The sequence below is a fragment of the Canis lupus genome, chromosome 9, assembly GCF_048164855.1.
Source record: "Canis lupus baileyi chromosome 9, mCanLup2.hap1, whole genome shotgun sequence".
In the NCBI taxonomy this organism is placed as follows: domain Eukaryota; kingdom Metazoa; phylum Chordata; class Mammalia; order Carnivora; family Canidae; genus Canis; species Canis lupus.
The window spans coordinates 71083302-71147614 of NC_132846.1; the positions used below are offsets into that span (position 1 = coordinate 71083302).

The following is a 64313-nucleotide window of genomic DNA, read 5'->3' on the forward strand; positions in this document are numbered from 1 at the left end:
GCATTTGCCCACGTCCACCTCGCCCCCTGGACCACGAGCCGCCGGCGGCCAAAGCTCTCCCCACTCACCTCTAGGGCCCTCGCCTTGGCCCAGAGCAGGTATTAAACACCAACGTGGCATGGACCAGAGGAGCCTGTGCTATGGAGACAAGACTACCACATACAGTGCATCGGTGGGATAACTGGGGAAATCTAGATCAAGTCTGGGGTCAAATTAATAACAGACCAACGTCACCTTCTTGGTACTGGCACATGTACCATGGTGACGCAGGGGAACTGGCTGAGGGGTGTATGGGAACTCTGTACTCTCTTTGCAACTTCTCTATAAATCCGAAATTACTCTAAAACCACGTGTTTATTGGGGCACCTGGGTGGCTCAGTCGGTTGAGCATCCGACTCTTGATCATGGTCATGATCTCAGGGTCCTGGGATCGAGCTCCGTGTTGGGCTCCGTGCTCAGAGGAGTCAGCTTGAGGATTCTCTCTCTCTCTCTGCCCCTCCCCTCCACTCCTGTGCTCAAGCATACACATTATCTCTCTCTCTCTTTCTCTCTCAAATAAAATAAATAATTCATTTTTTAAAGAGCTTTTAAAATTCAACATTTATTAAAATAACAAAGGCGATAGTGTGACTGAATGCACAAGTGGAAGGGCAGATTCTCTACTGCTCAGGACTCCCCATCTTTAGAAGCCTGCCTTGGACCCTCCACCCCCAACTCCAGAGCAGGAACTTCAATGTTATGTCGCGTGTAGGGGCTGGAAAAGGGGGGAACCCTTCTAATAGCGCGTGTTTGATGTCAGGTGCACCGGAGCCAGCCACAGCCCTGTAGTGGCAAGCATCATCCCCAGGCCTGTCCCAGACCTCCCGAGAACTTGGCCTCCAGAGGGGCCAGGCCAAGTTACAATCCCTCGGAGCTGCGCTATGACTTTCATGCCCACACTGTAATAATATCTATATTTAAAAAAAAAAAACAATCTATAAACCTTCAAATACATTTTTCTGCATTAGGCAAAATCGAACAGGTGTTCGTGAGCCCCAAGGAATGGCGTTGACACATTCTTGCTCCGTGCCTGCCATTCCTAATGGAGAAGCAGCGTCCCCAGGCCACACTTCTCAGCTAAGTGACCCGGAGCAACTTCCTTACCCGTCGCATCTTCGATCCCTCATGTGAGAACCAGGGATAATGATGCCCGCTTTGCAGGCTTTTATGAGGATTGCCTTAGTTAAGTTAATGGGTGTGAAAGCACTGACTCCAGCCCGGCCCCCAGGAGAAGATCGATAGGGACGAGCTGCCCTTCTGAAACATCCCAGCCGACAACGATATTTCCATCTTCTAAACGTTCCCAGGAGGGCCTCAACTGGTGTCTGCCAACAAGGCCTCTTGATTTTATTCCGCAATCTCTCTCATTACCTGAAACTGGAAGTACTTGAAAGGCGTCTGCTGCACCCCCTGCCCTGGGTGCTGTGTGGTGCCCCACTCACCACCTGAGGCCCCCACGCTAGTTTCCCTGGACGGTTGCCTCTGGGGGCCTTTCTGGATCTCATCCTTCCTGCAGGCCAGAGACTCAAGTCCCCTCCCGCACTAAACCAAGGGAGGGTGTTTATGAAGGAGCTCTGACCGAAGTCCAGGCTCAACCCAGAATTTCCCTGTTTGCTTTCTCTCCCCCCAGGGTGAGCTGGCGGGACGGCCCGGGGACTCGAGCCACCACGATGACAGTCTCGGCGTGGGCGCCAGGGCTGACCTCCCAGCTGGGTCCTCTTGTGCTGCCTCTGCTGAGAGCTCAGACAGGCTTGTCCTTTTAGGTAACTGCACGGCTGAGCCTGCAAGAGAGACTCACTCCCTGGCACTCCCACAAGTGCTTCCCGGTTTGTTTAGCTTGGGAAATTAGGCAAGAGCAGGTAGGAAAACCGTGGGTCAAACACGAGCCACTGCAAGAAACTGACTCACACTTTACCAACAGCATTATTCATCCTCTTTCCTCTAGCTGGCTATTTATGTATTCATTTATTCAGCAAATATTTATGGAGCGGCCAACATGTGTCTCTGGGTCTCTTCACACCCCGACCTCACATCCTTGCAGACCAGGTCAAAGGTTGCCTTCTCTGAGAAGCCTGCGCCAGGTCTCCGTGCCAGACACCATCCCTCCCTGTCCCAAAGAAGGCCAATGGAGGAGCTAGCTGTGGGGTCAGAAAGGCCTGGCTGAGAAGCAAGGCTCCAGGACCTCAATGTGTATCCTTGGGCAGGTTACTGAAGCTTTCTGCCTGTTTCTTCCCCTATAAAGTGTGGATAATAAGAAGAATATTTACCTCCTGAAATGAAATGCCTGGGAATGCTACATAAAAATGCAATAAGCATCATTTGCAATATGCAACTGAGCTTACAGAAGGTAGAGGAGTCACCCAGGGACCCAAACTAAGGGGAACCGGAAGGGAGACTGACGAGCTGTCCCTGACACTGAAGCCACCGCAGGGCATCAGGCAGTCCCAGCATCCTAGGAGAGAAGGTCCTCAGGAACAGGAGAGGGCCTTGGGCATGTGCCAGGTGGGGTGTTGGGACCATCATCCATGCCCAAAGCCAGACTCAGAGGGCTCCCACTCCTAGGAATGGGAATCTAGGTGAATTCCACCTGCTGGAGCAAGGATGACTTCTAACGCCACCCAGGTTCAACATTCCTCTTACTACAGGTGCAGATGAATGGGCTTCCTGCCCCTTCCAGTTAGCCTGTTCTTGAGACGGGGTCTGGCCAAAGCGTGCTGAGAAAAAGAGATGTGATCCACTTCTAGACTAACGCAATCAACAGCCAATGCCAGACCCTCCTGCGCTACTCTAACCCCTGTCCCCAGGTGCCTGGGGATGCCACACGCTCAGAAGGCAGAGCTGTGTTGAGATTGATGAAACCTGGATCATTGACTGGTCCCATGACAGTTGCCTGGAGAGTTGCTCAGATTCCCTGTAAACTTTCCAAGAACAAGAAATAAGCCTTTGTTCGTTTCATCAGTGAGAGGGCCTGTTTGTTACTGAAGCACAACTTTGACCACCCTGGCTAATACAGCTGGCAAAGAGAGACAGCAAGCAAGGGAGCAAGTAGGATAACAGGGTAACTTGTTCATCTCTATCTAGAAAACCAATGTCCTCTGACAATTCATATCCACAGTCCTCACTTCACAAGAGTTTGGGGGTTGGATTTGCATCACCTTTGTGATCCAGAAAACCCCAAACTGTCAAATCAACTTAGAGATATTTCTGGTAAGCTTCAGCTACTGGAAGCAAACTCAAATCCCCCTCAACCTGGCGCCATAGGATTTCCACAAATATAGAACCAACAAACAGGCAATCACAATCCCAAGTTTGAAGCCCTATGTTCATAAAATAAACACAATTCTGAGTAGGAAACTTAAACTTTTTTTTAGTGTTTTAAGAAGGGAAACCAAGAAGCCAAACTATAGGCAGTTGGCACAATACTATCAAAAAAGATTAATAAACTTGAAAGAACCAAAACAACTGGCTATGAAAACATTCCATAGTACTAAAACCTCAATTTTTGGTAAAACAGCAAATTAGATGTAGCTGGAAACAGAATTCATGAAATGAAAGATATAATCAAAGAAATTACCCAGAGACACACAGAAAGAAAAAGATATCAGAAAAAAAAGAGATAACAGATAAGGATAGGATTAACAGTGTATTCTGCATCCAGTTGATGTTCCAGAAGAAAATAACAAAAGAACAAGGCTGTAGAGGGGAGGTACTTGAAGGTTTAATGGCTAAGAATTTTCCAGAACTGGTAATAGATGGGAATCTTTAGATTCAAGAACCATGTTGAGTGTGCAGCAGGATACATAAAAATAAATTCATGCCCTGACACATCATAGTAAGATTTCAGGATATTAAAACCAAAAACAAAAGCATTAAGGTGGCCATATTTTCATTCCCTGATTTATAAAAGGGATATTTGTGAACATCTTCTAGGTGCCAGGTACACTGAGGACACTTGGGACACATCAGTGAAAAAAAAACAATTTTTGCTCATTCTCACAGGAGAGAGAAAATGAAAAATAAGCCTACGTAAACTTCGCAATGTGGTAGCAAGTGATGAGTGCTATGGAAAAAGGAAAAGATTGACACACTGGAGGTGGATCCAGGGTATGTGTGTGGTTGGAGAGATCGGGACAGAGTATAGTAGTCACTGCTGGGGGGGTGGGGGGTGTCCCTGAGAAGGTGAAATCTGAACAAAGACTTCAAGGAAGGGAGAGACTTAGTGAAACAGAGCGTGGGGGGAGCACTCCAGGAGAGGGCACAGCTGGGGGATTGGTCCTTTGCACATCTTCTTCCGTGGAGTAGCTGTTCAAAGCTTTTGTCCGATGTTGCATTGTTTGTCTTATCGTAGAGTTGCAAAAAAATGTTCTTGTATTTTCTGATAAAGTCCTTTCTCATATGAATATATTGCAAACCTGGTCTCCCAGTCTGTGATTTGTCTCCTCGTTTTAACAGGTCCTTTGATATGCAGATGTTGTTCATTTCCATGACCTCCATTTTCCCAAGTTCTACTTTCATTTTTTTGGTTTTCTTTGGTCTTATTAAGAAACCTTCACTTGGGATGCCTGGGTGGCTCAGTGGTTAAGCGTCAGCCTTTGGCTCAGAGAGTGATCCCAGGGTCCTGAGACCAGGTCCCAGGGTCCTGAGATCGAGTCCCACCTTGGGCTCCTCCCTCTGCCTATGTCTCTGCCTCTCTCTCTGTGTCTCTCACGAATCAATAAAATCTTTAAAATAAAAAAGAAAGGAAAAAAAGAAACCTTCACCTACCCCAAGGTCACAAATATTTTTTCCTGTATTTTCTAGAAGTTTTATAGTTTTGGCTCTTATGTTTAGGTCTGTAATCTCTTTCAAGTTAATTTTTGTGTATGATGTAAGGTAGGGGTTGAGGTTTATATTTTTATATACAGATATCCAGTTGTTGCACCAACATTTGTTTTAAAGATTTTGCTTTTCCCAGTGACTTACCTTGGCCCTTTCAAGAAAATCAATTGGTCATATATGCATGGATCCCCTTCTGGATTCTCTATTCTGTTCCATTGATCTGGGTATCTATCCTTATGTCAATACCATAGTATTGCTTTATAATAGGTCTTAAAATTCAATAATATAAATCCTCCCACTTTGTTCTATTTGAAAATTCCTTTAGCTATTCTAGGTCCTTTGCATTTTCATTTAAATTTTAGAATCACCTTGTTAATTTCCCCAAAAAGACAAGTTGTAATTATAATTGGGATTATGTTGAATCTATAGATCATTGAGGACAAGATTGACATCTAGTAATATTAAAGTCTTTGGATTCGTGAACATGATATATCTCTGTATTTCTTTATCTTTAATTTCTCTCAGCATTGCTTTATAGATTTTAGCATGCAGGTCTTACATATATTTTGTTAAATAAATCCCTAGGCATTTCATAGATCTTATGCTATTGTAAATGGTATTATTTGTTAAGCTTTTTTATTTTGAGATAATTTTAAAATATCAGAAGAGTTGCTAGAAGAGTACAGAGTTATCATATAACCTTCACTCAGCTTCCCTTAATGTCAATATGCAAATCATGGTACAATTATGAAAACTAGGAAATTAACATTGGTATGATACTACTAACGAAACTACAGACCTTATTTGGATGCTACCGGATCTTCCACTAGTGTTCTTTTTCACTCCAGGATCCCACATCATATTTACTTGGAACATCTCCTTATTCTCCTACAATCTGTGGCAGTTGCTCAGGATTCCTGTCTTTCATGACTTGACACTTTGGAAGAGTGTTTGGTAGGTCAGGTGTTTGGTAGACTTTCCCTCAATTTTTCTTTTCACTAATAATTTTGGAGTGGGAGACACTTTGCAACTAATCAAATGCTCTGTTACTTCTTAAACTTTTGCTCACTAATTTTAACATCCACTGGTGTAGCTTGCCTTCATTACTTCTGTGGAACTCTGTGGCGATTTTTCTGTTTCCCTAAATCCTTTGATATTTATTAAGTAGAATTCTGTAAGGCGGTGTTGTTTCCTTTCTCCCATTTATTACTTTATTAATATATATCAGTGTGGACTAACATATTTACTTATTCTTTGGATTATACTTTGACATTACCATTGTTTATTCTCTTGCTCAAATTGTTCCAGCTTTGGCCATTGGAAGCTCTTTTAGCTTGGCTCCAATGGCTTTTCAATATGCCCCCTTCCTTTTGTCTTTTGATTATATGAGTCTCTTGTAGTAAAGTACGTTTTTATTTTGATTACCAACTGTTCTTTTCTAGTATATATATACACACATATATACATATATATACATATATATTCATCTGTATACTATATGTACATATTTATATTTGTATGTATACTATATATATACACAATTGACTTTTGTGTATTTAAAATGGGTTTCTTGTAGGCAACATATAGTTGGGCCTTTCTTTTTTATCCTGTGTTACAATCTCTGCCTTTTATTGGAGTATTTAGACCTTTACATTTAATACAATTATCAGCATCACTGATGCTGTTTAATTCTAGCATATTTCTGTTTGCTATTTGTCCCACGTGTTCTTTGTTCCTTTTTCCATTTTTTCTTCCTTCTTTGGAATTATTGTGGGGGGTTTTTTGTTGTTATTTTTGGGGTTTTTTTAAGTATTGTGGTTTTTTAATTCCATTTCCCCCACTAATACCTAATAAGCTATATCTCTTTGTTCTAATTTTTAGGAGTTGCTCTGGGATTTAAAATATGCATATTTAAAAAAATAAAATAAAATATGCATATTTAACATCTCACAGTCTGGTTTCAAATGTTATACCATGTCATGTGTGACTCAAGTATCCTACAACAGCATTCTTCGTTTCACTTCTCCTGTACATTGTGCTATAGTTGTCATAGATTATACTTTTTAATACGCAATAGGAGCCACAATGTCTTGTTGATATTTTGTTTTAAGTAGTCACCTGTCTCTTAAGGAAATTAGAAATTGAGAAAAAATATTTTAATAGGTTTTTTCAATGTATATGGCAGAGTAATGTGAACATTTCACATACAGTAGCAATTTATAGTTCATATAAATTTTATATACTTATGTTTAATCTACAAAATGTGTAGAAGGATATGTATCAAACAAGTTAGAATGGTTTATTATTATTATTGTTTCTATTTGTATTTGGATGAAATGAGTATATGTGACATCTATAATTTAAGTATATTTAATCAAGTTTTAATCTTTAAATAACATTTATGAACCCACCGGAATGCCACAAATATCATTACAAAAAATCACACTTAAAGTGGGCTTTTGTTTAAAAAGAACATTTTTACATTTACTTTTTTTTACATATTCACCAGTTCCAATATTCTTCGCTACTTTTTGTAAATCCAATTTTTAATCCAGTATCATTTTCTTTCTACTTGAAGAACTTTCTGGGGCACCTGGGTGGCTCAGTAGGTCAAACACCTGCCTTAGGCTCAGGTCATGATCTCAAGATCCCGGGATAGGGCCCCATGGCAGGCTCCCTGCTCAGCAGGGAATCTGCTTTTCCATCTCTCTCTGCCCCTCTCCCCACTCATGCACATCTTGTCACTTACTCTCTCTCTCACACATAAATAAATAAAATCTTTTTTTTAAAAAAAAAAAAGAACTTTCTTTAACATTTCTTGTAGTACAGTATGCTGGTGTCTTAAAAATTCTTTATTTTGCCTTCATTTTTGAAAGATATTTTTGCAGAGTATAGAATTCGAGATTACAGTTTCTTTCACTATTTTAAATAGTGACTACTGGCTTACATTGTTTCCACAAAGAATACTGCTATCATTTTTGTATCATTCTCTCTATATGTCTCATTCTTCTCGGGCTGCTTTTGGGATTTTCTCTCTAATTCTAGTTTCAGAAAATTCACTGTCATGTGTCTTGGTGTGGTTTCCTTTGTATTTATCCTAGTTGGGACTTGTTACACTTGTTGCATTTGTAGAATTACAGTTATCAAATTTGGATGTGATGTTTCAGCTGGGCTTCCCAGGAAGAGCTCTTCCATCTTTGAGTATATGGGCCAATCAATGCATTATTCGTGACCACACTTCTTAGAATGCTGTCCAGGAGCCTGAACAGATGATTAAAGCTCAGTGTTAATGGTGCTGCGGTATAGGGTGGAGCCTGGTGAGAATCTCTGAGGTTCTCTCAGTTACTTGGAGAGTTAGAACAGCATTGCCACTGCCTCTGGGTACAGCTCTGGTGATGGAAACACCACACACTCCCCTGGATTCAGGAAGAAACATGAGTTCTTTGGAAAAGAGGTACAGTTTGAGCTTGGGGGACAGATGTCTCAAGCAGACCCATCTTCCCTGGGTGCTGTGGACACACCATGGCCACACAGGCATGGAAAAGCCCAAGCAAGTAGGAGGATAAGACTGCATTGCCTCTGGGGTCTCCCTCCCTATAAGATCTAGATCTGTTGGCACACACCCAAGTACCCTCCTGAGAAGCTAGCATTGCTGAGCACTTGACTTCTCCTGGTCACTTCTGTGTACCACATTTTCAGCTGTTCTTTTACCTCTCCTAGGCATTGGCCCAAATGTGGAACTCAGCCCTTTGTCTTTCTTTTCCATAAGAAACCACATGTGGAAGGCCCATGTCTGAGTATAGGCTCTACTAAAGATTAGAGGAGAGGAGCTGCTACATCACAGCTATGAGGACACCAGGGGTCAGACCTTCCTCAGCCCTCTCCACCCTTTCCTGCCAGGCCCCCAGACCCTCTTCCTTGCCTGCTGTTCCCCTCTCTTCCAAGGAGCCGATCCGAGGAATTTCTTCCCCAGAAGACACAGGGCTGGAACCAGAGTGAGCAACGGAGGTACTCAGCTCAGGTGCAAAATTGAAGTAGGGCTCGAAAACTCTGTGATAAAGACAAGCCACATCTAGTGTGATATTTTTAAAGTCAAAAGTAATGCAGAACAATGAGCAGCCCAATTCAAGAACGGGCAAAGGCCTTGAATAGACAGTGCTCCAAAGAAGTTACAGAAATGGCCAACCATCGTGTGAAAAGATGCTCAGCATCATTAGTTCTCAGAGAGATGGGCAAAGCAAAATCACAGTAAAATACCAACTCCACACCCACTGGGATTGGGAGAATTTAAAAAAAAGACACTTAAAAATGGAAAATAGCAAATGTTGGCAAAGATATAGAGGAACTGGAACCCTCGTGCACTGCTGGTAGAAATGCAAAATGGTGCAGCCGCTGTGGAAAACAGTCTGGTGGTTCCTCAAAATGCTAAACATAGAACTACCATATCATCCAGGAGTTCCACTTCTATGTAGACACCCAAAATAATTGCGGGGGGCGGGGGGGAAGAAACCAACCTCACAGCAGCACTATTCACAGTAGCCAAAAGTGGAAACAAACCCAAACTTCAATCAACAGATGAATGGATAAACGAGATGAGGTACCTCCATTGTATGGAGTATTATCCATTCATAGAAAGGAAGGACATCCTGACACCTGCTATAACATGGATGAACCTGGACAACACTGTGCTAAGTGAAATAGGCAGTCACAAAAGAAGAAAGATTGTATGATTCCACTTGTCTGAGGTCCCCAGAGTACACAAATTCATGGAGGCAGAAAGTAGAACAGGGGCTGGGGAGGGGGTAATGAGGAAGCTCATGTTTAATTGGGACAGAGTTTCTGTTTGGCAAAATGTAAAATTTCTGGGGATGGATGGGGGTGGTGGTTGTACAGCAACGTAAATGGACTTAATGCCATTGAATTATACACCTAAGAGTGGTTAAAATGGTAAAGTTTGTGTTATGTATATTTTCCCATGACTTAAGACAACAGTAATGCAAAAACTCCATGGTTAAAAAAATAATAAAATTTTAGGGACTCCTGGGTGGCTCAGTGGTTGAGCATCGGCTTTTGGCTCAGGGCGTGATCCCGGGGTCCTGGGATCGAGTCCCACACTGGGCTCCCTGCATGGAGCCTGCTTCTCCCTCTGCTTATGTTTCTGCCTCTCTCTGTGTCTCTCATGAATAAATAAAATCTTAAAAATATAAAATAAAATAAATAAAATAAAATTTTCAATAAATACAAGACCCATGCTACGACAAGCCACATTAGAGCCCAAGACAAAAACCACTCAAGACGGAGCCTGTCTTTATTTAAAATTTTGGCATTTTGCTCATCATAGGTTTTTTTGCATTCCTTTGAGCTTTATTACCATAGTCAAACGTGATTCCTTTGGGGCACTGAGATCAAGGATGCACCTTACATTCTCCTTCCAGTGTGAGTGCCCCACTCCCTCCACCCCACCCAGTTCTAGCCTGAGGAATCCCACCTCAGCCCCTGAAACTGTAACTCCATCCCTGGTCCTCCCCCAGGGCCGACCCCAGGAACCCCGTCTTGCCCCAGGCAGAGGGCATGGCCACTCCCTTCTTGGCAGCCGGGTCGGGACCCATCCTTTTTCTGTTTTTGGATTCCCCACTGCCATTAGGCCTCGGAATACAACCAAAGCCCTCTCGGACTATTCTTTAGTCTTAAAAAAGGAAGGAAATTCTGACACCTTCTACCAGTGGATGAACCTTGAGGACAAGGTTCGCTAAGTTAGGTAAGCCGGTCACAAAAACACAGGCACTGTATGATTGCACCTGCACAAGATAGCTCGAGGAGTCGAATTCTTACAGAAGGGGAGCCCCAGGGACTGGGGGGGGTGGAATCTGGGGGTGTGGGTCTGCGTTTAATAGGAGCCCAGTTTCAGTTTGGGGAGATGAAAATGTCCTGGAGACGGATGGTGGGTGAGGGCTCACACAGTAATGTCAATGTGCTTAGTGCCTTAGAGCTGTACACTTAAAAATTATTTTTTTAAGATTTTATTTATTTATTCATAAGAGACAAAGAGAGAGGCAGAGACACGGGCAGAGGGAGAAGAAGGCTTCCCTGGGGAGCCCAATGCGGGACTTGATCCTGGGACTCCGGGATCACGCCCTGAGCCAAAGGCAGACACTCAACTGCTGGGCCACCCCGGTGCTCCTACTTAAAAATTATTTAAAAAGTAAATATTAATATGTTCTACCACAATAAAAAAAAAAAAAGTAACAAGCAAACACACAAACAGCCTCCACCGTGGGCTCCTGGCTCTCCACGGAGGTTGTGCCCGACGAGCATCCAGGCGGGGCTTCCTCCACCCTTTGCCCTCTGAGCAACCTGGACCAACATCCCCGTCTCACCTGGCCACAGGCCACAGGCCACTGCTTGTAAAACAACAAAGGCAAATATTTTCTACCTTGACTTGGTAAAATATAAACAGAAAAGATCCAGTTTGATTTCTAGAGTAACTATGTTTTCTTCCTCCCAACACTGTTTCTGACCTTTGTGTTGTCAATCCTCCTTCATTCAGAAAACAGGCGGAGGACACCCCTCAAGCTTCTGCCGGGACTCACGCGCCAGTCACGGCTCCTGGGGGCCTGCGAGCTGTCCTCACACTCAGGCCCCCAGCTGCCCCGACAGGGAGCTTCCATGCCCATCGTCCTGAGGGTGCAGTGAATGTGCCCGATTTACCCAGCTGAGCCCTAGGTGTCCGAGTGACGTGCCCAATGTCACACAGCTGGCCAAAGCTCTGGCTTTGGGCTCTGGCCCTTCCTCCCTCCCCCACTGCCGCTCCCCACCCCCCAGACCTTCCGCCCTCCTTGTCCTAGTGCTGCTCGTGCATTTTAACAACACCCTCGGGTGCCCGGTAAGCCCACCTCCCTGCAAGCCTCCCCAGCCCTACGACAATCAATGCCCCCAAACAGGAGGCCAGGGCCTCCGCCTGGTGCCACCAGGGCCAGGGCCTGTTTCTTCCTGTAAATGAGGTTGGGGCCTTCAGGGCAGGGCCAGAACCCCCGATAATGAGGCTCAATGGGCCCCCAGGCTCCCGTCCTCTGCGTGGTCAGCGGGCCGTTCCCACAAGGCCCCACATCTCTGCTTGGTATGCGACGGGGGTCCCCGCCAGGGTCCAGCTGCCTTCCCAGGCCATTCAAGTCAACTCCAGCAAAGGCTTTTTGTTGTTATTACCACCCTCCGCATTAGCCGGGGCAGTTTTTGTCTTCCCAAATGGGAAAGTATCTTTTACTTTTCTCTTTTGACACTGACTATTTGGCCCAAAGCAGGAACCAATTAAATTAATTAATCCCCAGGCATTTTGCCGATGGAGAGAGCCGGCTCTTACACTCGCAGTTGCTCCAGAGGGAGCAAGCGGACTCTGCATCCTTCGTGGGGCTCTGACTCCTGGGCTGGTCAGCAAGCCCGAGACCCCAGGGCTTTGGCACAGCCCTCAGCGGGCCTCCGGCGGGGGTGGGGGGGTCATGTTCCAGGCCCCCCCGCCACCCGCCACCTGCCACACAGGGGACCTCAGGCCCTCCGGGCTCTCACATCCTCACCTCGGACACAAGCCAGACTGCAGCTCCGAGGGGGACCGCTTCCCACTTCCATGTACAATTAGCACTTTCTCTTAGAAGGGGGAATAAAGAACCCCAAACTCAGAAAGAGCACGGCCAGCCGAAAGGAGGTCCTCAAGGTGGAGCTCAGAGGCCCCCGGGGGCCCCCGGCAGGGGAGCCTGTCCTTCGGGGCTTCTCAGCTCCTGCTAAAGCGGTCCCTCGTCAAATGCATTTTCTTTCTGGACAACAGCAGAATTTCTTTGGCTCCGGCAGGGAGGAGCAGCTGTCCACACTGTTTATTCAGATACCATTCTGGCAATATTCAGAAGGTTGTTTTTTCTCTTCCCTGCAGGCTCTGAAACTATCCATGGGGCAGTTGGATGCACGTGTCTACACATGGCTTTCCAGAGTGGTGTCTTTGAAGAGCACATAAATCCTCTTCCAAGAGCCCTTTGCTGTGTTTCTCCGGGCGCCCCCCCTCCGCCGCCGCCTCCCACCCCCGCTAATGGGCATGTTTCTGCGAACACTGAAGACGGAAAACACGCGATTTTTGAATGTGTCTCTTTCATGGTCACACATTTTTTTTTTCCTTGTGCATCTTGGCTGATGCAGGATTTAAAATTCCCAGCAACTGCTCCCAGGTCGGTTTTCAAAGTGTTTTGCACCTTGGACCCCCACCCACCCCACCCCACCCCACCCCACACCCCCCAAAAAAGAAGAAAACCAGAGGACACTGGCCAGGGACTTGGAGCACGCCTCTGAAAGCATTTTTCAGTAAGTTTCATGGTTTTGCCTCTGGTTTCTCTTTGCTGCCTGGAGCCCTAGGCTCGCAGACCCAAGATTTGTTCCGCGGACTTGCACCCACGGTACATCTTGACAAGCACCAGCTTCCAGAACTTTGCACAACACTGTGACCACAAGCACTCGGGATATGTGAGGCCACGTCTCCCCGTTGTCTTCCGGCTCCTGGTCGTGTCCTGCACACTGCCCTCGTTGGGTGGCTCTTCCTCCAAACCAAGGGCAGACCCCGGGACGGGGTGCTCAGGACCCCAGCCTTCCCGGCCAGCCTCGCCCTACACGGCCCCTCCCTGGCCCTGCAGGCTGCTCTCAGAGGCTACTTCCCATCCCGCAAACAGCCCACACCCTGATTCTCGGCCTTTCCACTCGAGTTTCCTTCCAGCCAGCCGGCTGTGGCTCCAGCCCCATCTCGGCCCTCGGGCGGGAGTCTCCTGGCACCGTGCTCCCACAGCACCACAAACTTCGTGGCTCAAAATAACGCACATTCATGACCATAGGGTGCTGGATGTCAGGCCTCCTAAGGGGCCTCACTGGGCTAAAATCACAGCGTCAGCAGGGCCGGTCCTTCTGGAGGCTCTGGGGAGCAGCCACCCCCCTGCCATGTCCAGCTTCCAGAGGTGCCCGCATTTCCATGCTCATGGAGCCCTTCTGCATCTGCAAAGTGCATCATTACGACCCCTGTTTCCTCATCAAATCCCCCCTTCTCTGAGTCTGATCCCCCTTATAGGACCCTCGAGATCACACTGGGTCCGCCAGGATAATCTGCCTCCCCATGTCACCATCCTTAGCCCAATCACGTGAGCAAAGTTCCTCGGGCCTTTACTCAGCCGAGCGTGATGCACATCACCTGCCCCATTCCAGCTCACAGCCGACTCCCTTCCAGAACTTGCTCGATTTCCCAAAGCAACGCGTGAAGTAGCTGGCAAAAGCATCAACCCCCTGTCGCAGGGGGGCAGGCTGAAGCACGGTGCAAGCAGGACGCATGGGAGCCAGCCAGGCAGGAAGGGGGTGCTCAGGGACCTGCCAGGACTGTGGTCGGTGGCAGTGAGCCGTCGGCCCAGAGCTGCTCGGACGGCAGGCCTCCAGCCTCGAGGCAGACGGCCACAGGTGTGCAAGGGCGGGCCAGCAATTCCTTCTGAAACTAGTACATTCAAGCAGTTCAGCAGTTCAGAGTGCAGGCAGCTCATGGGTGGAAGGGAGGACCTCTCTTCTCCCCCCGGACCCACCTTTTTCCCACGGAGCTGCCTGAGGGAAGAGCACCGGACGCAGGGGCAGACAGACCCCAGCAAGGTAGCAGCTCTCATGCACGCATGCACACACGCAAACACACGCATGTGAGCAACTGGGCATCCTGAGCCTCAGATCCCGCCTCACCGTGGGCTATGCACAGATCCATACGTGCATGTTCCAAGCCCTGGGCCTCAGAGGAAGGGGCAGAGCATGTCCTCTGCTCCCTCTTCTCTGCTCAGCCCTGGCTGGAATGCAGACGGGATGGAGGGAGCTGCAGCAGCTGTCTGAGACCCTGAGCTCAGAGTTTCTCATTGAGGACAGCAGGGCAACAGGTGCCCCAGCATCCGGGCTTCTGACACTCAGTTGTCTCCATAGGACCCTGAACCACTTGTGTTTGGACTGTAATGTGAGAAAGAAATAAACTTGCATCGTGTTTAAGCCATTCTCGGGGGGTGGCGGTGGGGGGGATCTTTGTTCTAGCAGCAAGCCCTGACAGCAGCTTGACTAGTACCGATTCGGGTGCACAGGAGGGACAGGTGCTGCCCCCGTGGCTAGAGCCCCACAGGCTGGCCTCCATGATCCAGGACACGGATTGTGTGCACTCGAAAGCTGTAGAAATCTTCATAAAATCTTCCATAAAAGTGCTCCCACTGACGCTTAGAAGGCAGCCCACATCCTGATGGCCCCTGGAACTTTAGGACTGGTTTAAAAAACTCAGAATGTAGGTGTGGGGGCGCTGCTGTTCTCTGCCTTTGGGAAGTGATGTGGGAAAGCCACCCAGACGGCTTTGAAGACACAGTCTTGGTGGAAGAGAAGAGGCTGGTCCCAGGAGGAGTTCTCAGCAGGACGGGAGGCCCAGCCCCGGGGCCGTGATCTGAATGAGATGCTGTCTCCCTGCCCAAGCTGTTGGTTCAGGCAACAGACAGCAAGGCAGTTGCTCCTGAATGAGCAAGATGGGCCGAGAACAGAGGCCTGGAAATAAAAGGGGCCGAGTTTTTAAGAAAAAAAAAGCCAGGTCTGGACAAGATCTTTAAGTGGGGGTTACATGCAACATGACTAACCAGCTGTAACTAGACCAGAGATTTACTAGTTTTCGAAGGAACTGTGTCCCCAAATTCCCTGGCTTTCAAAAGCATGCTGTTGTTTGAAAACTACCCCCTCCAAGCAATCCCTGGGCACCCCAGGAATGTGGACATGGAAGTTGAGGGCATGCCTGCTTCAGGTGTGGGCTGAGGGAGGACAGCGGGGCAGGTACGCGCTCCCAGGGGACGGAGCCGGGACGGTGGGGGACAGCAGACAAGGTGTCCCAGCGAGCAGACACAGGGGTGCCCAAAGGGCCGTGGCCATGCTGGTACTTCCCATCTGTAGCTGAGAGCTCCCTGCTCGGGAGGGGTCACGTGGGCCTCGGAGTGCATCACCCACGGATCCTGGGAGGGACTTCGGGGCTGTGGCCACTGAGTGTGCTCTGTGGCACGGGAATCGTGTGGCCCAGAGGGCTGGACCGTGGCCTAGACAGTCAGGGGTCCCTCAGGCCACCAGCCCTTTCTCTCGCTTAGAGCAGAGTCCCTTGAGCTCAGCACCGAGCCGCCACCTACGATGACACTCTTGGCCTCCCTCACGGCAACCGTGACATGTGACCAACTTCCCGCTAACAGGGAGTGAGCAAAAGTCACACGCGTGGCTTCCTGGGGAACGGGCCGTGCGCCCCACTCTCTTTTCTCACGTCTCCCTGGCGACACTGCGGTCAGCGGCGGCAGGCCCGAGCTTCCTGAGCTCCCCGGGAGAAGGGACAGGAAGGCCGCAGAGCAGCCGTGGAGGCAGCCTGCACCCCGACACGGGCAGCGGCCACCTGCACCCCGCGGGGCTCGGAACTCCCAGGTTCTGCTCACGGGAGGCGGCATCTCTGGCAGCTGCAGAGCAGCAGGGTCTGCGGGGGGCGGGGGGCCCAGAGCGCAGGCCGCGGGGGTGCCTTGCCCGGTGCCTTGCCCGGTGTTCGGTTTCGTCCTCCTACCCAGGACCCCAGCCCTGGGGTTCTCGGTGCCCCTCAGGGAGGGGCCGCCCCATCGGTCTCCACCGGGCACACGTTGCTGAGCTGAGCCGTCACGGTCACAGCGCGAGGCTGCTGCCGCTGCAGCCCGGCCCCGGACGTCGGCGGGGTGAAGGCCTGGCCCCCCAGACTCCGGGCTCGCTGTGCGGGGAACTAGTCATCTGGGGCTCCGTGCTGTCGTCCGTAAACGTGGACGTGGCAATCCGTGCTGCCCCCCTCGGCTGTCGGGGTTCGGCAGAGTGACGCAGGTGGCAGTGATGTCGCCGACGGCCTCCCCACCCCCACGCTCAGAGTCCCGGGACCCCGAGCAGAAGGCAGGCGTGACGCGGCCCAGCCAGGAGACGGGGTGCAGCCCACGGAGCTCAGGAGGCGCACGAGGGAGAGACGCAATGTAAGGTGCCTGGAAGGGTCCCGCAGGGGGCACAGGAGAGGGGCTGGAGCACGTGGCGCCCGTGGCAGGGACAACACAGGTGGCCTGAGGTCAGCTAGAGGGGCCCCACTTACTTGGCTGGCAGGAGGCGAGGCCTCTGGCGCAGCCCTGGAGAGCTGTGACCTTGGGAAGGGGAGGACGATCCACACGGGGGATGGGGGCGGCAGGAGGCTGGGTGACATCCGGTCCCCCTCCTGATGCAACCAGACCTTCCCCCCCACCCCCCGCCTGGCTGTGCCCCAGCGGGGTCCTGGCGGGGCCGCAGGCTTTAGGGGAGCAGGGATGCATCGGAGGCATCTGTCCCTTCTCTGAGGTCTTTGTCCTTTTGGCGGCCTCCTGACCTGTGTCTCTGCCACCACGCACGGCAAGAGGACCTTGTCAGGCCTGTGCCGAGAGTCCCCCGATGTCTCTGCACCACGTGGTAAGTGCCTCGTGAACATTTGGTGGGTGAGGGCCTGGCACACAGTAGGTGCACAGTCTACGTGTGAGGGACGAACACAGTGGGCGCTCAGCATATGCTTGCTGTGAGGGCCTGGCACACAGTAGGCGCTTTCACTTTGGCCAAATCAGCCCTTGGTCTCCTGCCCGGAGAGGGTCTGGGGGCTCCCAGGCCTGACCCACTGTGCGCTCCCCCCTGGGAGACCTTGGTCACCTGGCTTCTCCCTGCCCACCTCTGCCGGGATCGGGGTGTCCTCAGGGGACCCCGAGAAGCGGGTGCCACAGAACTGGGAGGCAGTGTTCCTTTCTGTCTTCACATCGGGCTAAGACTCAAAACAAAACTGTCAGATTTCAGAACATTTCACAGCGGCAAAAATAACTGCACTTGGGGAAAAAACATGCAGACACTTCTCAAAGTCATCTAGTCGCTTCAACAATGTGCCAAAAGCTTCTGGAATTGACAGGTTCGGTTTGCCACGCACCAACTGTGCCTACCCTGCCAGCCTCATCTCCCGAGGCCCCCCGAAGCCCCCGAGGCCCCCGTGTGCCAAAACCTCGGCACAGAAGACGCAGCGGGGGAGACGCGCAGAGCCACCTTTGTCTGGTGCCGGTTCAAACACCGTCCCCAGAATTCACAAGCCTCGGAGGCCGAATCCGAGGTGACAGAGGCGGGGCAGGGAGGAGAAAGGCCACACGGGGAAAGGACCTGATGATGCGCGGCACACGCACCGTTGACTATCTCCCTGGCTCCTCTCGGCCACCTTGCAGAAAGGTCTCCCCGTTTCAGAGACAGGCAAGTGACGCACAGAGACGTCACTCAGGCCAGGGGCCGCCAGCCCCTCCTGGGAAGGAGCTCCTGCCGTCCTCCCACCCTTCTCTCCTCCTAGTCCATAGTAAGGAAAGAGGGAGCCAGGCACGCACGGCCCAGACCAAAACTATGTTTCCAGCGTCCTTGGCAGCCAGGTGTGGCCACATAAGGAAGTCTGGTCCTTGGGCACGACTGTAGCCAACTTCCTGGTTGTGCTCCCCCCTCCGTCTGGGATGGCAGGAACTCAGGCAGCCACCTTAGACCCGTGAGGACAGCAGAGCCACGAGGCAGAAGGAGCCTGGGCTGCCAACCCCGTGGAGCCGCCGGGGGAGCCTGGACCACGTCCACTGGCTCCTCGGGCAACAGAGGAGGAAACCCACCTAAACTAGGCATCCGGCAGCAGGTCCGTTGGGCCAGCTAGTCCTGTGGTTCTGTATCAGGAGGCCAACCAGGGGGAGTCTTACAGATGCTGAGGAGCCTGGATCTTCTCCCGGGCGTGGGGGGCCAGCAGAGAGGAGGGTTCTAAGCAGGGCACTGATTTGATCCCACTGGTGTCTTTAAAACATCCTGCTGGCTGTTGTATCCACGCAGATTGCAGCAGGCAGTTTGGCCTCTGAAGTCGGGGCGGTGACAGTGCTTAGACCAGTATGGTGGCAGAGGCGGAGGGAGATAGATCCAGGACACATCCCAGAGGAGGGAGGGCACACATGGAGAGGAGACAGGGGGGCCCACACTTGCCCCGAGCAGCTGGGGCGACAGACACCAGCTCAGCAGGGCTGCTCCAGGTCTCGGCTCAGGGGGCGAAGTCTGGGGCGCCTGTGAGGTGTCCAAGGGGAGGCGTCCAGCAGGCAGGTCAGGATTCCAGAAGGTGGGGTGGAGGCATAAGCGGGGGACTTAGCAGCTTGAGGTTGGTTAGTAGTGAATGCCAGGAAAGAATGGGGTCAGAAGATCCCAACAGGAGGGCCTGAGGAGCGCCAGCATTGGGGGTGGCCGAGGGGTCCTCGGAGGAGTCTGGGGGAAAGCCGCCAGCAGGGCAGGGGAAGCCACCTGAGGGTGGGCTCCAGAAGTCGAGAGGGAGGGGTCCCCTGTGTCAGGACAGCCAGCGCGGGCCATGCCGGAGGAGGCCTGCCGGGCACCTCCTTACAGAGCGGCCACCGGACCCCTTGAGACAGGGGCCACTGGGGAAGGAGGGAGCAGCAGTCGGGCTGCAGAGGACTGGGGAGCGGGGCTGCAGCGGGGTCGTGCCCTGCAGAGGCTTTCCCTGGGACAGAGCGGGTGTGGACAGCTGGCGGGAGCAGGTCCCCGGGGAAGGTCCTGGGGAGCCCTGCAGAGCCTGGGGTGCAGGACGAGAAGGCTGCTTCGGCGCTCCGTGTTATTCCAAGTCCCTGGTTTTCCTGCCATCCTCTGTTCCAGACTGATTTTTACCAGACGTTTTTCTTAAATGCAATCTTTCATAGTCTCGCTTTTTAAAACTCGCTTTTTTTTTTTTCCCTAGGCAATATTCTCAGTGAAATCGCAGGTTTGATGGGTTAACTTTTTTGGTGTCATTCGCATGACACCAAATCCACGGCTACGTGAAAGGTCCCTCGGCGCATCTCAGGGATGGTCTGGGGACCCACCGGGGTCGGAGATGGGAGGAGGACCACGGGCCGTCCCTGGTGTCAGGTGACCCAGGGCGAACCTGCCTCACCTCTCCCCAGCAGGGTGACCTCAGGCAAGTTATGTAAGCCCTCCAGGCTCCACCTCCATACACCAGAGACAACACTCGGCTATCTCAAGAGTGGGCGTGAGGAGGGAGAGAAATAATCCATCCAGACCCTCAGCAGAGTGGGCACTCGGGCCGAGAGGCGCCGGGCTCAGCAGGATGGTCCCCGGGAGGCTTTAGGAAGATGCCGCTGAGCCAGGATCCCCTGCGCCCTCCCGGCGCCCAGCCCGCCTCGCTCCGCCCGGGCCTGCAAGGGCCGTACTAGGTTCCAGCCAGGCTCTGAGCACAATCACCCCCCAGGAGCCAACCACGAGCAGAGGAAGACCTGGTGTGCCAGTCTCTGCCACCCCCACGCCCGTTGCCATCGGCCTCTCGGAGACCCTACAGGGCAGGATGCTCGCCCCGCGGACCAGCCCTGCCAGGCGGGCCAGTGGTTAGACGGCTGGGCACGCAGGCCGGAGACCCCATCCCGCCCATTTTTCACCGTGTCTCAGTTTGGTTGTCTCTGAGCTACCAGGAGCTGCAAATAAAACCTCAGTCTTCCTTTCTGGAGCTGCCTCCTAAATTCTCGACTTGTAAGGCGCGGGGGGGGGGTGGGCAACCGAGGCAGAGAGCATGACAAAATTTCAGAACAACCAGCATGCTCTGCCCCTGCCTGTGGAAAACGAAGCCCCGAGAGCCAGGGCCTCCGGGCCATCCCCCAGCAGTGACGACGTCGGTGGACCGGGTCTCAGGGAACCATCCTCCTGGGGTCTCTTCTCCCCAGGGAATACCCTGGCACCACGTAAAAGGGGATCCTGTCGGCCTCGCCTCTCTCTCTTCTCTGCCAAGTTGACAACTGGTTCCAGGGAAGCCGGGCACCCACGGGAGGCGCCGGGGCTGAGCTGGTCTAACAGGGACCTTCCTGCACCGGCCGAGCCCTTGGCACAGGGAGCCCCGTCCCGTCCGCCTCCGGTACCTGTGGCACCGGAGCCCCAGGCCAAGGGCTCCCGAGGGGCCGGCCCTCCACGCAGATAAGGAGTGTCTGCGATTAGCATGTGGTCATTTGCCCCAGGACGCCTGGCTCTTGGGCGCCGGGGACACCCCCTGCCCTCTAGGGCCTCTCGAGGCCTCTGGGGCAAAGGTGAGCCTCCGCCCAGCCCTGTTTCCATTCCTTCAGATTCTAAATTCACAGGGTCCAAAGAGCAGACCCAAACATACTTCTATAAAAATGTGTTTGAAAAGAACATTCTCTACTCACGCTGGCCCTCTGCCTGCTTCCACTTTGGGGTTCTGGGCAGACTTTTAGAAGCAAACCTCTCACCAATTACCAAGAGCAAAACAACTCCCAGAAGATCTCAGCTGGTGCCAAGCAGAGCAAGGAACAAGCCCCTTTTGCAGAGAGTTTCCGCTCGGCCTCTAGAAATCCCCGGAGATGCACATCGGGTTGGCCCTGGCCACGTCCAGAGCTGACCCAGTCCCCTCTACCCCGTGCCCCCGCCCACTCCCTGCCCCAGCCGTCTCTTGCCTTCCCCTCAGCTCCTGGACCAGAAGGAGCCCCTGAGCTGCCAGCAGCCAAGCCTGAGTACCCGGGACCCCCAACACATGAGTCCAGAAGTTCCACATAGACAAGGGTGCTATAGCCAGCTCGGGCTCCCCCAGGGCCCACCCTCTGAGGTGCAATCGCCCCCCCTCCCATCACCATCACTGTGGCTCCTTGGGTTCTGAGCAACACAAGCCAGGACTCATTTCTACACCACACGAGGATGCTGAGCATTCTGGGGCAAGGCCTTGTACCCCGGTGCCCTGAGGCTGCCAAGGAGGGGAGGGCTCCGGGAGGCCGTCTCTCCTCATCTCCCTCCACCCTGTTGCGGAGCACTAAAGGGAAAAGTGGGAGGAAGGCCCTTCAGATGTGCTCTGCTCACGGCCAGGGCCGGGGAAGTGGGCCTCGCCGTGTCCCGGAATGATCCCAATACGCTCCGAGCTGGGCCTTTCAGGAGCAGATTGGAAAATCCCCCGGAGCGGGTGGGGCCTTACCAGCTGCTTGGGAAAATGTCTTTTCAGAGCTTCAGGGCGTCATCTCCTTGCTTCCCTCTCATTCAGGCTGCAGACTGCATAGCCCTGTGCTGCAGGCCGGAGGCTGGGGCCCCCGAGAGGAATCCAGCCCAGCCCCTCGTCCTGCTGGAGGAGCCTCCACCCAGAGCAGGAGACAGTCCTGACGGGAGACAGCAGTGGTCACGCAGGATAACTCGGGGCTGTGCACAGGGTGCAGCTTTGAAGGAGGGAAGGGGTCAGGGAAGGCTTCCTGGAGGAGGCAGCTTCTGAGGATCAATCGGGAGTTAACTAGAAAACAACTCGGGAGGGACATCCCAAGGGGTGGGAGCAGAGGCGTAAAGATCCCAGCTGGAAGCAGAAGCAGCCTGTGAGCAAAGCTAGGACACAGCCTGTGCAATGGTGAGGACAAAGGCAGGTGGGCGCCCGGCGGAGAGGTACGTTGGGTGGACTCAGGGGCCAGTCCAGAGGGCGCCTCTGTGTCACATGAAGGAGTATGGGCTGTATTTGGAGAGCAGCCGCGAGCCATGGAGGGCTTTCAGCCAGCGTTGACCCAGCCTGGGTTTATGTCTTGGAAAGTCCACTCTTACGGCTGCCAGGCGTCGGGCAGCATGAAGGGACGCACGCCATGGGGATGGGTGGGAGGTGGAGGACCGGGACTGTCCCTTCTGGATCCACAGCAGTATGTTCCCAGCCCTTCTCCCAAGCCCCTTCTCCAGCCTCACAGTCCTCCAAACTTGCCATGATTTCTCCACCTCTGAGCCTTTGCATATGCTGTTCCCTCTGCCTGGAGTGCCCTTCCTTGCCTTCTACCCGCAGAACATGTGCTCAGGAGCAGCGAGAATGTCCATCCCGGTGTGCCTCCCTGCCCACCCCTCTTCTGGGAAGTCTGTTGCTCCTTTAGACGGTTCCACCGGAGGCATGGCCGGGCCCCAGCTGTGATAATCCTCTGGTCAGGAAGCAACCTCCCCACCAGACTAGATGCCCATCAAGGGCAGGGATGTGCCTCATGTCCCTTTGGATCCTAAGTCCTCAAGCAGGGCAGGCACACATGGGGTGGACTCTTGGGAAGCACCTGGAAGGCTGGCAGGGCATCCTGGGAGACCTGAGTCCCGTGAGCTCAGCTCTAGCTCACCCCAGAGCAGTTCAGCCTCATGCGGGTGAGCTCAGTTGGTATGCCCTGCATTTCTCAGAGCGGGGTGGCAGGGACCAGCTAAGTGCTTGTCAAACCATCTCCCTTCCCCCTCGGCAAGCCAGATCTCAGCACTGTGCCGAGTTGTGCCCAACACAATGTGAGAACCCACCCTTCTAGCCTGGCCCCCAGCGCTCACCCAATCTGTCTCCTCTTCCTGCCCCTCACCAGCTGGCTGGATGGAGACAGTCCAGTGGGAGGCCCCAGGCCCTGGGAAGAGTAAAAGAAGGTACCGTCAGGTGCCCCCCAGCTTCCCTGAGGGAAAAAAAAACATCCTCTCCAGCCTCTGGACATGCCCCAAGTGCCAGCTGTTGCCATTCAGTCAAATAGGGCTTCCTCACCCCAGGGTGGCCCATATTCAGCAAGTGGTCACCAAGCGGCTATACAGGACCAAGCCATTCACCCCAACACGAGACAACTCTGAACGGCCATCCCAGCCTTAGACCTACCTCCTCGAGTCTCCTCCAAGGGTCGCCCTGGGACAGCAGCTCTTTCTGCCCGTCCCCTGTGACTGACCCAGAGCACCCCCACACACCTTCCTCCACTTTGAAGTCTGGGTCCTAGGGAACAGCCTCAGTTCTCACAAGAAAATGGGAGCTGGGAGAGGGCTCACCCACTGGCTGGCTGTCTTTGAGGAGCTACTGCTGCCAGGAACTGGTGCCAGGAGGTAAAGGCCGGAGAACTGCAATTGTCCAGAGGATCACCAGGTGGACTGGGCTGGTCTGCCAGTGGGCGGACATGTGTGGGGGTGGAGGAGTCGGGGGGTGGTTCTCAGGCTCTGGAGGGGAATGGGGAGCTGCTGCAGGGGGAGTGGAAGCAGGTGGCTGATGCTTTGGGGAAACCTGACATCATATATGGGGAAACCACAAGCCCCCCCTCCCCCCCCGCCCCTGGCAGGCTGTAACTCCCAAGACTTAGTGATATGAGCAGTCAGGCTCCAAAGGTTAAGCTCCCAACACAGGCGGGTCTGCTCTGACAAACTCAAGGCTGTGATTGGAAAATACTAAGATCTCGACAAATGGTGTAATGGCTTCTGAGTTGATGCACCCGAAGCCTTGAGCCCCTAGCTCAAGAGTCCCCTAAGCTCTCCAAGCTGGCAAAAGTGGTCTGTTTGTTCCTACAAAGGACAAATGCTCCCACTTCCTTAAAAATGTCATTACAGGACAGCTGGCACTCCCCCAAAATTCACCCCACCTCCCCTTCTGGCCACCAGGCTAATGACTCAGGCTATGTCACAACATAACTCATCCAGGGTCATGAGAGAAAGAGAACGGGACGGTCTGAAGGTGCTAGACCAACGGGGGAAATGCCAAGTTGGATAAGGGAGAACTTATCTCTTTCAGAGCATGTTTGCAGGATGTAGCATGTCACATCCTGGCAAGGAGCGTGGGGGATGATGCCAACACATGGAACCAATGGCGCTCAGCAGCATGGGGGAGGGCTGGCCTCTGCTAAGGGAGGTGGAGTTGCTGTGGTGGATGGTGGAAGGACTGAGTGAAGGTTCAGAGGGGTGGATGTGCTACGATGGATAGAACAGGGAAGGCTAGAGCATCCACCAGATGACTGTGTTCCATGGAAGCATAGTTGAGAAGCTCCGTGGTGGTGCCTGTCCCCCACAAGCCAGGGCTGATGGTGGGAGGTGATGCCTCAGAAGCAGGCTCACTGATGGCAATGAGGGTCTTAGGGCCCTAGAACAACAGAGATGAGGTGGCAGGGGGTAACCATCGGAAGCTGGAGACAATTACTGTAATGAGCATTGGAGTCTGAGGGGCAGCCAGTGGGCTCTGGAAATGGTCAATCTGGCTAATGGATCACGGGGTCCCAGCTGGGCAGCCTATCAGGGTAGAGTTCAATCTGTACAATTAAATCAAGAATGAGTGATCAGGATGCTGAAGGCAGAGCCCCAACAAAAAGCCATGATTCCTTGCTCGGTTGCCATTCTGAAGCCAGTTTCCAGGCCGGAATCCATTGACAGAAGGTGAGCCAGTCTCCAGGAAGAAGGACCTTGGGCCACCGTGAGTGTACATGTCATGACACCCGTCCTTCCCCAGAGGAGTGAAAGGGCAACAACAGAGTATCCTTACATGGGAAAAGAACACCCAGTCACGTGGAAGGCTGCTGGACACAGGGTGCGAGTTGACGCTCTGAAGACTGGATGACTCCAGTGGGGGAATGTGGGTGGTGGGGGGCAGGTAGTAATTGGGGTCCCGACCCAAGTGTGGTTCCCTGGGTCTGTGGGCCTCTCCAGGCTCCCCAGTGGTTATTTCCCGGGTTCTTCAATGAAGAACTCAAATAGACCTATTTGGTAGTTGGTACAACCCCCACTGGGCCAAAAAAATAAACCAAAAACAATATCGCACACGAGACGATGGCACAGATGTACCATGAAGGGCCAAAAGGATGTGGGAGTGGTGGTCCCCGATGCATCTCCAACCAGTTTGCCCACCTGACCCCAGGACTGTCTGGTGATGGGTCTCGGATGGTGGCATGGATGGGTACCAGCTCAGCCAAGTCGTTGGCCCAGCTGCGAGCCCCGCGCCCAATATGGTCCTTGCTAGATGAACGCGGCCTCGGGTACTTGGTAGAGACCCATCCCTCTTCTCACCCCTGTAAGAAAAGATGATCCGAAATAGTTCTTAGTGACTTGCAGTGAGTAACATACAGCTGGTCCTGCACCAGGGCTCCAACCCCTCTCTCTTCTCTGTCACCTTCTGGCCACAAGTCTCCGTCATATTACAGGCTGCACATGCCCTAGAAGATGACGTCGGTCCACTTCCACCTCTGGCCCAGCCGACGCCATCGCTGGATGTCCAACCTGCCAGCAGGAAGGATCAAAGGTGCGTCCCCAGGGCGGAGGCATCCCTAGGAGAAACCCATCAGTCTCCGAGAAGCAAGCCAACTACCCTGGACCTCTTCCCTCCCGGAGGAGGCGATGATGAATTTTGACAGGAACTGAGAAATATTATGGGTGGGGGTTGCCTTTTCTTGCCACAGGGCCTCCGTGAGCATCGGAGAGCTCACAGGACTCAGTCCGCTGACATGGGACCCCGTGTAATGTCACGTCAGACCAAAGACCTGCGTAATGGGAAAGGCGGAGCTGGAGGGGGGCGAGGACGGTGGCATGTGCTCATGCTGCAGATGAGGGCGCTCGGAGGCTGCCACCTGCTAGAGGGATGGCATGGCCCGGCCGCCGCAGAGCCTCCCGGGACGCAGCACACGCTCTCACTCAGTGACCTTTGCATCATTCTGTGTCCCCACTGGATAGAACATGTGGGTCCGAGAACGAAGAGGAGGGAGCAGGAGCCGCCACGTTTACTGTCACTCCCCGGACACATTTGGGGCATCTGTGTTTCCTGTCCATGAGGCTCAGGGCTCTGTTAGAGCTGCCCCTGGGGACACGGTACGAGCTCCACTGAACTCTAAGCCACGCCGATGCCACACTTGGGCTTCTTGTGCCAAAGGACCAGCCGGGAAGATGAGCCGGCGCCTCTTGGAGCACCTTTGCCCGGTTTGGACGGCGACATGGCAAGGGCAGCCTGGAAGGGACGCGACGACCTGGGCCCCAGACGCTCCAGGGCTGACAGTCAGGGGAGCCCACAGGCAAGCCCCCAATAGGGCAGGGCGCTAGCCCGGGCTCAGGGGATCTAGAACAGAGCAGGGAGGGCGAGGATGAATGCGCGGTGCGGCCTGAAGACCAGCGTCGGCGGCGGGGCTACAGGCTCCCCGCTGCCCTGCCTCTTCCGAGTCTCTGTTAGGGACACAGGCTCCTGGATCCTGAACAAGTGGCTCCCAGGACTTCTGTGAAGAGGCAGATTTTTTTTATTATTATTATTCATGAGAGACACAGAGAGAGAGGCAGAGACACGGGCAGAGGGAGAGGCAGGCTGTCCATGCGGAGCCCGATGCAGGACTCGATCCCGGGACCCCGGGACCATGACCTGAGCTGAAGGCAGATGCTCGGCCGCTAGGCCGCCCAGGCGTCCCTGCAAGGAGGCAGATTTGAGCAGCACAGGAGCCGCCTGCGGGAGAGGCCGCCACGCACTGCCCGGGTGCCCCTGCGGGACAGGATGTCTCCCGTGGACGCCTTCAGCCCTTAGCCGAGGGAACATGGGCGCCGAGAGAGCCTGCCCGGGTCACACCCCCTTCTGGAGGGGCAGCCCGCCCGCACCCCACGACTGGTCCTGGTCGGTGTAAGAGGAGGAAGCCGCCCTGCAGACTCAGGGCCAGCTCCTCACCCCCCGTGGGCCTCGATCACAGTTCAGCGTCCTCTCTCCCCTTCCACAGGTGACTCTGCTCCCCTCCTGTCCCAGTGTCCCAGTGACCCCATGGAGCACAGCACCGTGCCCCGCACACCTGCATGGCTGCTGACATGAGCAAGGAGAGACCCGTGTCCTGCCGAGCTGCTGAGCCAGGAGGTTGGTTGGTAAGCAGTGAGCCTGCCCTGACTCCTTTCTGGGGGAATGCGGGACTCACCCCGCAAGCAAGCGAAGGGATGCCTGGGAGCGCTCAGGGCTGGCACTCCCCATCCCAGCCAGGTGACGAGCAGGGTCCTCTCTGCCCCTGGCAGGGAGTTCTCAGCCCCCGGACCCCCAGAGCCCTCGCGGGGAGGGAGGCCTGAGTGGACCCCCGTCTACGCCTTTCCCTGAGCTGCCCCCCCTTCCTTCCCCACGGCGCTGTGTGGGAGCCTCTCCCCTGGGCGGCCAGCACCCCAGCACCCCCACCCCCGCAAGGAGCCAAGGCAGGCCGCCCATCCACCCGACAACAGTTCAGGGGCGAGGTGTGTCTGGGTCTGTCTCTCCCACTGAGAGCAGGAGCCCTGAGGGCTGGGGCTGTGGCAGATGCACCTGTGGGACCTCAGCACCCAGGACGGGGTGAGGCACTCAAATACCTGTGGAGGAATCCAGAAAGCCTCAGTTTCCACATCTGTGCCCAATGCCCTCAAGCAGCAGACCTCTCAGCAAACACACCCAGGGTCTGGTCAGGGCCAGGATGTCCTCTAGGGCCCGGAGAAATGCCTGCAGATTTGGGGCAGGCGTGCAGATGAATGGTTGGGGGGTCCCCAGCCAGGCCCCCTGGGAGCCAAGGTCCCAGGCCCCCTGCCCGCCCTCCAGCCCGAAGCCTGGTCATTCCCCTGACCCAGAAATGTCACCCTAGCCTATTGTACAAGACAGCACCAGCCCCCAAGGTGGGTCTCCTGGTACCCCCCAGGTCTTGGTCCAGCCCCAGTGTCCCCAGTAGCTGGATCTCCGCCCCTCCCTGAGTCATGGAGGTGTAAAGTCACTGCCCAGGGGCCGGGGGTGAGTTGGGCAGCTCCTGGCCACTTTCGGAGGAGCGTGCTGCATAAACATTCCCGCCACTAATGAGGCCTTCCAGAGACGCTGCTCCCAGGGGACCCCGGCTTCCTGCTCCCACTGCTCTGGTGTGGGAACAGGGGCGCCCCAGAGACCTTCTTGTCGGGGAGAGGTCGGAGTCGTGGTGGGCAGGCCGGGCGGTGCGTCAGGCAAGGCGGAGGGCTGCTACCCACCCCTCCCAAAGCAAGCCCACACCGAGCGCCTGCTGTCTGCCAAGCCCCGGGTGGGTGCAGGTGGGGCAGGTGGTCACAGAGCTGGGGGACGGAGGCGGCTGGGCTCGGACTCGGCCTGGCTGGTGTCCCCCTCCCTCCCTGCAGCTCCACGCCGGGATATTGGAGTCCCTTCCACCAGGACACCCTGGAGCCCACGACCTTGGAATGAAGCAGAGGATCAATGTCCCATCTCCATCTGCAGCTTTGATTCTGCTGGAAAAAAACAAAAAACAAAAAACCTCTAAGCCTTGAGTTTCTGTCATCCGCTTGGGACCCCTGCCTGGCAGATATGTGGGGACCCCGGCTATGCCTCACACAGCTTCAGTGGTCCCGAGCAAGGGCCTGCGCCTCTCTGAGCCTCAGCCCCCCACCCATGGAGGCTCACCATGGCCCCAGCGCACGAAAGCCTCAATAGGCACCCTGCGTGGACCGAATCTTCCTCCAAGTAGCACCCGGTTTGCTGAGTGGATTGGTTGGGGCAAGTCTGGGACGGCAGCTGGGACTCATCACACAGGGGGAGGAGCCCTTTCGATCAGAGCTCACCCTCTAAAGGTGGTAAGTTCTCCAGCTCGGAGCTGGAAGCACCCAGCGAGGAGATGGGGACCGGCACCAGGCCCCCTGGGAGAGCACCCACGGAGCCCCGGGCCCACGCTGGGGCTGTGCACACCCGGTCCGAGAGGTGAAGGGACAAAGCACGGAGGAGGCTTTGGACTCAGCCGCCCCCTTTTACTGACGGGGCCACCCTCTCTTCGCCTCCAACCCTTTCTTTTTTTTTTTTTTTTTTTTTTTCCTCCAACCCTTTCTGTATCCAAATATCGCTTCTTTTGTGGAGTGATGGTAACAGTAGACAGTAGCTGGTGTTTTGTTTTTGTTTTCAATGTTCGTACTTGGCAGATCTAAAGTTGGCACCCTATGACAGGAACTAAAGTTGATTTTTGAAATTTTAATTGTTTGCGAAATCCACAGGCCTAGGACTTTGTAGGAATCTCTGGTCTAATTCTTACAACATGCCCACGGGACGGGGTTCATCGCGCCCATTTTACAGATGAAGCATGGCTGGGAGAGGACTTGCCCGAGATCTCAACCTATAGGCTGGGGGGGGCGGGGGGGGACGTGAACCTGCTGACCGCCCGCCCGCCCCTCACTTCCTGACCCAGGCCCTCCTCCTCCCTGGATGGAGGCCTCTCTGCTCCACTGGCCGTGGAAGAAGGGGTCCTTCTCCAGTCCTGGCATTGGCCACAGATCAGAGTTGGCCTGTCCCTACCCAGGGCTCCTCCCCCCCCAGCCCCCCTTAGCCTGAGGCCACCCCCGGAAGCCCCACTCCCACCCTCTCCCAGCCAACTAAACAAGCAGGGCTCCCTGGAACAGGCCCACTGTCCAGACTCCCCCAACCCCCCCAGCCGGCCCGTGAGCCTCCCCCAGAACCAGCTCGGGCCCTTGGCCATGGGGGCTTGGCCTGGGCCGGTGCGGCGGGGGGTCCCTGGCCACCCCGCCCGGGGCCGCCGGCAGCCCGCTGTCCTGAAATGGCTCAGACCAAAGACCCAACTGCAGTTTCTCAATGACAATGAGGACACGTTGTTTTCAGTGGCCACAGGCCAAGGGCTCCGACTGTGGTCTTGCCTCGCCTGCCTGGAGAGACATCTGGGAAGGGGGTGTGGCTGCACCAGCCCCTCCTGGGCAGCCGCGTCCTCAGTGCTCACTGTCCCCAGGACGAGCTGGCCCGGGTCACACTGCCCTCCCTCCAGGCTCTTTCAATTAACACCAAACTCCGCAGGTTGGCATCCGAGGCCCTGGCACGTCCCTTCACCTGATTTCCCACGCTCCCCCCGATGCCGCGCGTCCTGAAGTCAGTCGGATCCCACCCTTCCCCTTGTTCACGCTGTTCTTGGAGCCCGCGTGCCTCGCTTCCCACGCAGCCCGTAGATCTGCGAACTCCGGCCGGGTCCGGGTGCCCACCGCAGCGGCACCACCTCCCCCCGATGCCCTCCTGGTGCCCCCTGGGGCTTCTCTTCATGTTCTGAGTCCCTGTGGCCCTTTCTCAGAGCCCCGGTGCTTTCACCTGTAAAACAGGCACAGTAATAGTACCTAGCTCGGCAGGTGGTGTGAGGCCTGAGTAAACGAGACCGCGGAAATCCTGGTCCATCATGCTCAGTAGCTGCTCAATAAACGGTGGATTTGTTACTGTCATTGTCACTGTGCTTCCCCGTCACTGTGGGCCACCCTCTTCCTTTTCCACCTGCCCCACGAGGGCTCCATCTGCACCTGCCGGCCTCCCCCTCCCCACCCTCCCTGAGCAATGCCACCCAGCCCCACGGCCTGAGCCACCACCCGCAGCTGGCCCCAGGGGCCGCTCTCCCGGGCTCTGCGCTCGCGTGTCCAGCTGCCACATCCACCCGGAGGACCCTCGGGGCCTCGGAGCCAGCATTTCCAACACCGCCACACTCCCTGCCTCCTCCCGTCCCAGCGGGCTCTGCTGGTTAGGTGCTGGTTAGGTGCTGGAAAATCGTAACCAGCCCCAGTCTTGCCATGAGATCCTCTACGACTTAGGAATGCCTTTGGCTGCAAATAACAGAAGGCGCGGCGAACGGTGACTTAACCACAGAGGGGTTCGTTTTTCTGGCATAGCGAGGGGTCTGCAGGCTGTGGCTCCACGGCCCGAGGCCAGCCCCTGACGATCTCATGTCACCCTGACCCCACTGTTGGAAAATGACTGCCCCAGCTCCAGCCCCTCGAACGGTGTTCAAAGGCAAGAAGCAAGAGAAGGCCCAGGGAGGGCGGTCCTCTTCACACACCTTCCCTTACCAGGGAGGACAAACCCTTTCCCAGAAGCTTCCAGTAAACGTCCCCCTCGCATCTCACTGGCCGGACCCGGGTCCTCGGAGTGGCCGCCCCTGCTGCAGGGGAGCCTGAGAGGGCCGCTGGCTCCCCCCACCAAGCACCCAAGCACCAGGCAGGAACCTGGACCCTGTCTCCGCCGCCCCAGCCTCCCGCCAGCCCTGCACCCCGCCTCTCTGCCCTCCTCCCGCCCATCCCTCCCGGCTCAGCACTGGGCTCCCTCGACCCCCTGTCCCGGCCCCCCTAGACAGGCAGAGGGGTCTTTTAAAATCCAAACCTTTCCATGACTCCTGACTTCTCTAGGAAACCCTCGAGCTGCTTCATGTGTCCCCCAAGGCCTCCTGACCCGGCCCTGGCTACCTTTCTAAATTTACCCCCCACCCTCTGCTTACTGAGGAATCCCCAGATGGACCCTGGCCGGGGAAGGAGCGCACGTGGTTCCGGTGGGCGGGGATCCCAGGACACCAGGAGGGGTGGGGAGGTCAGCAGGGCGGGGAAGGAGCCCTTGGAGGGTGGCCGCCGCCGGGGAATACACCGGAACGCTGGTGTCCCGTCCCAAGGGCCAGGAGACAATGCTCAGGTCTGCTTCTGGGGTGGACAGGGTAGGCCTCAAGTCTCCGGAACTTCTGGGCCGAGCCGCCCCCTCGGGCAAAGTGATTCAGGCCCTGGGAGCCGAGGCCGGGCCTGTGGCACCCGGGGAGGCAGGAGTCAGAGAACAAAGCGAGAAAACACGGCCCCTCCCCGCGTGCGGCTCCAGCAGGTAGCAGAGGGGGACCCCAGGGTGGCCCTCCCGCTGCTGCTGGGGCTGGAGGGGGACGGGCTGGGGGCGAGCCCGCGGCTGGGCAGGGAGGGGGGCGGGGGCACACGCCCACAGCCCGGATGGAGCTGCTAGCCCAGGCAAGAGGGAGCCGGGTCTCCAGAGCCACCGGGGCTGAGGCCCAATCCGCCATGGGCCATAGAACACCGCCCCGTCTGGACAAGCCACGTCACCTCTGGGGCCTCGGTCTCCCCAACAGGAGAATGGGCACCACCACCCCTACATCACGGCCTGGCTCCGAGGAGGGGGCATGGGGTGCACACACTCAGGAGGCAGAGCGCGGCTCGGGCGGGTTCACAGGGGACGGGCCGCCCGGTGTCCCCCGCGGGTCCCCCCCCTCGGGCCGCCCCTGGCAGCTCTGCCTCCCTTCTCAGCCTGGGAGGCCCAGCCCAAAGGCCATCTCACCAGGCGCCAGGCAGGGCGGGCAGCTTTCTGCCCAGGCCCCTCTCCTGTGTGCAGCCGAGGCTCCGAGCTGCGAAGGCCCGTGTCCTCGCCAGTCACCCCGCCAGACCCGCAGCTCCACCTGGCAGGCCCGGGCCTCCCCCACACCTAGGGGGGCTCCCTCCTCCCGGCGTCTCTCGGGCTGCCCCTGCTCTTCCTCCAGGCCCTGGGGGCTCCTCCCTCGGGCCCCACTCTGCAGGCAGCCCCAGCTCGCAGTCAGGGCACAGGACAGGGCCCGGGGGTGTGGTGGGGGGTCATGCAGGCTGGAGCGTTGCAAACGTCCTTTGGGGGCGTCCCTCAGACTCCCTCTCATCTCACCGCAGAGTGGAATCCAAGATGGGATGTCCCTTAGAGGCCATCTGGAGGCGGGAAGGTGAGGCCCAGAGAAGGCACAGATGTGTCTGAGGCGGCACAGCAAGCTCATGCCGGGGCCAAGCACGGAGCCAAGCCTTGCGCCTCGCGGATCAGGAGGTCTCCTCACCCCCACTTCACCTGGGGGCCTCGGGGAGCAGAACCGGGGCTGTGGGAAGGGGCCGGAGCTGGGGGCTGAGCCTCCAAGCCACTTCCCTTCACCAAGACTCAGTTTCCCCTTCAGAAAGTGGCCACTGGGGGCTCCTGGGAGACTTACAAGCTCCTGCAGTGCACATGGGGGAGGAGGGTCAGTGGGAAAGGGCATTTGTGGCCTGAGTGCCCCACGATGGCAGAGAAGACCCCCGCTGCCCCCACCCCACCTGCTCCAGGCCGGCTAAGCAGCCTCTGAACTCCAGGTGATGGGCGGGCAGGTGGGGCAGAGAAGGGGAGGCAGGCATGAGCTGTCAGGCCCCTCACCACCCCCCGAGGCCCTCCCCCCGTGCCCACCCCCGTTCCCTGGGGTCCAAGGGCCCATGGGGGTCCAGTCCTATGGCGACCTCCCCTGCCGGGTGGAGCCCGTGTGTGGGTGTGGGGCGGCTGCCAGCCCTCCGGGTGTCTCACTAATTGTACCCTGGGGTGTGGTCCACTGTGGGCACCGGAGCCCACGAAGCAGATGGTGGGGGCAGTGACTTGGGCGGAGGCGAGGCCGGGAAAGCCCCAGGCGGCAGGGCTGGGTCGGTGACAGGCGGCCCAGCGCCCAGGCCGAGGACAGGACACTGTGTTTTGATTATTTCCAGTTTCCTGACCCCCAAGTAGTGATTTAATGTTCCTGTTTACTCCAAGGGTTAGAACAGAAGGCGGGACGGCTAAGCTGGCCTCCTTGGCCTCCCCTGGCGTCACCCCTAAACTCCCAGCAAAGAAGCAGTCGGAGGGAGCAAAGGATCTGGGGGGACAGTGCAAGGCCTCTGGGTGCGTCGGGGACCTCGGATGGGCTCAGGGCTGGGCCCTGCACAGCGCAGGTCCTGCCGGGGGTTGTAGGGTGGGACCTGTCCATAGGAAGCGCGGCTGGGTGACCCCCGGAGCTGGCCCGAGAGGCTGCCTGGCTGTGGGGCCCAGGGGCCAGGGCTCACCTTCCCAGCTCAACACCGATGCGTCCACATCCCTGGGCCTCCCTGACACGATCCAGGGCTTGGACTTTGGCTGGGCCCCTGTCCCCACTCAGAGTCTGAGTACACTTCAGGGACTGCCTGGTAGGCAGAGCCAGGAGCCTGTGGCTGGCTGGGAGGGGCTCCAAGAGGTCATAAGCCCAGCTCCTCGTTCCGGAAATCTTGGCACAGAGGAGCGGCTTGTAAAAGCACTCCAAATGTGGCCTCCCATAAGCATCCTCTGAGGTCGCGGCTGCGCACGGCAGAGTGAAGGGGGCTGCTTTTCACAACTGCATGTAATCCCATGCCTTTGTTTAAATTGACACCCGTCCACATCATTGCTGGCCAAAAGTTAAAATGCTGCTATATTTTCTGTGCAGGGACGTCCAATCCTAGAGGGTCTGTTCCTTTCTTCAAGAAGCATCCACCAGCACCAGGCGGGCGCTGGGACCACAGACAAGTGTCGGAGGAAAGGTGCAGGTGAGGGAGGGGCAGCAGCGGGGCCGGGCTGGGGAGAGCCCCTGGAGGGAGGACCACGGAGGGAGGGGGCTGCAGAGGCAACGGGGCTGAGTCCCACAGAGGCAAATGAGGGCTCAGCACGAGAGGCTCCCCAGACACAGCCTGGGAGGCCTTGAGGTCCCAGGGGCGCAGAGCCCAGGCGCGCTACCTAGAGGACCCGTGTGCACCCAGGGTCACTGCGCCACCTTTTCCCCCATGAGCTACCAAGGGGACAGCAGAGTCAGGGAAGGTAGACGTGGGACTCACGGCTCCTAGGAGTTCAGGGTCCCCGGGGGCTAACAGGGACCAACTTCCCTATGCCATGTGGAGTCTTCAGTTGGCCTGGAGCAGAGACCAAGATGCCAAGCTTAAGGTCTCCCCGTTGCCAGGTGTAGCAGTAAGATCCTGGGGTGCAGAGCCAGGCAGGCCCAAGAGATCACAGCTCCCGCCTCGGCCCCGCCCCTGAGGTCCTGTTCAACCAGGGACTCAGTTGCTCCCCCACTGAAACCAGAGTTGACCCCGAGGACCCCACGAGGGCTCCATCCCCGCCACGGTGCAGGCAGGTGATGGAGGAGCTCGTCTCTGGAACCGGGCCCTTCACGTCCAGAAAGGTCACTCCTGAACGCCAGTCCACAGGCATGCACGAAACTGAGGCCCTTTTGTTCACGCGGCCCTGGGGTCAGGTCCCTGCCCCACCGCTAACAGCTGTGTGGCTTCAGGCAAGCTTCCCGGCCCCTCTGAGCCTGAGTCCCTGAGCGTCAGTCCTGATGGACTTGAGAAGTCCGAGGCGGCATCCAGGTGACACCGAAACCGTGAGGAACCATGCCCTTGGGAGGCATCATGACAGTTAGCAGCAGGGCTCCTGCTCAAGTGCTCAGCGACAGGAGGGCAGGGCTAGGGGACGCACAGACTTCACTTTGAAGCCAGTCCTGCCATTTGCCAACTGTCTCCTCCTTGAAGACCCCCCCCGGGTGGGGCCGGTGACAGGAGAGGAGGAGACAGAGGGGTGCCCGGCACATAGTAGGTGCTCAGGAAACATCCCTCGTGGGCCTGAATGCGAGCACGGATGAGTCTGAACGGACTGGACAATGTGGCCCCAAAGGCGGAGACCCCACGCCAAGGGTGAGCGCCCCCGCCCCTGCCCACGACCCCGCTTCACGGTGACCCCCCGTCGCTGCCATCTGGGGGAGAATTTGGCTGGGGCAGCGGGGTTCGGGGGGGCGCAGTGGGGAGAGGGTGCTGTTTGTGGAAAGGAGCAGAACAATTGAAGCCAGCTCGTTCAAAGTTAGAGTCCCTTTTTCCAGAGTGGTTGTTTAGAAGGAAAAAAACATCATCCAAATCACAGCCGAGAAAACCTGCAATTGCCAGAGAAACGGGGGTCGGTGGCCAAGAAGGATTGCAAAACAGCGGCCCCAGGGAACCGTGTGCTTGTGCCAAGCCCTGCAGGGCCGCGGCTCGGGGCACCTTCCCGGGTGCCCGCCTGGCCTGGAGGCCGGGAACCCGGACCCCTCACCCTGGCCGTCCGTGCCCTGCTCCGGGCCGGGAAGACACACAACCCGAGCGGTCACAGGGCTTCACAGTTTGCAAAATGGGCCTTTGCAGGGAGGGTCCCAGAATCAGGAGGTGGGGAGGGGGTGGGACGCGTTGTGGGGATAGTTTGGGGGCAGCTCTCGCCTCAGCGCTAGGTCCCAGGGTCCAGGGCTGTGCGTGAGAAAACTGTAGAGTCCGGTTCACAACCACAAGGAGAAGGGGGGGAGTGGGTCACTGCATGCCTGAGAATGGGACCCACGGCTCCCTGCCCCCTACACCCCTGCATCCTGCCCCGCTCCAACAGCCCACCCGCCACAGGACATCCCTGCCATCCCCCGGACCATGCAAGCCACGCTGCCAGGCCAGCCTCACTTCCTGGATCCACTAATGCAGGGGATCATGTTCCATTTCCCCAACTACAGCTCAACCCCAGGCGATCCGGGCCCAGGAGCCCTAGCAGCTCCCACCCTGCTGCCCCACCAGCTACCCGGGGTCTCAACAATGGTTGTGGGATTTAGAATGGCCCCCACAGCTGCTTGCTGCCCACCTAGTGTGTGCTGGGCTGGGGGCACTCGGGGGGAACAAGGCAAGGGCTCAGGGAGGACCCAGGGCCCCCCCCCAACTCTGTGTGTCATGTCGGGTGCCCACAGCCCTCCACAGAGAAGATTCGGGAGAGGAGGCGAAGGAAGAGGCTGGGTGCTGGTTTGGGAGTCTCCACCAGCCCCAACAGGACGCACCAGTGGGTGTGGTGTGGCCCAAGTCGGGAGCAGGTGACCTCACAATTGGGGGTTGGGGACCAAGAATGCAGCCTCAAGCGCCCACCACGCCAACACCCTGCCATCCACGGCCCCTGCGACCTGGCCTGGACATCGGAGCTCCACTCTGAGCCTCCGGGAGGGGAGCCCGTGTCCTGGATTCAGCCTGACGCCCCAGTGAGGCCTCAAGAACCGTCCACGAGTGGGCAGCAGCCACAGCGGCAGGGCCTCCAGACCGCAAGTTCCCCACCGTGGCCCCCTGCCACCACCGCCTCGGGAGGGGAAGCCTGGCTTCCTGAGGCTCATGCATTTGTGCAGGGCCACAAGGACAGCAAGGCCAAGGGGCCAGGCTTCCCTTTCAGGTGGAGGGCCCGGCATGGTGAGCCAGACCAGTGGTGGGCCGGTGTGCCCAGTCGGTGCCTCGGTGGGCCATAAAGATGCCCCTCGCGGCGGGGGGGGGGGTGCAGGCTGCATATCCCAGCACCCTTGTCCTCACCCCAGACTTCCCCTTGGCACAACCCCAGGAAAGATGCCAGTCACTGTGGCTGCCGTCTTAGTGCTCGCTGTGGGCCAAGACCCCGACATCGTCCCTACAGAACCTACCTATGGGTTTGATCGCACCTTTCCAGGGGTGACTATTTGAGCAAAGCTGGTCTCCCCAGCAGAACAGTAAGCAACGTGGGGGCGGGGCTGTGTCTGTTTCAGCCACCAGCACCAGACCTGCTTCCTTAATAAATGCTTTAGCAAGTATTCATAGAATGTTCTCTCTCAACCCTAAAACAACCTGATCGACTGCATTGTACAGATGAGGTTGGCGAGGTGATGTGGCCTGCGTAGGGTCACAGGGCCAGAAGTGGGCGTTGGTGGGTATGGGGCTCCCCAGAGCTTTCACTCCTCCCTCCTCCCACGGCCCCACCTGCTCCAGGCCACTGCCCATTCCCCACACGCCACGTGCAGTGACCCAGCCGGAGATCCCTCCCCTGACTGGGGCAGCCTCCCAGCCAGTAGGAAAGGCAAGCGGCACAGGCCGGGAAAGAGCCTGACGGGCCGGGGCTCAAGCCTCATTCTGCCGTCGGCTTGCAAATCCCTGCTGTTCCCTGAGTCCCCGTTTCCGAGATGCCCAAGACCCTGTCCTGCCTGATAAGTCTGCGATCTGCAGTCTAGGCCAGGAATCTGCTGCACCCGAGCCCCGGCCTGTGAGTCCGGTGCCCGTGGCAGACATCACTAATCCATTACCGATCAGGCTTTCCCACGGAGTTCATCTTGACCATCAGGAACCTTCTCAACACAGGACGCGAGGCAACCATCTGGATCAAAGCTGACAAGCGAGATCGAACCTCTTTGCTCTCCCTGGTCTAAGGAGAAGCTGGGCTGGGAGCAGGCCCTGCGGAGCAAGCCTCACGCTACTGGCTACTGGCTCCTGCCTTCCCAGAGGAAGCCACCGTGAATGGAGGCCTCTGACCCGCTGGTGGGGAAGCATCAGGAGGCCTTGTGTCCAGACCAACAGCCCCCTGACCCAGCCTGACCCAGGCCAGGCCCTAAGTGCGTTTGCCCAGTGGTGGTCTCCTCAATGGTCCCTATTTCTGGGTTTATCTCATGCCGACTCCTTACGTCCCAGAGCTCAGAGCTCACCTCCTCCAAGAAGTCCCCCTTCCAACTCTTCCTCCCATTCCAGGCCGGCGTCCCTGCGGTACCCCTGCTGGTTACGTACTCTCCCTTAGTCACCCAGCAAGCACTCGTGTCGCCCTTGCGTGAGTGTGTAAGCCTGAGCCCTGACTCCGGGCCCGGCGCCCCGGAGCAAGCCTGACAAGCTCGCAGCGCTCATTCCTTCGCAGGTGCATCGGGCACCCCCCACGGGGTGCAGCGCAGGTGCGGTCCGTGCCCTCCGGAGCTCGCTGTCTAGTGAGAAAGACGGACACTTACAGAAGAGTTAGGCGTGTAATTAAGCGGCAACGAGCGGAGGACCATTCGGGGACACGGCCTTGCTGTGCTCAGGAGGGTCTCCCTGAAGGCCCGACAGCGAAGAGAGCCCCGAGAGGCGGGCAGAGGGTGGGTGGGCATGAAGGCAGTGGGGCCCCGCTGCCCCAGCCCCCCTCTGCGGAGGTCAGCTCGAGGCCTGGGGGCACTGAGGCCAGGCCCTGCCCCCAGCTGTTCTCATGGCTGCTTCCCACGTACCCCAAGGACGGGAGCAGCTGGCCTCAAGCCAGCCCCATGGAGGCCACCCGCGGGAAGCTGGCCACCCGGGGGCTGCAGCCGGCCCCAGGCAGCCTGGACCCGGGGCCGGGCTCCTGGTGAGCCGGTGACTTCGGCTGGGCCGGGAAGAGGGGGGCAGGAGAGGGGGCAGGATACAGGGTCCATCGGGGCCACACGTCACCAGCCCAGGGGCTAGGTGGGACGTCCCCCGCCCTTTCCACCTGGGCCGCCGTGGCTCACGCTCACATCGCTGACAGGCGCGGTGAGGGGACTGTCAGCTCCCCCACCCATCCCCCTGCCAAATTGCACTTAATTATGATGATAAATGATGGCAGGCGTCCACAGCCACATCGCAGAACATGACAAACACTCCACGTCGCCGAGCCAACGAGCTCCGCTCCCCCCACCGCCGCGTTCCTAACAGGAGGCTGAGGGGGGTTATCTCGGGCCACCGGCAGCCCCCACGACAGGCTCCGGCTGGACCCCGGGGCCGCCACGGGGTGGGCGCTGCCAGGCAGGGCCCAGGCCCCACGGTCACCAGGGATCCGGACCCGAGCCCTCGCCCTGCCCCGTGTCCCTGTGCGTCACCTGCTCCTTGTAGCAAAGCATGAAAACAACAACCCACCACCCTGGGGGAGGGGCTGCAGACACAGGAGCCGCGTCTACAATCAAGACTCCGGTCACGCCGGCCCTGCCAGCACTAGCAGCCACCGGGGGAGACTGCGAGGGCTGGAGAGGAGGCCCCACAGCCCGGCGCCTGGCGGGGGTCAGGCAGGGTGAGGCCGAGAGCCCCCAGGATGAGCAAGTCTGGACTGTAGGAGGCCTGGGCATCTCCTTGCTGGATGGGGGTGCGGCCTTGCCGGGGCCCCAGAGGGAGGAGGGAGCCCCCTGATCCCAATTCCAGCATCACAGGACAGAGACCGGAAGAGGCCTTCACCTTCTCCTAGGTCTCTATCACGGGCAGGGCTTTGAGACGGCGTGCCAGAGTCCCTGTCCCAACATGTGGCCCTCACATGACCGATAGGGCAAGGGCTGTGTTCAGGTTGTGTCCCCCAAGTGCCCCCCTCCATCTGCACGGCTAACCACAGCCGTCTGAGTGACAGCTGGACGTGTCAGCTACGTGGGGGTGTTAGGCCGCAGACCAGCAAAGCAGGAGAAGAAGGGCGATGCAGGCAGAGGGAACTGCATGTTGAAGGTCTCATCTTAGGATCGTAGACTCCCCTGGACTTGGACACAAGAGAAAGCAGCTGGGAGTGGCTGTAGCCTGGAGCTGCAGGGGCGGGGAGGGGAGTGAGCTGCTGCCTAAGGGGGAGGAAGACCTGCGTGTGAGGGAAGGATGGGGGCAGTGGGAGCAGAGATGATGGGGATGCCGGGGCAGTGGGAACAGATGATGGGGGTGCAGGGACAGTGGGAACAGATGATGGGGGTGCAGGGACAGTGGGAACAGATGATGGGGGTGCAGGGGCAGTGGGAGCAGAGATGATGGGGGTGCAGGGGCAGTGGGAGCAGAGATGATGGGGGTACAGGGGCAGTGGGAGCAGAGATGATGGGGTGCAGGGGCAGTGGGAACAGAGATGATGGGGGTGCAGGGGCAGTGGGAGCAGAGATGATGGGGGTACAGGGGCAGTGGGAGCACAGATAGGGGTGCGGGGGCAGTGGGAGCCGAGATGCAGGTGCAGGCCAGGGACTGGGCGGCAGAGGAGGTTGTGGCTGGAGAGAAACCTGGTTGGCAGGCAGTTGACAGTTCCCGTCCTGAGATGGGGACAAACATGTCAGCAGGTGTTTGGGGCATGTTTCCCCGAGGTGTCCCAGCAGCCGGGTCTGGGGAGCTTGGGCACAGAGGGCTCAGAACAGAGGTGCTGGTGCTCAGCAGTGGTCAGCGTCCGTTGAATTTAGCTGTGGGTAAGATGGCCCAGGCAAGCCGAGGGGTGGCCCCTAGAAGAGGGGAGTGACTCAGTGTCTAGAACCCAGAGCCAGAGGGTAGAGCTGGGTGCAGAGGGCCCTGGGAGGAGTAAGGTCCTTTGTTCAGGGGTCCAGGCAGCCCACAGCAATCTTGCAGGGAGAAAACCAAAAAACCAACACACCACCTTGCTCTCCTCCCACACTCCACGGCCTGGTGGTACATTGGTACATGCCATGGGCGAGCCCAGGTGGAAGCCAGTGGGCTATAGAGCACCCCCTCTCATGTGGCCCATTCGGACTCACATCCTGAGACACATAGCAAGCAGAGTGTGCACGAGCGCCCACCGCACCTAAGGAGAGAGCCGCAGAGGGGTTAGAAGCCTCTTGTGCCCAGGAGCCCTGAGTGGGGGTCCGACGGCAGTGTGGACTCTTCCACAGATTGCTCTACAGAGAGGGGCTGGAAGGAGGCTAGAGGAAGCTAAGCATTAAGGGCAGGTTTGGTTTTGTTTACTAAGAGCCTCAAGTTGAGTCCTGGATCCAGTATGCAGGACAGAGTGAGGCTGCAGGAAGGGGAAGATGAACAAGTAACAAGACGCAAGAGAGTAAGGACGCAGGAGAGTACGGATGCAGGACAGAGGGGATGCAGGAAGTGGATGCAGGACAGAGGGGATGCAGGGGAGAGGGGATGCAGGGGACAGAAGGGATGCAGGAAGTGGATGCAGGACAGAGAGGATGCAGGAAGTGGATGCAGGACAGAGGGGATGCAGGGGAGAGGGGATGCAGGGGAGAGGGGATGCAGGATAGAGGATGCAGGAGAGAGGAGATGCAGGGGAGAGGGGATACAGGGGATAGAGGGGATGCAGGATAGAGGATGCAGGGGATGGGGGATGCAGGATAGAAGATGCAGGCAAGAGGAGATGCAGGGGAGAGGGGATGCAGAGGAGAAGGGATGCAGGGGAGAGGGTGGCAGTCACAGGCAAGAGCAGGTGGGTCTGACCCCAGGGCTGGGAGAGCCGAGGTGGGTGGGAAGGGGGTTGGCAGGAGGGGCGGCTTCCTCCCACCCCTTGCACAGAGGCTGGTGACCCAGGCATGGTCTGTTATCAGAAGCACGTCTTGCTCATGTGCGGAGGCCCTTGGGGCCCCGAGGCTTGGGTTCGTCCAGAGGGGCCGAGTGGGGAGGCTGAGGACACTCGGGGGGGAGTATGGCTGGGGAGTAGTTGCTCAGGACCCAGCTTTTCGAGGCAGAGCCAGCTGGGTGTGGATGGAGTCAGGGTGCGCCGTGGCAGGGTCGGGAGGGACGCAGGGAGGGTTTTCGATCCATGGGGCGCAAGGATGAGAGACCACAGTGGTGACTGGGGCCCCCCCCAGGGATGTGGAAACTGATGTGGGATGAGAAGGAAGACTCTGGCGGGGTGGGGGACACCAGGGGGGGCGGTTTGTCATGGAACCCAGCGTGAGAGGAAGGTAGGGGGTGGCGGTGGAGTAGGGGTGAAGAGTGGGGGAGGCACAAGCAGGTCGCCTGGGGCGGGTGAAGGAGAAGCAGGTCACCGTCAGCCAGAGGAGGATGTGGAGCTATGTGGCGGGCACATCCGGGCCCCCTGGGCATTAGCAGCCCATTGTAAATGGGGAGACTGAGACCCAGAGGGGCAGAAATGGGGTGCCCGACCCCAAGGCCTGGACCTGCAGGACTCAGAAAGGCCTCCCTGAGCTCTACTGCATGGCTCCCAATCCAGGTCAGTGGGGCTCACTTTGGGGGTGGTGGAGGTGGGTGTAGGGGCAGGTGGTCCATCAAGGCCCCTGGAAAGCCCACCCCGGCTCCACCCAGCCCACAGGGACCCAGACCACATGTGGGGGCTGGGAAATGGGGGGCGTGTCTGGGAGGGGGCACATTTGTGTGGAGGCGAGTGGATGTGCTCACCATGTGGGTAATTATGACCACAGGGGTGACAGGTGCCTACGGGGAGGAGACAATGCAACTGTCTCCAGGCAGTGTGGGCGGATGCGCAGTGGGAGTTGTGGGGGTGCGTGGGGTGGGCTGCTGTGGGGGCTGTCTGCAGAGGGCGGCTCTGGGGGTGCTGGGGGTATGGGGGTGCATCAGCAGCATGCACGTGAGCCTGGGTGTGGGAGGAGGGGAGGATGTGGGTGGGTGGGAGCTAATTAGCTGGAGCCTGGTCTCCATGCAGAGCCTGGACGTGAGCCCGTGTCTGGCAGCCTCATCTCAGCCCACACCGGCCCGCCTCGGGCTCACTGTGGTTCCCCATCTGCCCCAGAACCCCACAGTTGCCCACCAGACGCGGCCAGGCAGTGTCCCCCAGAGTCCTCCAGCGCTGTCAACTAGGTCAGGGCAGGGCGTGAGCACGAAGGCCCTCCCTCGGGGAGGGAAAGAGCAGCTTCTGTCTTACATCTGAGGTCCCCACCCCACCCTGGCTCCTCTGGGGTACAGGAGGACTTCCTAACCCAGCCTGTGAAGGTCAGGGCAAGCAGCCCGGGTCCAGGGGTGGAGAAGCAGTATCCCAAGTCATGGAGCAAGCAGCAGCAGAGCCAGTTCTCCAGCCCGCACCCCCATCCCAACCCATCCCAGACTCTGATACAGGCTCCCCTGGGGTTTCCAAGCTCCTGGGCTAGCCCGGGGCAGCAGCTGTGCTATCGGCCTCCCGGTGGTCCTGCCCTCTGCCCCCAGTGATCTGCACTCCGCAGCCCCTCCCGTCACCCCCAAAGCCAGCCCCACGTCCAGATCCACAGGCCTACCAGGCCTGCAGAACAGGCCAAACAAGGAGCTTTAAGAAAGGCAGGAAACACTAATCCAGAGAACTAGGTGCCAGGCTGAGTGCCTCCTGAGCCCCAGCTCTACCGGCCACCGGGAGTGAGATCGGGGCTTGCCCTGGCCCTGGCCCTGGCTGCCTGCTGTCCTGGAGGAAGCTCCACGGCCTAGGTAGACCCAGAGGCCACACGGGGCCCTGGGAAGGGCCACCTGCAACCTACATCCCCTCTAGCCCTGCACTCCATCCTACCTGACCACTAGGAATTCCATAGCCAACGCAAGAAGCTAAGAGGCCGCCCCATCCATTCATCCATCCCCATTGGCATCAGCCCGTCAGTTCATTGACAAGGAAGCCAGCCAAAAAACATCCGTGGATGTATCCAACTGACTCTACCTGTCCAGCCATCTGTCCTCCCATCTACCTGTTCAGGTATCATTCAGTCCATTCATCCAGCCAGCCAGCCATGGTCCATCCAGCCACCCAACAATGCAACCACTTGTCTGTGGATTCCCACTGATGACCCATCCACCACTCACACGCGGTTCGCTCACCCAGCCCGCCAGCCGTCAGAGCATTCACCCACCCGACGACTGATGGGTCCAGCCCCCTGTCCACCTGTCTACTCACCCATCCTCCCACCCACTTGTTCGTTGTTAACATCAAGTACTTCGGCCCTTCCGAAGTCTGAGGGAGGCCAAACCCAGCCTCCTTCCCCAGGCCTTCTCACTCGCTGCCAACCTCAGAACCTCGGGGGCCAGCAGTGACGGTCCTGTCTACGTGCGCCACATGCTGTGTGCTTTACGTGTGTGGTGCATTGAAGCCTCACGCCATGGGAATCCCTGCCGTCATCCCCCTTTTACAGCTGGGCCAACTGAGGCCCGATAATTCATCCAGGGTCACAGAGCTAGAAAGTAGAAGCACTGGGATGTGAACTCAGCTTTCTGACTCTAGAGCCCGGGCTACCGGCCCCCCGGATCCTGCTGGTGGTGGTGCTGTGGCTGAGCTGTGCCCTAGAAATGGCGTGGGCAGGGGGTGGCCAAGAGCCCGGGCACACAGGAGCTTCAACCACCCCGTCCATTGGACCTGCAGGGGACAGAGTGGGTCCATCAGACCCAGGACTGGGGAGCGAGAAGGAAGGGCTGAGGACTCAGCAGGGTTGAGGCAGAGAAGAGGGGGAGAGGAGCCAGTCCCGGGATCCAGGGCCGGAGGGCCAGGGGGAGCGCGGGGACCGAGCCCAGGCCGAGTCACAGAGTCCCAGGCCGGCCAAGAGAGGAGAGTCTGTCCCCCCCGCCCCGCAGGGTGAGTCTCAGAACTGATTCTGGTAACGGGTTTGAACAGAGATGAGGAGAGGGGCGAGCATGGATATTTATGAAACGTGCTCCCAGCCTGAGCACAACGTGTAAAGTCGCACACACGAACCTTAGGAGCTAAACCAGCCGGGAGGCTTCTGAGAGCATTCGGGAGGTGCTCAGGGGGAGCTGGTCACAGCCAGGGCCTGGCCCCCCAGGGCCACAGGCATCGGAAGGCTTGAACGGGGCGCTTTCTCCGATCACTACATCCCAGGCGCATTGTATCACGGCACAGAGTTGGGGGAAATGAAGGAAAGGAGAGGACACGCGAGTCCTGGGTGAATCGCTCCAGGAAAGCCGCAGGCTGTGGAGACTGCTGTCGGTGTTGGTGTGCGCGTGAGCGGGCACATGGGCCTTGTCGCCTGGCACAGACTCCAGAGGGGTGCACGGAGGCCACTTGGAAGACGGGAGACGCCTCTGGTTCTCGCTCATTCGCCTGCTCCCTAGCGAACGCTCATGAAGCATGACTCTGCGTGCAACTCCAGGGCATGGGGACACCAGGGAAGTCCACTGTGGCCGGGACAGGGGATGAGCCTCGGCCCCCTAGAAGCTAGACCCCGACCCCTGGAAACTGGGAGTGCTCCCCTTTCTCAGGCCAGGCATTTGCAGACAGAATTCAGTCAACGGTCTTGAGATAAGGAGATGACCCTGGAGCAGTCAGGTGGGACCTCATGCCACCAAAGGGTCCCTCTCCGTGGGGCACGAGAAGGTCAGACTTACAGATGGACAAACAGACGGGAAGGCAGAAGCAGATGCTGGAGAGAGGTGGCCGCAAGCCCAGGTCCCTGGGGCCACCAGAAATTGTGAGAGGCGGGGACAGATCCTCCCCTAGAGCCTCCGGAGGGAGCGCGGTACTGGCCACAGGGTGATCCCATGCAGGCGACCGACTTCAGACCTCTGGCCTCCAGCAGGGGAAGAGGGCACATCCGGTTGTCCTAAGGACCTGCGTTCCTGGTACCTGGGGACGGGAGCTGTGTTGCCAGGCCTCCCGGGGCGGGGGGGGGGGAACAGAGGGAGCGAGATGGGCCCGGGCGCTGCCAAGGGAGGCCAGCCCAGGACTGCAGGGGAGCGGCCCGCAGCCTCGGTGCCTGCCCTCTCCCTCTGCTGGGGCTGCTGCGACAGGAGACCACGGACCGGGGCTCGTGAACACAGGAACCCACTCCTCACAGCTCCGGAGGCTGGAAGTCTGAGGTCAGAGCGTGGGCGCCGGCCTGCGAGGGCTTCTGGCCGCATCCACACGTGGTGGAAGGGACCAGGAGCTCCCTGCGGCGTCTCCGCAAGGGCACCAAGCCATCTCCCTGCGAGGCTGGCCTCCTCATAGCGTCACCTTGGAGGTTAGGTTTTACCATATGAATTTCGGGGACACACGTGCAGAGGACAGCACTGTCCTCCAAAGGCCTGAGGCCCAGGCGAGCTAACGGCGTAGTGTCCTTCCGGAAACCAGGAGGCTCAAGGCCCCGGGAAGACTGACGTGTCAGTGGGAGTCCAAAGGCAGGAACCAGGCGGGGTCCCAGTTCAAAGGCAGGCAGGCCAGGGAGGTCAGCCTTTGTCGTCTTCAGGCCTGTGACCCGCTGCATGAGCCACCCACCCCCCACCTGAAGTCGGGAGGACCGTCTGCAGTACTCGGTACTCGGTACTCAGTACTCGCTTGACCCGTGTAAGCGTTAATCTCATTCAGAAACACCCAAAACAATGTTTGACCAAATTCCTGCCTCCCAGCCCCGAGGTTCAGTCCAGTCCACGCGGTAAAATGAAGCATCACGGGCCGGGGGCCGGAGCTCCGTCTTCGTCTGCGGCCACGGCGAGCTACAGAAGAGTACTGAGGACGGAAGCATCAGGGTCCAACTGCCTGTGCTGAAGACTCTGCACCCTGATGGCAGGGGAGCCCCGAGGGGGCCCGGGCAGGGCTGTGGGGGCACAGAGAGGGAAGTGTGCATGGTCCAGCAGGAGGGGGGACACGGAGGGAGGCCAACCGCCAGGGAGCCGGGGCGGGGGGGGGGGAACCCGGGGCTCCACTTAGCATGGGGTGGCAGAGGTGCCGCCGTGTTTGCTATCTGTGCCTCGTCCACACCGACACCCACAGCCACGGTGCTGGAGACAAGGCCCCCGGCCCACACCGGGGGCGCAGCCCCGCAGAAATGACCTCAGCTCAGCCACACTCCTGACTCTGTGTCCCTCCACAATCACAGGCCCCATGGGGGGGGGGATAAAAAGCATCTTTTTTACTGAAGCAAATGGAAGCCTCACCTCGCCTCAGCTGTACTAAGCTAACTTTCTCTGCTAAGTGGGGCATAATCAAATCCAGCCCCGTAGCCTCATTTCCAGGCAACTTTATTCATTGTCATTTTTATTCCAAGAATTCCTTGGCATTTTCTGGGAGCCCTGAAGTGTTTAATGGCTGCCTAAGTAACAACGTATCCTGTTTGGAGCAGAACCCGGGAGCGCGAAGTGGCACCGGGGGTTATCCTGGGAGGGCACGTGAGGTCACCAGGCCCAGGCCCGAGCGAGGGGCACCTGGCCGGCTCAGGGGGAGGAACGCGGCTGAGTGGGGGGCCTCCAGCTCGCGGGCAGGGGGACTCCTAAAACACCGGGGAGCCCGGACAGAGGAAGCGGTCAGGGGCCTGTGGGTGGACAGGGGCAGCATCACCCCTGGGATGCTGAGCAGGAGGGGTCCTCAAACCAGGGCGCTTGGCTGTGACAACAGGGCTCTGAGGACTTGAGGGATCTGCGGCCACAGCTCTATCTTCCTATATTAAACAGAAATTCAGGGGCAGCCCGGCTGGCTCAGTGGTTTAGCACCTGCCTTCGGCCCAGGACATGATCCTGGGGTCCAGGGATCAAGTCCCACGTTGGGTTCCTGGCATGGAGCCTGCTTCTCCCTCTGCCTGTGTCTCTGCTTTTCTCTCTCTCATTCTCTCTCTCTCTCTCTCTCTCTGTCTATTATGAATAAATGAATAAAATCTTTTAAAAACTAAACAGAAATTCATGGGGGCACCTGAGTGACTCGATGGTTGAGCATCTGCCTTTGGCTCAGGTCGTGATCCTGGGGTCCTGGATCGAGTCCCAGGAGGGAGCCCTGCTTCTCCTTCTCCCTCTGCCTGTGTCTCCGCCTCTCTCTGTGTCTCTCATGAATAAATGAAATTTTTAAAAGAGAGAAAGGAAGGAAGGAAGGAAGAAATTCATTGTCCTCTGGCTTCCCAGGGTGGCCCCAGGACCCAGCAAGGATGAAGGGCACCCGGCCCCTACTGTACCTTCTCGGGGCCAAGCCCGAGGTCTCCCTGCATGGACGGGCAGCGAGAGTTGGGCAGGGTCTGCATCTCCTCTGTGTCCAGCGCGGGGACCCCATGGAGGCAGGAGGGGGCAGGGAATGAACGGACACCAGAGAGCACAGCCAGAGGTCAGTGAGGAGGCCTCGGCCGAGCAACATCAGGACTGGCGTCTGGGGACAAGGAACATACAGAATGGACACACAGGTGGAGGCCAGGCCGAGGGCCACCTGGAGGCAGGCAGTCAACACAGTGATGGGCAGATTTGAGGCTGGCGGTGAGCCACTGGAGCAGGGATGGGAGGTCAGCCCTGGGGCCTCCAAGAGGCCTGAGGGGATTTGGGGTGCTGGAGACAAGAGACAACCAGGGGAGGGTGGTCAGACGCACCTGCCATGGGCACCCCGTACAGCCCCTGCGCTGACCGGGTCCCTCGGCCCACACCGCACGTGGCCGCCGAGCCTCTCCGGGCCTGGTGAGAATTGGTGAGGCCCCAAGGAGGTCGGGCCGGTATGTTTCCCATTCTCGTTGCTTAAATCATTAAATGGCTCTTTTGTAAGAGTCACTTGATGCTCAGGAAGTCTTTTGATGCCTTCAAAGGGCTTTTTAATAAGCGTTTCTAATCCTTTTCTCTTAAAAACAGGAAGTTACACTTTGCCAACCGTAAACACCAGAAGGTCCGAGTTTGGTTGGCGATGCAGAAGCCACAGAGTCCCCATGGCTGCTAAACCCACCCAGGCTTGGCCAGGGCCCCGCACCCCGTGAGCTCTCCAGCTGGACAGCCCAGGCGCCCCCTTGGGGGTCCCGGAGCCCTGGTGGGCAGTGCTCGGCCACAGGCCAGGTGACCCTCCCAGGCAAGGATGCTGCATGCCTGTGACCCGCGGAATGCTTCCTCCAGTCCCTCCTCTGAGAGCGGCCTCACCACTGCCCACATCAGGAACCCCAGAGTCACCCTCAGTGACCTCTCTTCCTCAGCCCTGTCCCCCTGCTGTGTACCTCCTACTCTCTGTATCTGGCCTCACCGCTCCCCTGCAGAGACCGTCCTGAAACAGTGTTCTGGAGTCTTCCCCTGCCTCGGGGGGGCGGGGCCGGGGGTGCTGGGCACACAGGACCAGGCTGAGGCCAGCCCGTGGAGCCCCTCTTCATGCCCCAGGCGCTCCACTCCAACACCACCATAGAGACGGCGACTCCCTAACTACTCCATACTTTTTCCTCTGCCTGGAAAACCTTCCTTCCACTTTCCCACACAGCAAACTCCTACCCATCCCTCAACGCCCCTCCTCTCTCAAGTCTTTCCTGGCTCCCAGTGCAACCTTTCCCCTTGGATCCCAGGCCATCCTTTAGGTTATGCTCCCCGCACACCCTGAAAGTCACTGCAGAAGTATTGATGTATTTGTCACCCCACTAAACAGAGAACCCCCCAGAGGTGGGACTGTGTCTTGTTACCTCTCCCTCACCAACCTGGCCCATAGCAACCCCTCAACCAGCAGAGTCACCGGGCCATCCGTCAGCAGGGCCGTCTCCAGGCTCAGGACTCAGGCTCTGACTCCAGCCACGGGCTTGGACCTCCCTAGAGAAAGGGCCAGATCTGTACCCACCAGGCCAGTGGGTAGGGTCCAGCCCTGGCCTCTTCCCTTCCACGGTAGGGTGTAGGGGAGGGAAAGCTCCCCCTTCTAGGTTCTCTGGCTGGTCTAATAATTGAATTGACATAAGACACATTAAAAAGAGGAGAAAAAAAAACAAATTCAATTTCGTATATATAGGAACCTCAAAGAAGTGATGCTCAAAGAAATAGCCAAAGGGAACAGCTTTTATACCTTTTAGGAAAAGAAGCACTACATTTGTGAAGAATTGACAAAACAAAGGGGTTTGGGCTCGGGCCAGATGGTGAAGAAGCAGCAAGGACTGTCTGCATGGCCTCCTCGGCCCCCCAGTCCCCGTCTCTGGTTATAGGACGCCTCTCTTCCTCCTCGTGCAGGGAGGGCACCTTTCCCATGGGAGACTGATTTCCTGCTTCCAGGGGAACAAGGGAGGTCAGAATGTCCTTCCTGTACCAGCTGTTTCTTAAGTAACTTTAACTCAAAATCATCAATATGCCAAAGTGGCAGGTTTGGGGGTGGTCGATTTTGCTCCCCCTCAGGGGGCTGTAGCAACCAGCCCAATTCATAAAGCTTAGCAGAAACAATTTCACCAAAAAGATTTGGCAGGAAACAAGTTCAGTGGAGAATTCCTCGCCTGGGCCCACACCACCCCTTGCCGCCAGGGGCCAGGAGCTCCTGGTCACCTTGTCTGGCTGGCCTGAGGCAGCACCCATCAGGAAGCAGCTCTGGCCCAGCCTCCTCCCCGGGGCAGTGGGGACTCACCCCTGACCCCGAGTGCAGGTCTTGGGGCCTGGAGGTGAGTGGAGCCGGCAAGGAGAGTGTCTGGGGTCCCCTGAAGCCCAAGAGAGAGAAGGAAGGCCACGCTGTCTCAAGAGGTGTGCAACCCGCCCTGTGCATCAGGGACACGGTGGCCGCTCAAACCCTACCTAGGAGCTGGATCTGGACACCCCTGGGCTCCCGTAATAACTTGGGCTTGTGTCTCACTCCTTCAACAAGGATGCTCCACCCACTCTTGTGTGCAGGGGGGTACAGAGGTGGCCTTGGGACATCCCTGCCCTCCAGGGTCCCCCAGCCCATGGGCACACACATCCAAACATAAAGGACCTCTCTCCAGAGTGCCAGAGCCATCTTGTTCACCCCTGTGAATGCCCAGTACAGGGCCTGGCACGCAGAAGGTGCTCGGCAAAGGTTTGTTGAAGCCCACAGGGCAAGCAAGGGGAAGCCCCAACCCCAAAGGCATAGGCAGGCTATGCGGGGTGACTGGAACCCATGCAGGGTGCAGCAAGACCCTGGCAATATGGACAAGCAACATGGGAGACGTACCAGGACTGGGACAGGGGACACTACATACGGGGTCATGGTGGGTGGGACTGTGTGTGATAGTCGCCAAGATGACCGTGGCTTCAACAAATAAAAGCTCAGCTCTCACTTAGGAGTGTGGGCTAGAGAGACTTCAGAACCCACTTCCAGCAGGGCCCAAGACGACTCTCCAAATGAGACCACAGCCACGAATCATAGACGCAGCCACACCTCATCCACCGAAGACCAAGTGAAAATCCCCACTAAGGCCCTTGACCGAAACCCTTAGCCAGGTTGTGCTACCAAACAAAGACTTGCTTTAGAAGCCAACACTGAAGAGTCTAGAACCCAGACTTGGTTTCAGAATCAAAGAGAAAAAAAAAAAAAAAATCAGAACCTGATGAGGACTGAGAGCCAAGCCAAGACCAAGATCATCCCGCAGAGGAGACTCAAAGTGGAGAAGTCACATAAAAAAAAAAAAAAAAAGCGGAGAGGTGCCGGCTACACTTCCTCACAACTACACACCCCCTTCGAGGCATTCACGAACACCCTTCACCCGGGCATTGATACCAGAGGGCAGCCTGCTAAAGCCACTGGCATTGAAGAGTCAAGAGCCCAAAAAGCAACCAGTGTCAAGGAAGTAGCTGAAGAAGTAGTACTGTCCGGTTCCACCCGAAGGTTTGGTTTCAGAACCAGAGACCCAGATTCCACGTCCAGAGAGAAAGAGAACCTGGTGGCAAAGATGTAGATAGACCGGGAACAGGATCTCGGGGAGGAGAGAGGTCGAGCAGGCCCCACACCCAACGTGGCCGAGAACCCACGACCCCAAGATCGAGAGTCACGCGCTCTACCCACCGAGCCAGCCAGGCGCCTCTGGAGCAGGTATTTTAAAGAGTGAAATACTGTGGTCAAATAGGGATTTCTACGAGGAATGTGGTCCTTTTAAATATCCTAAAATGTCACCCCTAGTTAATGAAATTACATTCCATAAAAATTAAAAGTAAAAGAAAAAAAACAAGAAGAAGCATGGGCTAAAACAGGAGTCTGCCCTCTGCAAGGTCCTGGGGGTCTGGCCTCCTCGCTGGGCCGTGACTTCCCCAGGGCGTGGCCCCTCCTGTGACAGGTACAACCCCAAAGGTGTGACTGTGCATAGACAGTCTCCTGGCCACAGCCGGCTGGGAGGGGAACTGGGACACGCAGACGTGTGGGGAGCCCCGGCCGTCTGAGGGCAGCCAGCGGGCTCTGCAGCTCGTGCTTCCCTCCTGGCCGACGAGGTGGCAGCGGGAGAGAAGGTCCTTTAGAGGAGCTGCTGGAGGGGGACCCGCCTGGGGGGTGTCCTGCTGGGGAAGTCGGGTGACCCTGCAGGCAGGACACAGCTGCAAGGAGAGGGCAGTCCTGCATGGTGACTGGGCCAGGAGGGGACACGAGGTGGGCGGGGGCTCAGACAGGACCCTGGGGCACAAGGGGAGCACACAGTGGGGATGAGGGCAGCACCCTATGGAGGCAGTGGCCGCTGACAAACGTGCAGCCCTACAGATTCCGGGATGGGACAGTCTCCCCTAAGATGGGTTCGGGGTGGGAGCCAGATTGGAGGGGCCTGAGGACTGAGCAGACAGTGATGCTCCAGAGGACAGACGAGGGGGAGGCCAGAGGGGCAGGCCCAGGGGCAGACCCAGCCACCCAGCCCTGAGGACAGCCAGCCCTCTGCCTGAGGGGTGGGCGGTAGCCTGGGGACACCGGGGCCCCTCCCCGTGCCTCCCAGCCCCAGCCCCGACCCAGACCACTGAGCAAGGGCAGGCGCTCCAGCTCCAGACCTGCCTTTTCTTTCTCCAGCCCCCTCGTTCCTGCTGAGAAGGGGGGGCAGGCGCTCCAAGCAGGATCCTGTACAGAAGGTTCGACCTCTGTGATCTCACTTAACCCTGAAACAATCCGTCCTCCAGGAGGGGAAACAGGCCCAGAGAGGTGGCTGCGAGGGAGCCTCTGCCGGGTGGCCGGTGCAGGACAAACGTTCCCGCTCCTCTTTTAAAGACCAGAAAGCAGAGGCTCAGAGGGGCCAGCTTCTCCCGAGGTCACCCAGCAACAGGTCACTTCTGTGCCAGGGTTGGGCCCTCTTCCCGGAAGGGCCCTGTCCTTGTGCTGTGTGGCTGCCACTCAGTGACCAGGAGAACAGAGCAGCTGGGACAGAAAGGGGGGACCCATGGCTGCAGGAGCCCCAGGGAGGCCCAGCTGCTGCGGGGACTCAGCCCCGGAACAGGGCAGGTGGGACCTTGCCCATCCTTCTTCCCTCCCCACTGCTCCCTCCCCTGCTGCCAACGACTCCATAACCTTGGCTGCCCTGCAACTCTGGGGACCCGGCCAGCCACTGACTGCCAGTTCCTGGAAAGGCCGCAGGAGCACACCAGACAGAGGTCAGACCAGCAGCCCTGGGTCCCTCTGGAATCCCTCACATTTCCAGGAAAATTGCAAAACATTTGAAGAACAAATGGTCAATTCCTTATAATCCTTCCCCATTGTCCTGAAAAGAGGCATTTGGTTGGGGATGAGGGGAGGCCTCCTGGTCCCCCCTCAACCAAGCCCATCCCCAGGCAGCCCTGGAAGGGCAAGAATGGCCACAGTGGTCAGGGTGGGCTGGGGCCCTGGAGCTGGGGCGCCTCCGAGGGGTGGGCGGGGGCGGGGCTGTGAGGTTCTGGAACCCCTTAGCTGCTACCCAGAGCCTTCTCCAGCTCTCTGCCTGCCACCGCCCCCCCGCTGCCCCCCACACACCCCAAGTCACAGTGCAGCCGCAGCACGGCCTCAAAGGGCAGGAGCCACAACTATCACTTCTGTTTGCCCCATGGGGTGGGGGCGGCCTTCAAGGATGGGGCCCCACCCCGGGGTCCACCCCCTGCGGAATCCCCTCCCCTTGCGTGTAGCTGGACCCTGAGACTCACTTCTAAAAAGTGACATGATGGCATTCCCACAAACAGACTGGAAGGCTGGGACTCCAGGCGCGCGGACCCTGCGGGCTGGCACGCTTTGACCAAGTAAGCTGCCACGTGGAGGTGCCCAGGTGGCACCCAGGCCCCAGGAACCCAGGGCGGCCTCCGCCATCTGCCTGCCACGAACCCTGCCGATGGCCACCCAGGACAGCTTGGAAGCGGGTCCTTCCCCGGCCGGATCCAGAGACCGATGCCACCCTGGACAGCACCTCGATGGTAGCCGGGCAGACCTGGAGCAGGGCACCCAGTGAGGTGACGTCACAGACACTGTGAGATCACGAATGCGCCTGTTTCAAGCCGCTACGTGTGGGGGCACGTTGTTACGCAGCTTAAGTAACCGATACACGTAGTGCGGGACAAGGTAGGGTCCGAAAGGCGAGCTTCGTGATCTTCATGCTGTTCCGTGACCTCAGAATCACCGGCTACTGCCATCCCCTGTAAACTGTCAAGCAGCCAGCGCAGCAAATAAGTCAGAGACCGTGCTGCACCCCTACTCCTCCAGGAAGCCTCCCTCAGCCCCCCAGTGGGAATTCACCCCCCTCCGGGTGGAAGCGGCCTGCGTCTCCATACCTAGTGCTTTCCTTCTGCTGAGCTTCTAATCCTCCATCCCTGAGCCCCTCCTCCAGACCCCGCGCTGCCGGGGTGTAGGCCCCTGAGGATGAAGGGGAAGGAGGTGAGGCCAGAGCGGTCGGGGCCCCAGACTGGCCGGCCACAGACACCAGACCCAGCAGCCCAGCCAAGGCCAGCGTGGCCGCAGCAGGGCCCAAGGGAGCCTCAGGGTGCAGGACAAACTGGCCAGGGCAGGCGGGGGGCAGAGAGCAGGGTGCGTTCCCTGGTGACTCACTCTGCCCCTAAAGTGCTCCCCCGGGAGGCAGTGGTGCAGCTCCGGGGGGGAGGGGGGCAGATGGCCCGGCACTGGCCAGCTGGAGCACTGACTCTCAGATGCTTACGCACACCACATCCCCTCACAGAGCCTCAGTTTCCCCAAATACGTAATTCAGAGTTTCTCAAAGAGAGGTAACAAGTGATTTTAAAGAGTACCCAAAGGCAGAACATGAGAGACTCCTAACTCTGGGAAACGAACAAGGGGTGGTGGAAAGGGGGGTGGGCGGGGGGTGGGGGTGACTGGGTGACAGGCACTGAGGGGGACACTTGATGAGATGAGTACTGGGGGTTATGCTATATGTTGGCAAATTGAACTCCAATTAAAAAAAATATGTAATAAATAAATAAATAAATAAATAAATAAATAGTACCCAAAACTTTTATTTTTCTATGTCCATACGTATCGAGAAAAATATGTATAACGACTAGTAGATCAAACCCTGAGTTTCATTTCCTATTGTTTAGGTCATAACCTTTTTTTTTTTTTTTTTAAGATTTTGTTCATTTATCCATGAGAGACACAGAGAGAGAGAGAGAGGCAGAGACACAGGCAGAGGGAGAAGCAGGCTCCACGCAGGGAGCCCGACGCAGGACTCGATCCCAGGACCCCAGGATCACACCCTGGGCCGAAGGCGCCCTAAAGTAAACCACTGAGCCACCCAGGGATCCCGGTCATAAGCTTTATTATTATTTTTTTTTTATTTGTGATAGTCACAGAGAGAGAGAGAGAGAGGCAGAGACACAGGCAGAGGAAGAAGCAGGCTCCATGCACCGGGAGCCCGATGTGGGACTTGATCCCGGGTCTCCGGGATCGCGCTCTGGGCCAAAGGCAGGCGCCAAACCGCTGCGCCACCCAGGGATCCCCTGGGTCATAAGCTTTAAAGCTTAAAAAGCAAGTCGATTTAAATAAAAACATTCAGTAAATAATAAAACTGATGGTACAGGGATAAGACATAAATCATGTTGTGAGATCCTGCTGACTGGTGTTTCCTGACCAAGGAATAAACTTCTCTAAGAAGCTACTGTTATTTTGTATCTTTCCATGGCAGCCAACGCCCCCATAGGAGTAGCCGTGCAGCCAAGGAAAGATGTTCCAGGCAGAGAAGAGCAGGTGCAAAGGTCCTGGGGCAGAGAAAAAAATCGGTTCCTACCTCAAGGCCTCAGGGGCTTTGCACTTGCCACGTGCTGTGAGTGGAGCACCTCCGAGCATAGCAGTCTGGCTGAGCAAGACTAGGGCGCAGGGTCTGGAGCCCGCCAGCCTGGCCCGTCGCCTCCCTTTGGTGGCCCATTGACCCAGTTATTGTGAAAAACTGTGTCTGCAGAGGCAGGAGTCCCCGGGCCAGAGGCTGTGTTCTCTGTGTGTCCCAGCACCCAGCCCCCACCTGGCAGAAAGGAGGTCTTCATGGGTGCCGCTGAATAAAATAAAGGAGGGGCTCTGATGACCTGTGACCTCTGCATCCAGGCCCCCGGGGGGCAGAGGAGCAGCCTCGTTCAGAGGCGCCAGGGGACAGGCCGGGAGTAGGAAGCCAGGGTGGCGCTGGGCTCCCCACTCTTGGGGGCGTGCAGAGCCGGGGCTGCCGTGGGGCAGGACTGGGAGCCTGAGGGCAGTGAGGGGGGCAGAGGAAGGAGGGAGCCGGGATGAACCGAACAGACGCCCTGCCAGCCGGCAAGCCTGGGCCGCAGCTCTCCACAGGGACCCCACTGCCCCCCACCCAGGCCCGAGCTCTCCGCAGGGACCCCACTGCCCCCCACCCAGGCTCCAGCTCTCCACAGGGACCCCACTGCCCCCCACCCAGGCTCCAGCTCTCCACAGGGACCCCACTGCCCCCCACCCAGGCCCGAGCTCTCCGCAGGGCCCCCACTGCCCCCCACCCAGGCTCCAGCTCTCCACAGGGACCCCACTGCCCCCCACCCAGGCTCCAGCTCTCCACAGGGACCCCACTGCCCCCCACCCAGGCCCGAGCTCTCCACAGGGACCCCACTGCCCCCCACCCAGGCCCCAGCCCTCGCAGGAACCCCACTGCCCCGCCTAGGCCTGGCCTGTCCACACTTCCTACTGTTGACCCTAGGAAAATTACCACGCCCAGGCTTCGGGATGCCACCTGGGCCTCCCCCCACCAATGGATTCAAGCAGACCCCTGACGGGAGCGGAGGGGGGGTTGGCTGTGGGACGATGCACCCACCCCTGCCCCCCCCTCCACTCTGACAGCCCAACTCGGTCCCCAGCCGGGTGCTGGGGGCGGCATGAGGCCAGGCCAGGCTCCGGGTGCTCCCAGCACGGGGCCACAGCCTCGACCGCAGCCCGTGCAGGCACTAGGGGCTTCCCTGGAGAAATGCGGAAGGGGATGAAGGAACCTCAGGAGATGCGCTGGGTTGGGGGAAACCCCTGGCTCGTGGAGGCCCCCCGGGGCCAGAGGGTAGGCACCAGCAGAACTTGCCCACCCCCCGCATGGTCCCTTCCACCTGCACACACACCTGTCCCTGCTCCCCTCACGTCTGAGGCCCTGTCGGACAGAGCCCGGGGGGCCACGTCACAGATCCAGCCCTGGACCCCAGCCCTCGGGGCAGGCGCCCACCCTCACCCAATCAGAGGGCTCCCTGGCTTGTGGCTTAGCCCCAGGGCTAAGCAGGAGTGGGGGGGGGGGACTGGGCAGGTGAGGGCGTGGGGGCGTGGCCAGCTGGGCCTGCACTAATTGTGGGTTTTTAGCTCGGGGAAGCCTGCGGGGCACCTCTCCATTCCTCTGCTCAGTTGCAGAGCCTTCCTAGGGAGCACAGCCCGACTCCTCCCCTGGCAGCCCTAATCACCACCACCACCACCCCCCACCCCTGCCCTTCACCACCTCACACCCCTCCCACAACTCCATTCTGTTTCTTCATCCAGGCCCCTGTTGCATGCCAGGCGCTGGAAGGGGGCTGGGGTTCCAGCCATGAAGGGGATGCACCCCCACACTCCGCGGGCGGACATCTGTAACAGCCATCTGACCCCATCGGCTCCCACAAGGGATGTTTCTCAAACCCACATGTGACCATGGCCCTCCTCTGTTTAACACCGTCAGTCTCCCCATCACCTTCCGGAAAAGGCCAGAGCCTGTGGTTGGGAGAATAAAGCCCCCCCCAAAATGGCCCGGTCCTCACCCTGGGACCTGTGCACCTGTCATCTTTCCTGAAGACCCAGAAGGGATTTTGCAGAGGTGCTCAAGGGAGCAGAAGGGGAGACGACCCTAGGCTACCTGGGTGGGCCCAGTGTCATCAGGAGGGGCCTTTAAACGTAGAAGGAGGCAGGAGGCCTCTGAAAGCTAGAAGCAGATTCTCCCCTGAAGCTTCCAGAGGGAACACAGCCCCGTCCACCCATTTGGACTTCTGACCTCCAGAGCTGCCAGGTAATAAAATGTGTGTTGTTTTAAGCCACTACACGGGTGGCGATTTGCTGTTAGAGATGCAAGGAAGCCAGCACAGTTCCAGCCCTTCCCTGGGCCCCTGTGGCCGGCCTGCCCTCCAGCCTTGGAGGAGCCTCTCCCGCCCCCGCTCCCCTGGCCTTCGCTCATGCTACCCCTTCTCCCTGACGTAAGCCTGGCAAGCGACTCTTCCCCAATCCTGACTTCATCTCAGTGTCCCTTCCTCAATGGAGCCTTCTAGATCTTTGGGATTCTCTACTTCAAACAAATGAGGAATTGTTGGGAAGGTAGAGTCACCTGTGGCCTCCTTGAAAGGGACAGGCCTGGGGTTTCTAAGGGCCCCGAGCCTCAAGAATGAAAGGACAGTTCTGGAGGGGCCCAGCGGCGGCTTGGCAGTGACTCTCCCCTGCCCCTGGGTCCTACCCCTCAAGATCCAGGTTCTGGCTTATTGTGGGCCACATACCCACCCGGGGTCAAAATGAGGTGGGACACCTGAGCTGATGATCCTGCCCCAACTGAGGCCCACAGAAAAGGCTGGAATTTCAGAAATGTAGAATTAACAGGGGTCCCCTGCCCTTCTGGTCTACCGCCCCTCGCCCCCCCAGGGCTGAGTCACCCCTATCTGGGTACATCTCACCCTGGCAGCCCCACGGTCCCCCACTATGAGCCCCTTAAGGACAGGCAGTTGAGTCTGTCCCCCACTTGAGACCCCGTATTGGGCGGTGTGCCCTGCACCTTCCCGAGCAGGCCCGCTGGGGAAGAAACCAGATGTGGGCACAGAAGGAGGGACACCGGGACTCACCGCGTGGGGACGCGGGGAGCTCAGAGGCTGAGGGCTCTCGGGCAGGGCATCTGCCTCCCCACGGGAGGACACAGCCGTGCAGGGAGGACGGAGGAGCATGGAGACCAGTACTCCCTGAGTGTCGGCACCCCACACCCACAAGCAGCCTTCAGACCGGTCCCTCCCCTCGCCGGGTCTCAGTTCACCTCTAAAAAGGGTGGCTTGGAGCACCTCACACCCGCTGAGACGGCTATTGTAAAATAAAATAAAATTCAAAAAAACAGGAAAAAATCAAGTGTTGGTGAGGATGTGGAGAAAGAGGAACCCCCGGGCCCTGCTGGCGTGACCTCCGAGGTAGAGAGCAGCGTGGAGATTCTTCCAACATTAAGCACAGAATTACCACGTGACCAGCAGTTCCACTCCTGGGTGTGACACCTAGAAGCCCTGGAGGCAGGGACTCGGTGAGACGTTTGCACACTTGTGTTCATGGCAGCCCTATACATGGTAGGAGCACCCCAAGTGCCCGCTGACGGGGTAGTAGATAAACTGTGATCCGTCTACACAATGGAGGACCGTTGAGCCATAAGGGGAAGGAGACTCTGACACCTGCTGCAACGCGCATGAACCTCGGGGACGTTATGCTGAGTGACCTCCGCCAGCCACGGAAGGACAAATACCATAGAGTCCACTTGCCTGAGGTACCCAGGGTCTTCAAATTCAAGGGCACAGTAAGCAGAAGGGTGAGGGGGCGCCAGGGCCTGGGGAGGGGGCTGGGGGTCAGCGTTTAAGGGGGACAGGGTTTCAGGCTGGGGAGATGCGAAAGTCCTGGGGACGGACGGTGGCGGCGGCTGCATGACTGAGTGTGCCTCACGCCAATGAACCGCACACGTAGAAACGGCGAAGATGGGGACTCTTGGAAGTGTCTCACCACAATTATAAGCGCTGGAAAGGGGGTGACTGCGAAGGCACCGTGTGCTCCCAAACTGTATCACGCTGAAGCCAGAAGGGACACCTGGTTCCTAAAGCTTGGAGAGCAATGCTGCCCAGTTTGGGGTGGGGAGGGGCCCCCAGAGCCACTTTCTCAGCACCCCCTCTCTCAGCACCACCCTGGGGTTGACCCCAGAGCTTGAAGCCCCAGCTCAGCACCCCACCCCGCCCCAGGCTGGTGGAGCTTGGAGCCCCAGGCTCCAGAGTGGGGACCGGGCTGGGCCAAGTTGCAGGGGCCCTTTATTCTCACCTGGAGGTTCCTGGGGGACAAGGGCTGGCCTGCGGGGGCACTGGGCTGCCCCAGCCGGGTGGGCAGAGGGCTCTGGGGGGCCGGCCTCCTGCAAAGGGTCAAGTCAGGACCGCCCCCGGGGAAGCACGGGGGGCTAGAAGGACGCGTGGGCAACCTTTGGGCACCTGCAGTTGTGCGAGATTAAGAACAGCTTCCGGGAAGGAAATTCTCCTTCCTCCTCTGCAGGTATTTCCAGAGGTTCCCAGAACATTAATTCAAGACCTGGAAAAGTCCAGGGGGAAAGTGGGCGTCGCTAGAAGCTGAGTGTTGGGGCGGTGGGGGGCACGGGGGCTCATGGAACCCACCAGCCACCCTGCCCCAGGGAAACGCAGGGCGGCAGAGGGGCATGAGAGCAGGGGTGGGGCGGGGGGCAGGCAGGAAGAGGGGTGACCTTCAGCTCTCACTGAGGCCGACTGAGCCCCAGAGGGAACCAGCTCCCGTGAGCACTTTCAAAACCAAGCCCTTTAAGTGTGTCCTCCCACCTGAGCCTCCTGGGGGTGGACTGTCACCCACATGTCCCGGGAGAGACAGCGGAGCCACCGCCCCATTAGGTTCCCTGCCCGGGGAGCCACGACTACAGTGCGGCAGGGCCGGCGCTCAAATCCGTGGACATGGCCCTTCCATCACCCCAGAGCCCCGCGGGCCCTGACACGCCGTCCCCACCCCCTCGGCTGTGGCTACTGACCTCTCGCTAGTCATCAGTCATCCTGCAAACAGTTGGCCAACTCCTCTCTGGATCCGTACTGATTAGGGTACATTTTGGCGGCTTTACCAAATGCCCCCGAAACACTGGATAACACAAGACAGCAGGGTTTCCCCCTCGCTTTGGGACGTGGTCTGTGCGTCGGCAGTCTTGCTGCTGTGCTGGTGACCCAGGTTCTTTCCACCTTGCTGCTCTGTGATCCTCAACACCCACCCTGCACCCCATAGTCAATGTGGCTGCTCCAGCTCCTGCCATCACCACTGACATCCAGCAGTAGGTACACAGAGAAGGAAAAAGGGAAGCCACCGCTCTTTTCTCTGGGGACAGGACCCAGCAGTTACATGGGTCACTTCTTACATGTCACTGGCAAGGATCTGGCCGGATAGCTACACGCAGCTGCAAGGGGCTGAGAACTTGAACGGGCGGCCGTGTGCCCCGCTGGAATTCAGAGTTCTTTTACTTTAGGAAAAGAGGAGAATGGATAATGGGGTGGGGGGGGACTAGCGATCTCTGCCACTGGAACATAATCTCTCCTCCCTCCCAGGACCCTGGTGAAGCAAGGTCATGGGTGAAAGGCAACAGCAGGCTTCAGGGGGAGGGGCCGGAGATCTGAGGAGGAATCCGAGGCGGCTGCCTGGGGGAGGCAACATTTGGGCCATGCCTTGAAAAACAAGGAGGGATTGGGATGGAAGGGAGTTCCAGAAGGAGAAGGTGGTGGAACTAGTGGATGGAGCACGTTCGGAGAAATTGTGGTTGGGTGTGACAAGCGTGCACTTGGAGGCAGGAGTCCTGGGTTCAAGGTCAGACACTGAGTCCGCCTAGCGAGGCGCCGGGGCTCCCTGAGCTTCCGCTGGCTCCGCATGGAAAGGCTGATGCCTCCATCACACCTCCTCGCGGGCCCAGGAGGAGGCAGGTGCGGGGACGTGCCCGGGCCTTGGGGGGTCACTGCTGTGATGTTTCGTGGTGGGGCGTGGGGTCGCCGGTGGGCAGGGGCGGGAGACGAGCTGCGAAGGGAAGTGGGGGCCCGCCCAGAGGCCAGCTGCACGCCGGACGGCAGGCTGAGCAGAGAGCGGCTTGGCCAACGTGACCCTGGAAGATGGAGAGGAGGGGGTGAGGTCGGAGACGTGGAGGCCGGAGTCGGGGGGAGCTACAGGGTCCCCGGAGAGACAACACGGTGAGCAGCAGCAGAGCGGGAAGCCGTGGGATCCGACCAGGCACCTGGGAAGGCCCCCCGGAGGAGGCAGCCCCAAAGTCGAGCCCGCCGCACGGGGCAGCAAGGAGGGCTTGCCCCCAGAGGACCAGCAGGGGAAGGAGGGGTGATGCACGGGGCAGACAGGCCCTGCCTCCACCTGGAGATGTCCCCACCCCTCAGAGCACCCCCCAACCGGAGGGACACTGTGCCTGGCGCCCCACCCACATCCCTGCTGACCCCCCGCCCCCAGCAGCCTCCAAGGTGCAGATCCTTGCTCCCGGGTCACAGAGAGGAAACTGGAGCCCAGAGAAGGCTCCACGCAGCCAGGACTTAGGCCCCAGAGTCAGACCCAGAGTACCCAGCGCCATGGGTCCTTCTGGGGCTCTGAGACGTCCTGCGGAAGTCCATCATCATCCCGGACTCAGGAAGGCTCTCATCCCGAAAAAGGGATGAAGACCGAGAATCGCTTTATCCACATCACGTCCTCAAGACCTCCCTTACGGAGCAGCAAGTCACCCCATTGAACAGAAAGACAAACTGAGGCCAGAGAGGTGAAGTCCTGTGCCGGGGTCACGCAGCCAGTGGGCGACCAGCAGGATTTGCACCCAGGTCCCTGACGCCCCCGCTCCCACGCTCCTCCTCCTCCCGAGACCTCTCTCCCCTCCCCCTCCCCCTCCCCCGCTGCTTTCCTGGCTCTCTCTCAGGGAAGAGAACATGCTCTGAGTCTCTGTTTCCCTGGGAGAAATCCATTTTCAGAATCTGGAGGTGTTGAAATGTGTTCTTTTTTCCTCTCTAAAGAGCCCTTGGTGAGGACAGAGGTGCCCCGAGAATCCCTCTGAGGCCACCGTCAGCCAGGCTAGGGCCTGGGGCTGCCCATCCTGGAGGGCACGGCCCCAGCGGCGGGGTCCCCAACAGGGTCTCGGGGAGGTGACCCTGTCCATCCTGGCACAAGGGGCGGCCGGGCCGCTCCAAGAGCTCGGGACGTGCCTGTGACCTCCAGCCCTCGACCCCGGAAGACCCCCACTTGCCCTCCCGCCTGGCTGCTGGGCAGGGGTGCTCCTGTGTCCCCGGAGCAAGGTGGGTACCGAGCCCCCCTGCCCAGCGGAGGTGTCCGGGGCCATTCCAGGCTGTCTCCACCAGACTCTCCCTCTCTCGGTGACAGCTGGACCCACCACGGTCACAGAATTCTCATGCTGTAAAGGGCACAGGCATTGCTGGGAGCATCTGCTAACCCACACAGCCAGCCCTGGGGGAGCAAGGATGCGGGCACAGGGGGTCACTTGTGGAGGGAGGGAGGGAGGGAGGGAGGGAGGGAGGGAGGGAGGGAGCGGGTGTGAAGGAGCTATGAGGGGAGGCAGAGAGGAGGAGGAAGGAGGGGAGGAAGGGAGGGAGGAGGGAAGGAAGGGGGAGGGAGGGAGGAGGGACAGGACAGGTGTGAAGGGGAAGGAGGTAGGGAGAGGGAGGACAGAGGGGACGGGAGAGGAGGAGGGGGGAGGGAAGAAGGAAGCTGGGGAGACTTGGCTTCCCCACAGGTGCACATGCTTTGCCCGGACACACTCCCGCTGCGCCTGCCCAAACCCTGCCCAGCCCGCCCCTTTCAAAACCTGTCCTAGTCCCGGGTCTGGCATCTCCCGCTCCATCCTGGCACTGCCCACTCCACGGGCGTCATGGACCATGGCTTCCTCTGGCGGGATGGG

General features: G+C 58.1%; 3 long non-coding RNA genes across 10 annotated transcripts; 1 reads left to right on the plus strand and 2 right to left on the minus strand.

Annotated features, from left to right (window-relative positions):
• Positions 1–7224: 7224 nt before the first annotated feature.
• Positions 7225–23896, minus strand: LOC140640489 (uncharacterized). The gene is made up of 4 exons (XR_012037237.1): positions 23552–23896; positions 23242–23312; positions 21896–22073; positions 7225–8118 (listed from the first exon to the last, which is right to left on the minus strand). It is a non-coding gene; the product is annotated as an uncharacterized lncRNA (long non-coding RNA).
• Positions 23897–24616: 720 nt separating this feature from the next.
• Positions 24617–29128, minus strand: LOC140640491 (uncharacterized). Of its 2 annotated transcripts, none has more exons than XR_012037246.1 (4): positions 29051–29128; positions 28825–28878; positions 27991–28117; positions 24617–26900 (listed from the first exon to the last, which is right to left on the minus strand). It is a non-coding gene; the product is annotated as an uncharacterized lncRNA (long non-coding RNA). The 2 variants fall into 2 exon arrangements; XR_012037245.1 differs by lacking the exon at positions 24617–26900 and adding an exon at positions 26916–27085.
• Positions 29129–31997: 2869 nt separating this feature from the next.
• LOC140640490 (uncharacterized) lies at positions 31998–37785 on the plus strand. Of its 7 annotated transcripts, none has more exons than XR_012037240.1 (6): positions 31998–32080; positions 33082–33131; positions 33953–34078; positions 34635–34734; positions 35472–35874; positions 36933–37779. It is a non-coding gene; the product is annotated as an uncharacterized lncRNA (long non-coding RNA). The 7 variants fall into 7 exon arrangements; XR_012037242.1 differs by lacking the exon at positions 31998–32080 and adding an exon at positions 32092–32260 and having other exon boundaries at positions 35713–35874; positions 36933–37785; XR_012037238.1 differs by lacking the exon at positions 31998–32080 and adding an exon at positions 32092–32260.
• Positions 37786–64313: the final 26528 nt, after the last annotated feature.